The sequence below is a fragment of the Scardinius erythrophthalmus genome (genome assembly GCF_964197995.2).
Source record: "Scardinius erythrophthalmus genome assembly, chromosome: 19".
Lineage (NCBI taxonomy): Eukaryota > Metazoa > Chordata > Actinopteri > Cypriniformes > Leuciscidae > Scardinius > Scardinius erythrophthalmus.
In genome coordinates this window covers 3,755,771-3,827,859 of record NC_138239.1, presented here as the reverse complement: position 1 = coordinate 3,827,859, position 72,089 = coordinate 3,755,771, and the positions used below count along the sequence as shown (strand labels likewise).

At 37.5% G+C, this 72,089-nt stretch overlaps 4 protein-coding genes across 6 annotated transcripts in view; 2 read left to right on the top strand and 2 right to left on the bottom strand.

Annotated features, from left to right (window-relative positions):
* Positions 1 to 245, bottom strand: part of LOC308680029 (NACHT, LRR and PYD domains-containing protein 3-like) — a gene marked incomplete at its 3' end in the record, with an annotated part of 10,696 nt that extends 10,451 nt beyond the window's left edge. The window contains exon 1 of the mRNA XM_081347914.1: positions 1 to 245. This exon is cut by the window's left edge and continues 1,575 nt beyond it. Coding sequence (XP_081204040.1) covers positions 1 to 179 — 179 coding nt within the window. The 5' untranslated portion in view covers positions 180 to 245.
* Positions 246 to 20,996: 20,751 nt separating this feature from the next.
* Positions 20,997 to 30,842, bottom strand: napba (N-ethylmaleimide-sensitive factor attachment protein, beta a). The gene is made up of 11 exons (XM_081347917.1): positions 30,592 to 30,842; positions 30,214 to 30,293; positions 29,829 to 29,945; positions 28,667 to 28,713; positions 28,454 to 28,531; positions 28,290 to 28,345; positions 28,044 to 28,128; positions 25,931 to 26,035; positions 24,686 to 24,754; positions 24,255 to 24,305; positions 20,997 to 22,195 (listed from the first exon to the last, which is right to left on the bottom strand). Exons 1-11 carry the CDS (start codon positions 30,687 to 30,689, stop codon positions 22,094 to 22,096), a joined length of 888 nt encoding a protein of 295 aa, XP_081204043.1. The 5' UTR covers positions 30,690 to 30,842; the 3' UTR covers positions 20,997 to 22,093.
* A 399-nt stretch (positions 30,843 to 31,241) lies between these two features.
* mcm8 (minichromosome maintenance 8 homologous recombination repair factor) lies at positions 31,242 to 49,468 on the top strand. 2 transcript variants are annotated; one of them, XM_081347912.1, is made up of 20 exons: positions 31,242 to 31,309; positions 31,689 to 31,892; positions 32,223 to 32,258; positions 32,763 to 32,840; positions 32,966 to 33,048; positions 33,123 to 33,272; positions 33,372 to 33,475; positions 35,572 to 35,770; positions 36,039 to 36,124; positions 37,953 to 38,101; positions 39,720 to 39,918; positions 40,004 to 40,034; positions 40,243 to 40,383; positions 40,497 to 40,638; positions 41,010 to 41,205; positions 43,070 to 43,289; positions 44,320 to 44,529; positions 45,209 to 45,285; positions 47,357 to 47,546; positions 48,932 to 49,468. In XM_081347912.1, exons 2-20 carry the CDS (start codon positions 31,706 to 31,708, stop codon positions 49,022 to 49,024), a joined length of 2,571 nt encoding a protein of 856 aa, XP_081204038.1. In that variant the 5' UTR covers positions 31,242 to 31,309; positions 31,689 to 31,705; the 3' UTR covers positions 49,025 to 49,468. The 2 variants fall into 2 exon arrangements, with proteins under 2 accessions (XP_081204038.1, XP_081204039.1); XM_081347913.1 differs by lacking the exon at positions 32,223 to 32,258 and having other exon boundaries at positions 31,244 to 31,309.
* A 400-nt stretch (positions 49,469 to 49,868) lies between these two features.
* Positions 49,869 to 56,147, top strand: crls1 (cardiolipin synthase 1). Of its 2 annotated transcripts, XR_014032172.1 has the most exons (8): positions 49,882 to 50,495; positions 51,980 to 52,117; positions 52,228 to 52,357; positions 53,143 to 53,228; positions 53,532 to 53,568; positions 54,130 to 54,198; positions 54,934 to 55,025; positions 55,121 to 55,904. XR_014032172.1 is itself a non-coding variant. In XM_081394025.1 (7 exons), exons 1-7 carry the CDS (start codon positions 50,052 to 50,054, stop codon positions 55,209 to 55,211), a joined length of 1,050 nt encoding a protein of 349 aa, XP_081250151.1. In that variant the 5' UTR covers positions 49,869 to 50,051; the 3' UTR covers positions 55,212 to 56,147. The 2 variants fall into 2 exon arrangements, 1 of the variants encoding a protein (XP_081250151.1); XM_081394025.1 differs by lacking the exon at positions 53,532 to 53,568 and having other exon boundaries at positions 49,869 to 50,495; positions 55,121 to 56,147.
* The last annotated feature ends 15,942 nt before the right edge of the window (positions 56,148 to 72,089 follow it).

Genomic DNA, 72,089 nt, shown 5'->3' with positions numbered 1-72,089 from the left:
CAGTAGATTGGTCTGTTTTGAGTTCTGGCTGTTTTCTCCATCTGTAAAACCTCATGTTCTTCATTCACCCCTTCACTCTCTCCCTCTATGATGTAGAGCTGTGTGTAGATCCTGTTCAGGAGGGTTTGAGTCTCTTTTAGTTTGATTCCCTCAAATAAGCTCTCATACTTTTTCTTCATGCTGGTTTTGTGTCCGTATTTGACTCTCTGAAGGACATAATCTACTGTTAGCTGAGAATCGTGCTGCAGGTCTTTAGTCTCCTTAAGCAGTGTGTCTGCCTGCAGGGATGCCTCTTTGACATGCTGCTTGCTAAATAAAAAAAAGTAAAGAAAAAAAGGTCAAATCTAATTATCTTAATTTTGCAGTAAAATATTACAATATTTTTGTTAGGGGTGTAACAGTACAAGTATTCGTCCCAAACCGTCACGGTACAGACGTCATGGTTCGTGCATACAGTCAGACGAGGAATACAGTCAGTCACAGGTGATCCACACTCCAATCCAGAAGGGGGTGCGAGGTAATGCAGTGCTCTTTGCCTTATTCTATTTATTTAGTACTTTTTGTTTGTTTTTTTAAAAGCCTTTCAAAAAATATGACCTATGCAAGAGTGCATTCTGTTTAATGCTTAGTGCATAATACAGGAGGCTGTACTGTACCAACTACCTCAGGGGGGACTTAATACCGCTCAGTGGAACAAACTGTAATTTGCACTACTGTCTGTTCTAAATAAATGAATTAATTTGTTGCTTTTTCCAGTAATACTTTAGTTTAGGGTCCAATTCTCACTATTAACTAGCTGCTCATTAGCATGTATATTACTAGGATATTTGGCTGTTTATTTAGTACTTATAAAGCACATATTAATGCCTTACTCTGCATGACCTTATTTTACATCCCTTAATCCAGGGTTTTTTTGGAGTCGGAAAGTGGAATAAGGTGGGTCGTGCAGTCACTTGGCTGCAGCTAAATTTACATTTCAGTCACTTACACAAACATGCAAACAGTCTAGGCTTACACAATGTACCAAAGTTAAATAGAAATCACTTTATTGCTTAGTCAGTGCTATTTTTCGAATTCCAAAGGTTGTGATTTAATTCTAGAAATATATTAGCATTGTGTTTCATTAAATGTGAGCGACTTCTTGTGATAACAATTTTCAGCATCTCAGAGTGGCTCAGTTCTTTAATAAACTTGTTCACTCCAATCACTGAGCTGTATTCTGCATGAGATCACATTACACCGGAGAATTCAAATGTCATGAAAGGCTGATTCAGGTCTGGGCTGCGTTTCCCAAAAGCACTGTGGACTAAGTTGACCATTGAAACCATTGGTGGCAATGGTTCTACGATCTACTTGGGCATACGATGCTTTTGGGAAACGCATTCATCTCTGTCATCTGTTCAACTCAGTGCTGTTGTCTTTCAGAGATATGGTCGCAAGAGTGTGTTGTTTTCGTTCCCTGCGTGCATTTGTCTACCTACCAACACATATGGAAACTATGTATGTAAAATGCATTTCACATGTACACACACGAGCACGAAAGTGTTTTCTGCGCTGAACACCGCAATGAGTTTAACAACACTCGCAGCATACTAAATATTAGTGTTACAATCAAATAAAATTATTAGCCTGATTTTTTTTTAATTCAGATTGTTGTCATATCAAACTTTTGGTTAAGATTATGCTTACAGTAGGCTACTTTTTTCACTTCTTTAAGTTTGTTGCCATGTCTGTGTAAATCAGTTGAGACAGTGGACTAAAACTACTTGGTATTCTTCATATTATTTCAACAGGCTGCTATTTTAATTGTTATCAACATTTTTGACAATGTACCATAAGTTTGTATTGCTTGTGTGTCATTCACACTATGACAAGGAAAATAAAAACTGCTCTAAAGGGAACTAAAGCCACCCAGCCCCACTCATATTCATGCTTTAAAATTATTTTGGTGGGTCTTGAGATAGATTATACTTGTCTAGGTGGGTCCTGGAATGGAAAAGTTTGTGAACCCCTGCCTTAATCCTATACCCAATACCTAAACTTAACATTACAATCTAATAAGCAGTAATTAGGGGTTTATTGAGGCAAAAGTCATATTTAATAGTGAAAATTGGACCCTAAACTAAAGTATGACCATTTTTCCTATTGTACTGAACTCATACCGAATCGTGACTGCAAAAAAAAAAAAAAAAAAAAAAAAAAGTATAATAAACTGTGTAAATTACTGTTATCAGCCTACTTACAGATAATCTTAAAAGGTAATATTCAATTAGTCAAATACAATAATTTCAACTCAATTCATCATCACTTCCATGCTTTTACCTCAAAACCTCGGTTAAAATATCCTCTCATTGAAAGTTTCACTGTAGCAATTAAATCATATCTCACTCAGGGTCTGAGAACGCTGCTTCAACACTAATGTTAGGGGGGCTGCCAATGGACTCGAAACTCTTCATAGACACAAGGCAGGATTTTGGAGATGCTGCTTTATTTGTCTGAACAGCATCTTCTTCTGCTACAGACACAGAGAGAAAGCACCTTGAACAAAAGGCACTCTAATCTGCTGCAAATACATTTTTAAACCATTATATGGTGAACCATGATGTGGAGTTAAAAAAAAAAAGTTCTTACTAAGGGCATTGCTGGAATTTGAATCACTAATGTTAGGGGGGCTGCCAATGGACTCGAAACTCTTCATAGACACAAGGCAGGATTTTGGAGATGCTGCTTTATTTGTCTGAACAGCATCATCTTCTTCTTCTACAGACACAGAGAGAAAACACCTTGAACAAAAGGCACTCTAATCTGCTGCAAATACATTTTTAAACCATTATATGGTGAACCATGATGTGGAGTTTAAAAAAAAAAGTTCTTACTAAGGGCATTGCTGGAATTTGAATCACTAATGTTAGGGGGGCTGCCAATGGACTCAAAACTCTTCATAGACACAAGACAGGGTTTTGGAGATGTCGCTTTATTTTTCTGAACGGCATCCTCTTCTCTCCTTTCATTGACACTCATTGTAAAGGCAGTGCTCTAGAAACACAGAACATGCATATATAACTGTTTACTTCAGACACATAAGAAATTGTTTGCTTGGAAGACTTTCTGTAAAAATATACACAAATGAGTTGAGTGTTATGTTTTGTTTATTCAGTAATTTCTTTATATAAGTAAGCCATAAAATATTTGTGACCCTGGACCACAAAACCAGTCACATGGGTCAATTTTCTGAAATTGAGATTTATACATCATCTGAAAACTGAATAATAAGCTTTTCATTGATGTATGGTTTGTTAGGATAGGACAATATTTGGTCGAGATACAACTATTGAAAATATGGAATATGAGGGTGCAAAAAAAACGAAACATTGAGAAAATCTCCTTTAAAGTTGTACATTTATGTTGGCGATTGTGCTGCATTCACTCACAGAAATAGTTTGAGTCTCTTTTAGTTTGATTCCCTCAAATAAGCTCTCATACTTTTTCTTCATGCTGGTTTTGTGTCCGTATTTGACTCTCTGAAGGACATAATCTACTGTTAGCTGAGAATCGTGCTGCAGGTCTTTAGTCTCCTTAAGCAGTGTGTCTGCCTGCAGGGATGCCTCTTTGACATGCTGCTTGCTAAATAAAAAAAAGTAAAGAAAAAAAGGTCAAATCTAATTATCTTAATTTTGCAGTAAAATATTACAATATTTTTGTTAGGGGTGTAACAGTACAAGTATTCGTCCCAAACCGTCACGGTACAGACGTCATGGTTCGTGCATACAGTCAGACGAGGAATACAGTCAGTCACAGGTGATCCACACTCCAATCCAGAAGGGGGTGCGAGGTAATGCAGTGCTCATTCACACTATGACAAGGAAAATAAAAACTGCTCTAAAGGGAACTAAAGCCACCCAGCCCCACTCATATTCATGCTTTAAAATTATTTTGGTGGGTCTTGAGATAGATTATACTTGTCTAGGTGGGTCCTGGAATGGAAAAGTTTGTGAACCCCTGCCTTAATCCTATACCCAATACCTAAACTTAACATTACAATCTAATAAGCAGTAATTAGGGGTTTATTGAGGCAAAAGTCATATTTAATAGTGAAAATTGGACCCTAAACTAAAGTATGACCATTTTTCCTATTGTACTGAACTCATACCGAATCGTGACTGCAAAAAAAAAAAAAAAAAAAAAAAAAAGTATAATAAACTGTGTAAATTACTGTTATCAGCCTACTTACAGATAATCTTAAAAGGTAATATTCAATTAGTCAAATACAATAATTTCAACTCAATTCATCATCACTTCCATGCTTTTACCTCAAAACCTCGGTTAAAATATCCTCTCATTGAAAGTTTCACTGTAGCAATTAAATCATATCTCACTCAGGGTCTGAGAACGCTGCTTCAACACTAATGTTAGGGGGGCTGCCAATGGACTCGAAACTCTTCATAGACACAAGGCAGGATTTTGGAGATGCTGCTTTATTTGTCTGAACAGCATCTTCTTCTGCTACAGACACAGAGAGAAAGCACCTTGAACAAAAGGCACTCTAATCTGCTGCAAATACATTTTTAAACCATTATATGGTGAACCATGATGTGGAGTTAAAAAAAAAAAGTTCTTACTAAGGGCATTGCTGGAATTTGAATCACTAATGTTAGGGGGGCTGCCAATGGACTCGAAACTCTTCATAGACACAAGGCAGGATTTTGGAGATGCTGCTTTATTTGTCTGAACAGCATCATCTTCTTCTTCTACAGACACAGAGAGAAAACACCTTGAACAAAAGGCACTCTAATCTGCTGCAAATACATTTTTAAACCATTATATGGTGAACCATGATGTGGAGTTTAAAAAAAAAAGTTCTTACTAAGGGCATTGCTGGAATTTGAATCACTAATGTTAGGGGGGCTGCCAATGGACTCAAAACTCTTCATAGACACAAGACAGGGTTTTGGAGATGTCGCTTTATTTTTCTGAACGGCATCCTCTTCTCTCCTTTCATTGACACTCATTGTAAAGGCAGTGCTCTAGAAACACAGAACATGCATATATAACTGTTTACTTCAGACACATAAGAAATTGTTTGCTTGGAAGACTTTCTGTAAAAATATACACAAATGAGTTGAGTGTTATGTTATGTTTATTCAGTAATTTCTTTATATAAGTAAGCCATAAAATATTTGTGACCCTGGACCACAAAACCAGTCACATGGGTCAATTTTCTGAAATTGAGATTTATACATCATCTGAAAACTGAATAATAAGCTTTTCATTGATGTATGGTTTGTTAGGATAGGACAATATTTGGTCGAGATACAACTATTGAAAATATGGAATATGAGGGTGCAAAAAAAACGAAACATTGAGAAAATCTCCTTTAAAGTTGTACATTTATGTTGGCGATTGTGCTGCATTCACTCACAGAAATACATGTTTTATATATTTACAGTAGGAAATTTACTAAATATCTTCATGGAACATGATCTTTACTTAATATTCTAATGATTTTTGGCATAAAAGAAAAATCGATAATTTTGACCCATACAATGTATTGTTGGCTATTGCCACAAATATAACCATGAAACATGTGACTGGTTTTGTGATCCAGGGTCACATTTGAATAATTACCTGTCAAAATCACATTTCTTTTCAGTTCAAACTCCTATTTCAACTCTTAAGAAACTTTATAATCTTCTTAACTTTACTTCTTATAGCTCGATACAAACTTTATACACATCAGGGAACTCTAATAACCAGTAGAGCTGCTAAGCTGATGTGGACATTTGATGTCCATTTAATCACTTATCAGTATAGATTAATAATTAAATATAATATTTCAAAACGAAACTATCGATCTGATTCTGCATACATTTTCACAGCATAGTTCTGTTTGTTAATTTTCTGTATCAAAAAATATCACTAAAAGAGATTAAAGCATCTGAAAAAACATTGACCAGTAGTCAATAACAATACACATTATTGAAACATGCACAATCAAATTAAATAATACATGAATATGGAATGTATTTTTTCAAACCTACCTCTTCCCCATTTGAACCTCTTAAATCCATTCAATTAATCTCTAGACAGTAGCATTTCAACTGAAAGCTGATTCACATTATTCACATACACATTTCTCGTGATGTTCTTCACTTTCATGAAGTGACTGAGCAGATTTAGACTTTTACAAGCAGCTCAGTTAAAATGTAACCATAAGATACAGACAGGAGTGACAAAGAGCAACTTTTTACCATATATGACACACCCGAGACCCGAGATAAAAAAGTTTGTCAAGATAAAAAGTATTTTTAAAATCTTGAAGTTTTAAGAACTTTTGATAGTATAGATAGATAGATAGATAGATAGATAGATAGATAGATAGATAGATAGATAGATAGATAGATAGATAGAATTCAGTATACAAATAATACAATTACGTCATCCATGTCCAATAGGTTCACCATTCAGTCTGCAGTGATTAATTAATATATACTGCATCTATAAACATCATGCATTTTAGCATCATTTTGTACTTTAACCTGTTTTATTGCTCATAACCCTGCAGCAAGTGGCGTAAGAACATCAAACATTATAGCAATCTTTTGACCACATCAATAAATGTTTGATGACTGAACTATTTACAGATATAAATTTAGCAAGAGGGTCTATCAGATCAACAAAGCAAAAGTCATGCATTTTCGTTTGACATATTAACCATTAAAATGGCAAAACCATAAAAAGAAATCATAAAATTAATTTATTGCTATTTTCTATCACAAATAATACAAATACAACTACATCATCCATGTCCGATAGGTTCACCATTCAATCGGTAGTGTTACTTTGGAAATGTAATAGGTTACAGATTACAAGTTACCCTATTTTAAATGTAATAAGTAATGTAACTATTTTAATTACTTTATTAAAGTAATGCAACTGATTATATTTGATTACTTTTTGATTTCTAATTTCCAGCACTGGAACACATTTGTATCACTCGCCATGGTGGCACCTCTTAGACAGATTGTGCAACAGCATTATCTTACATGCTCACATTTACATTACATTTACATTTATTCATTTAGCAGACGCTTTTATCCAAAGCGATTTACAAATGAGAACAACAGATGCAGTTAAACTAACAGTAGGACAACAATATGCAAGTGCTCTATGACCCTTCTAACGCAGTACATGTTAATTTTTTATTTATTTATTTTAATTTTAATTTTATTTTTTATTTTATTTTAAATAAGAGAATAGAAGAGAAAGTGTTAGTATTACTGGACCAAGTGCTGTCGAAAAAGAAGCGTCTTCAGCCATTTCTTGAACGTGGCTATGGACTCAGCAGCTCTGGTTGAGTTAGACAGATCATTCCTCCAGCTGGGAACAGTCATGGTAAAGGTCAGAGAAAGAGATTTTGTGGCTCTTTGAGATGATGGCACCACAAGACGACGTTCGCTTGCAGAGCGCAAGTTTCTGAATGGCACATAAGTCTGAAGTAATGAGTTTAAGTAAAAGGGAGCAGAGCCAGCGGTTGTTCTGTAGGCAAACGTCAGTGACTTGAATTTGATGCGAGCGACAACTGGCAACCAGTGCAATTGTGTGAGGATAGGAGTGACGTGTGCTCTCTTCGGCTCGTTAAAGACACTCTGGCTGTAGCATTCTGGATCAGTTGCAGAGGTTTGACCGTGCAAGATGGAAGACCAGCCAGGAGAGCATTACAATAGTCCAGTCTGGAGAGAACAAGCGCTTGGACAAGGAGTGAAAACATGCTCTGATAGGAAGGGCCTGATCCTCCTAATGTTGTACAAGGCAAATCTACATGACCGGGCAGTTCTAGCAATGTGGTATGTGAAGTTCAATTGATCTTCAATTACCAATCCAAGGTTCCTGGCTGACCTTGTTATGGATGACGAGCTAAGCTGAATGGTGAAGTTGTAATGCAGCGTAGCAGATCTATTCTGCCATGACCAAATACATTAGCATTGCCATATCCATTACCATGCTAATCTCTATGACAAGGAAAATAATGATAATTATTTAAAATAATAATAATACTACCATACCAATGTCCCAAAAGTTGTTATGACAGCTGGGTCCCAGCTGGGAAAAATAATCAATTATGAGTACTTCCACCTGTTCACCCTTCAAACATGGAACCACTCACAGCAGTAGCCAATAATGACCCAATGGAGGTCACTATAAATCTGGGATCTGTGCTTTATCCAAAAAAGGATGGTCCTGGGTGCAGATAACCCCAGGATGAGGTGAAGAAGCACAGGGAGGCCTAGAGTGAGAAACACAGACACAGTTAACCTGCTTTACCAACTTTGCCTTTCGTTTGTTCTGCCTTCCCACTTCAAGGATTCAAGCGGACAGTGGAAACAAAGCTGTTAAGTGTACCACACACCGGGAAGAATCTAAGTTCCAGTTTGGGTCCCTTTTGGCCATCCTATATATTTTTGATTCTCTCGGGAGATTGGTATGGTAATATATAAGTGCATGTGTTTTTTGTTGAGTATCATATTACACACACACACATTTTGAAGTTCACGTTGTCACGCCAGGTAGCAGATGATGCACCAATCTACGAAGTAAAACCTGAGCAGAGTAAAGGTAAAGCAATAGTGTTCTTCTTACATGTGACCATATCCCTCTTAAAATCACACCAACTCAAAGTACCAAATCAAAGCAAGGACATCAACCAAGAAACAGCAGAACTCAGAACAGCAGGAGGAGAGAATGTGAGCCAGAGTGTGATAATGAAAGTAAAGAGGATGAGTACTATTTGTTGAGTTCAGAAAAGACCACAACAAAGCAGTGATCTCCAAGGAAAGAGGGATATGTTACCACCACAGTCTCCAGTAGTTCTCCAGTGTTGGAACCAAAGCCACATTCACCTCCAGCCAATACAGAGATAGATCTTCCAGAGCCTGCACCTTCAATAAGACAAGAACTTGAAAACGAAATAATTGTTGACCAATGGAACGAGATTTACCTGTTAACTCTTCCCCTGCCAAGCACAGAATTTTTCCGTTATTTGTGAGAAAATGCTTCCCCGCCAAACACGGAATTTTCTAGGTTTCGGTGTTTTCACTGTTATACATTAGCGGGCGCTATGACACATCTTCTGAACGAATACTGAATCTCCTGATCAAAACACATCAGAAACATCTGCAGTCTTGGAAGAAAGCACCCCCACTTGTTCCAATACTTCAAATCAGCTAACGGCTGTACCACAACAATTAGTGGTGCCCATCTGTATTGGTCCTTGGAGAGGGAAGGCCATTGTGGATACAGGCGCAAGTTACACCCTTATCCATGAGAGCCTATGGACCGAACTCAATCCACCTGATAACCTTCACCCTTGGACCCTTGGTCCTATTTATTTAGCTAATGGTGAAGCAGAAGTTCCATTAGGATGGATAAACCTGCCAATTATTCTTCATAATAAGACTTTTCCAGTACAGGTTGCTGTCCTCTCCTACACAGCCCTTGCATATGCAGTGATCTTGGGATTAGATTTCATCTTCTCCAGCGGACTGCAGATTGATGTGACAGACAGGAAATATTCCTTCAAGTCTGCCCCTGATGAACACTATCTCTTCCATCCCGGCCAGGCAAGTGTACCTGTGGTAAAACCATCACACCTGGAAAAAAGACCACATCTGAACAGTGTTAATCAAAGCCTCTCCCTACTCAGTTCCATTCCTCCACCCCAACCCCCATTGCTATCACGACCACTTGATAGCCTGGATGAACAAGCATTAATAAACCTTGCTGTAAATGGTGCTCACTTACCACCTGACGGGAAACAACAACTACGGCAAATCTTGGAGTCCAACTCTCAGGTGTGTACCCTCCAACCTGGACGAACTGATGTTCTCCAACACCACCTCTATATCACACATCCAGTGCCCCTCAAACAGCGACCCTATCGCATGAGTCCTTCTAAACAAGCTGTTGTGAGAGAGCAACTGGAGGAAATGTTAAAGGCAGGTATCGTGGAACCATCTCACTCGGCATGGGCATCCCCTGTTGTCCTAGTTCCAAAAAAAGATGGTAAAATGAGATTTTGTGTGGATTACCGGAAGGTCAACGCCATAACAGAGAGTGATGCATACCCCCTCCCTAACATTACAGAGATTCTTGAATCCCTCTCTGGTGCATCGATCTTTTCTACAATCGACCTCAACAGTGGCTACTGGCAGGTGACAATGGGTCCAGATAGCAAACCCATGACTGCCTTTATCATTCCATCGGGGTTGTATCAGTTTACAGTCATGCCTTTTGGGTTAAAAAATGCCCCAGCGACATTTCAAAGACTGATGGAGACGGTTTTGGGGGAATTACGAGGTAACATATGCTTCGTTTACATTGATGATATTATAATCTACTCACCATCCATGGACCAGCACTTCCTCGATCTCCAAACTGTTCTCCATCGATTGCAGACAGCGGGTTTGACTATCAACCTAAAGAAGGGCAAGTTTTGTCTTCAGGAGTTAACATTCCTTGGACATGTGGTGAACATTCATGGTATTTCCACAGACCTGAGTAAGGTAGAAGCCATACGTGCATACCCTGTACCTCGTAACATCAAAGAGGTTCAGCGCTTCCTTGGACTCGCTGGGTGGTACCACCGGTTCGTCCCAAATTTCTCGAGGATCGCTGAGCCCATCAATTCCTTGAAAAAAAAGGGTTGTGCATTTCATTGGTCACCCAAATGTCAACAAGCTTTTGAACAGCTAAAAGCCTACCTTACCTCACCTCCCATTCTGGGTCATCCCAACCTTGAACTTCCATTTATTGTATACACGGATGCCAGTGACATCGGACTAGGTGCGGTGTTGACGCAGCGGAAGGACCAGGGCTCAGAGCAGGTGATTGCGTACGCAAGTAGATCCCTGAGCAAAGCCGAAACCAACTACTCTGCGACAGAGAAAGAATGCCTTGCCGTCATATGGGCTCTGGAAAGATGGCAACATTACCTAGAGCCTAAACTATTCACGGTTGTGACTGATCACTCAGCCCTGCAATGGGTAATGAGCTCTATAAAAACCACCAGTCGTCTCATTAGATGGGTTCTTCGATTGCAGAAGTTTGATTTTGTAATTGAGTATCGTAAAGGAAGGCTGAATGTAGCACCAGATGCTCTTTCTCGGATCCACACCCAACCTGGTTGTAGCTTATATGTCAGGCAAACGGAGGAGTCAGACCTTCCAATCACTGCCGCTGCCATCTGGGAGGAGCAGCACAAGGACCCTGTAATCATAAAAATATTCCAAACACTGGCAGGAGATGATCAGCTGAAAAATCAGTACGAGGTAGTAGAGGATAAATTGTACCACACAACTCAGCTGAAGAGTGGCCAACGCCATTATCGGGTGTACCTTCCCAACAGTCTGATTCCAGCCGTTCTCCACCACTACCCTTCAAATCCTTTAAATGGCCACATGGGTATTTACAAGACTTAGCAGAGGCTGCATGATATTGCATTTTGGCCTGGGATGTGGACGGATGTGAAGAATCATGTAAAAAGATGTTTTAAATGCCAAACACTCAAAGGGGAAAATCGTAAACCTGCGGGAAAAATACAACAAGTCAGTACATCACATCCCAACGAGATGCTAGGGGTAGACATCATGGGACCAATGCCCCGCAGTACCCATCAGAATGAGTACCTTCTTGTCTTTGTGGACTATTTTACCCGCTGGGTGGAGCTGTTTCCTATGCGGAATGCCCGTGCAGAGACTGTTGCAGCACTCTTCAGGAGAGAGATTCTGACTCGATGGGGGGTTCCTGACTTTATCCTGTCTGATAGAGGTTCTCAGTTCCTTTCTGCTGTATTCAAGGAGATATGTGGTAAATGGGGGGTCACACAGAAACTCACTACTGCTTACCACCCACAAACGAATATGACAGAGAGAGTAAATCGTAACCTAAAGTACATGATGGCGGCTTATGTGGAAGATAACCACAAAAAATGGGATCAGTACTTGCCTGAACTACGATTTGCAGTCAATTCAGCTGTCCAGGAGTCCATCGGCAGAGCTTCACCTGGGGAGGAAATTGCAAGGTCCCATGGACAAACTGTTGCGTGGCAAGAACATCTCTCCCGATTTACCTTCCTATGATGTGGTCAGTCATCTAGTTCAACTTCAAGCTAAAGCGAAAGAGTGCTGCCAAAAGGCACAGAAAAGACAACTATGGAGCTACAATAAGAACCGACGTGATGCCTCCTTTAAAGAAAAGGACCGTGTGTGGCTAAGGAATTTCCCCCAATCTAGTGCCCAACACCATTTCAGTGGAAAACTTGCACAACGATGGAAGGGTCCTTATCGGATAATAAAGCAGCAGGGACCAATACATTATCAAGTGGCATTGGAGTCCTCTGGAGAAGATGTGCGTAATGTGCATGTGAGTAATTTAAAAGCATGCTTTCCCACAGCCGAGGAGTGTTGGAAATCCAGGAGAGGAAAAGACTCCTTGAAATATTCCAAGAATCGTCAGAGGAAGATGAAGAGTTCTTGGGATTTTAATCCACACTTTCTATCCTACAACCTTGGGTTGCTTTCTCCAGGGGGGGAGTGTGGCGATAAGGAAAAAACGTAAGTTGCGTGACTGGAAGGAGGAGGGAAATCAATTATCCGGAAGTGAGGAAATGAGTATATAAGGTGGAGTTGTAAGAGAGAAAAAAGAGAGAAAAAAGGAACGGGTTACCTGAGACGAATCCACAGTCAGTGAGACGCGAGACGCTGTGTTTGGGCTGTGCGTGGATCTAGAGTGAGCGGGAGTTGCCTAGCGATTGGCACTGAGAGTGCGCTGCACCTCTGGACACCGGCTACACAGCGAAGCTTGTCTTTGAGGCTGACGAGTGAGCAAGTTCTCCAGGTTATTCCCTGTTTTACCCTCACTTCGAAAACTTTCCTTCCTGCCATTATCGGCCAACGCTCTTTCACACACACACACATGCCTGCACGCACACGCATGCACCACCGGCTTCAAGCAAACCAAACATCCACGCAACCACTTTCGCCACGTATTTCGTATCTGTGTAATACAGTGAAGTGTTTCGTTATGTTTAAACGGTTGATTTCATTGTCAGTTTGATTTATTGTATTTTTTTTTTCTCCAATACAAAAACCAGTGGTGTAAATACTGTAGGATTTTGAACTTGAACCAAAGTTATTTGGTGTGTATTTAGTTTGTTTTGATTCTTTGCTTATGGTGAAACTGAGATTTTTTGTCTGATTTCTTTGAAAATTATGAAAATATAACTGTGAAACTGAACTTTCTTTGTGTGATCTCTGATTCATGTTTATTCGTAACTGGTGGCTTAAAGAGCTATTCTGAGGAAAAACATTTGACAAGATTAAGCTTGTCTGGCGCCCGAATTAATTGTTTTTTTTATACATACATCTTTCATTTGTTGATTTACATTTCGTTTGGGCCTGCCACCGTTACACACTTCCCAACTTCCAGCCATATTACTGGGCCTGCAATATTACTGCTCTTTTGGAACAGGGATAGATACTCCAACAATTGTCCACCATGTGTGTGTACAGAAACTGATACACACAAAAATCTGGGTTTAATTTAGGAAACAATTGTTTTCACTGAGGCTCTATTCACATGCTTATCTACAACTACTTTCCCCCCCATTCATCTCTGACACTCCATTTCACCTTTGGTCATCTACGAAGTCCTCTACCTCTACGAAGATGAAGTAGTAGCCTCTTTCTCCTTCTTATCTAGCTTTGTCTATTAGAAGGACCTTTTTTTTTACTTCATTATTTTAAATGTATTGTTTTATTATTTCTCTTTGTTTGCTTGTTTCTTTGTCCATCTGAGTTAGGTGGAAAGGGAGGGGGGTTCATGGAAGGGATTAACAATGGATAATGCCTAACGGTTGACCTTGTCATCAACGTACCATTCTGTATTGTCACACAAAACACCATGGTGATTTCCATAGAACTGCAAAGTTTTAACAAAGTTTTTAAATTAATCCAGGTACATTTGAAAACTGTGTTTTCATTTAAAAAAGCTCTCCGTCCACACTAGTGTTTTCAGACGTTTTTCGACGTTTCAGTGTGGATGAGAAACTATCAGAAAACGCCTGAAAACACTAAATTCACCTTACTGCACATGCGTAAAAGCTCACTGAGATAATACAGACGGAAAAATAAATAATACAGTTATCACACAATTCTTCTGACAGGACGATCATTTTATTTAGCAAAATATCTCACCATACACAGTCACCATGTGTTTGGCCTAAAATGCAACATGCTCTCATGTTTTGCCGCAGGACAGCAAATGTGAGTAAATTCTGTCATCTTTGCAGGACTGTGATATGAAGAGAGTGCAAAGTAACATATTTTAGCAACAGTGTGAAAATGAATAGCACATAACAGGCACAATACCGGTATAAACATGAATATCTAATTGGTATAATATGAGTCACATGACTAAACTTACATAATCGTTTTTTAAATACCTCCGTTTTGACAGTCCACACTTCAGCAAAAAGGGCATTTTCAAATTTATCCACTTTGGAGTGTGTTTTCAAACAGCTTAGTTTTCATTAATAAAAATGTGGTCTCAGTGTGGATGGAAGGCCAAAACGGAGAGAAAAAGGTGTGTTTTCAAACGAAAACGAATTAGTGTGGACATGGCCTCAGTTGACCGTATGGAGAGGAGCGAGTTCCTCCATCAAGTCTTAATTAATGGACAGTGCCTTTGAATGCTTTTTACATTTGGACACGTCCAAGTGATCTGAGGGCGCTCGCGCATCCTGGTGTGTGACGTGTGCACAGACTGGTGCATAGATATATACACTAGATGTTGCCTTGTCTACGGCAGTTCATTGGAACAAATGTCTTTAAGGCGACATCTAGTGTATATATCTATGCACCAGTCTGCGCACACGTCACACACCAGGATGCGCGCGCGCCCTCAGATCACTTGGACGTGGCTGTGTATAAGAGCTAAAAACGATATAAATACTGTTCGTTTTCTCCATAGACTGTAAAAAAATATGGACGTAGTGTCCGTGACGTCACCCTTAGGTTTCTGAAGAGCATTTTTGAAGCCTAAAGTGGGCGGAGCCGGCCGTCGCCATCTTGGCCTTGTGTCACTCCCGGATAACAGAAAATAGGCAAACAGGCGGGCGTGAGTGGAGCTGAGGAGCCTGGCCTGGCTATCTGAAATCACCTAGCTCGACGTGATCGAGTTAGCTGATGATGTAAAGCCAATTAAACGTTCCTATTTTTGCCCTTCGAAATAATATAATAGTTAAAAGACATGGCTACAAGTGAGACTGTGTATTACTTCGAGAGTGTTTGTGTGTGACAGTGATTTATGTGCATACATGTCCGTCACTCTTTCATGGTCCGTCAGCGCGGCATCGCTCAAGTTCGTAGAGAGCTTATTAAGTCCATTTTAAATTCTGATGTTGGCCGTCTCTCAAATGGGTTATGGTTTAACCGTTAAACCATAGATATATTGCCTTTGAAGTGCAAGTAAATGCGCTAGAAAATCCGCGCTCATTCACGGACGGAGAAAGCGCCGACGCCCGCATGATTTCATCTGACGGTAACTTACATAAACATAATCCATCTGTTCCATGGGAGCAGAACGAACGAGCATTTATTGACGTTTTAAATTTGAAAACCCCAAAAAGCAACGAAATTGTCAGACATCCATTAGTGCATGTTCACAGAGGAAAACAACTGAAATACAGCGCTGGTTCTTCTCTCGAACGATAACGACGGAATCCAAAGACGTGGGCTTTGTAACGTTACCCAAGTATTAAATTGTATGAAATAATAATCCCGAAAAAAAGCACAAACACTGCAGAGATGGCAAGTTCAGCAGCTAACATTGCTGAGGTGAAGTGACGGCTAGTAACAGCAGACAAACGGCTAGCACTGACAGCGGCAATCCATCTGTCACTCAAGTGGCTTGGCCACACCCTTAAATTTAAATATTAATCAACTAAACGGACGAGTTATAAAATAATTCACCCCCCTCACAGTTGTTATGAAGGGCAAAATTAGCTGTATAGACCAAATCCACATACAGACACCAGGCTTTAAACACGTTTTTTTCTGCTGTAAAATTTGGTATTTTAACATGGGGGAGATACAGATTTGACTCACTTCTGACAACAGCCTCAAGCGGCCAGTCAACGAATTGCAGTTTAACTCACTTCCGTGTTGGTTTCAAGAGAGAGACGGGGAGGTTGCCGCTTGGTTTTCTCACACAAACCGCTCGTTTCGTGTCTTAGGCCATCAGTGTGTACTTACGATGGGGAATTGTTTAATTTGGACAATGGGGAATTGTTTTAATTTGGACTCTGTGCATGCTCTTTGAGGTGGTGACCATAGACCTGCATTATATGACTGACAGACAAGAACGGTTTGACCTAAAAATATCAAAATTTAAACTACTGCGGAAAAAAAGACACCTACATCTTGGATGCCCTTGAGGTAAGCTAAAACATACCAAAATTTAATTTCAAAGTGAACTATCCCTTTAAACCCCTTTAAAACAGGACTGACCACCGTATTGAAGTTGTAGCAATTTGTATAGCAAAAAAAAAAACTTTCTCTCTCTCTTAATTCCTTTCTCAGCACAAGATGTGATTGTGGGTGGGAACGGAGGTAGTGAATTCTCCTTTAAGTGCATTTCCAGCAGCATTTCAGAGATCTACATTACTTACGACGAGGTGGGTGATTTTTTCTTTTCTTTTCTTTTTTCTAATTTATCCTATTTGAATCACATTGATTTTATTTAGCTACTTGATTCACATTAAATACATTTGTGCTTTTTAGATGATACTGAACTCAATCCTGGTGGTTTTAAACACTGACCAAGTGGGGAAAGCTGGTAATGTAGCAGGATCTAAAGAACAAAAATTTGTACTTGACAAAAATGACAAAATTGTTGCTGCAACACTGTGGCCAAATATTGATCATACCAAATGTGGGGGTCTGGAACTTGTGGTTGCCAAAATCAATGGTGAAAAAGAGTCATTATCTGTTAAGTGTGATCACCTGGGTGAGCCTGTGAGTGTGGATGTGAAGTCTGGAAGGTGTTACGCCATTATGGGGAGAAGTAGACTTGATATTGATGCTCTGGGTTTCTACTTCATTTAGCCTCCAGCTATACACATCTGTTGCTGACAGTATCCAAATATCTGAACATCTAAAATAATTACATCTAAACAGCAATCATCTACTCATTTACATCAGTGGTATTATTGGATATAATTGGTTATGATTGAAGTATCAAATTTGAATCAGTCAGTAGTATTTCATATTTTAAAGTGTCAATCAGACATTTACAATATTTTTAGGTAAATGAACCACAATAAACAAATAAATGACAAGTTAAAAGTATCATTTATGTCCATATATATATTTCTATTCTGTATCATTTGTACCTTGTGGAAGTTCAAAATATCTTTGTTTAATTACAACAAAGAGTGTAACTTGATTTGGTCTGACCTTTCTTTTGTTTCTTTTTTTTTTTCATTAGCTGCAAGTTGTTAGCCTGGCAAGCCAGACCTACATCAAGATGTTAGGTCTGGCAACTCACCATTAGCAGGGCTCAATCCGAGGGGCGGGATAAACGGTTGTCTTTCCAGTTTCCTCTGCAAGCAATAGGATAGCGCTACAACCAATCAGAGCGTTTTCCCATCAGCGGAGCTAGATTAAACTTTTGCCGATATCTGGCCAGCAAAACTACGAACACATCTTCCTTTTTTTAAGAATGACTTAAGTGCTGTTTATTTGTTCTTTTCTCAAAGAAAAGCCTAACTCCAAGTCCTCCAGAGTCGCGGCCAAAGCCGATTCGAAAGACCGCTGTTCGTCATCAGCCATTCTTTGTTTTCAAGTAGCAGGTAACCGTCGCAACTCTGTCGTCATTATTAAGTCCGCCCACCGACTCTATACACGATGTGATTGGCCTGACCAGAGTTTGTTTTTTCCAGCTCGAAAGTCAACGGAGAGTTGCTAGACTACCCTGGTTGCAAAATAAATTTTGCTGCCGCTAGGGTGCGTCTAGATTTCTAGGCTATTAAGTTGTTGCTCACAAATGCTAATTTTTAGGTTCAGATCAAGGGGGTAATCTATCAGCTATAAACTGAAGCTTCCCCGAGGCCGCCATTGATTAGCAGACCATCACCTGCTGTTAGCATTCCATTGAATTCCCTTCATTTTGGCGTCACTTTGACAGCGAATAACTTTACATCAGAGGCGTTTAAAGACTCCATTTGTCCATTATTTATTTCTAAAGAAACACGAAAATGTATAAAAGGCTCCATTACCTTGTATCTTACATTATGGCCCCGTAGAAGCAGTTTTTGTAAAAATAGGCTAACGATTGCGTCATAACCACGCGACTCTCTGTCGCACAGTAGAGAGATTACCGTATGGACAGGAGGAGAAGCTCACGGGCAATCGGGGGGACGTGGAGGAAAAATGACAAAATAATTAATCAGAATACTTAACAAAAGTTTCTCCTGCTCCTCGCTCATGGACAGCTCCTACTCACACTCTCCATTTTTTGCAAGTTTCGGAAAGGAATGATTGAGATTTCTCTCGGCACAGCTACTAGAAGACAGACGGGTTTCTCACGTCACATCTGTGTCGTCAAGCTCAGTGTGAGTCTGTGCAGTTCGCTCAGCCATCAGAAAGTCAGTGCTTCTAATTGACTTCCCTTTTCTCTGTTGAAGTCTATGGGGTCGCTGTGTCCATTTCTTTTACTGTCTATGGTTCAGATGGGGGGATTGCACGCTACCTCCCGCAGGGTGGGATGTCTGGAATGGTGAAGGAGAAAGTGCTAGGTTCACATTAGTTTTTATTTCAAACAGAGATTTCACTGTTTTATATGATTTATCTGTAACCACATTAATGGATACAATAAAATGATGCATGGAAAAGAAACTGACAGCAGTCTTAGTGAGTTTGATTCATACATTGATTGTTTGTGTTGTTAATTATGATGCAGTGAACAGTTTAGCACTGCTGCAGGTCAAATTACAGTGTCCCCTGCATTATGTTTATGATTATTAGGGACAAGAAAATTTATTATTTGTCGAATTCGGATGGCGTTTTAGTAATTTTGGGCAATAGTTTAATTAATTGATTGATCGACCGTTAATCTGGTTAATGATTTAACTGAGCACGGCTGTATATTACAACACTCCAACAGCAGAATGCTACTTTTAAGAATGATCATTAATTCTTTTAAGTCAAATTAAAATGATACCTTAGTTTTACTGGCACGTATCATTTGTGATTGGGTCAAAGACAAAAAGGGGGTTTCAAGCATCAACAAAATTACATTTTAATACAGCTTTTTAAAATATTCCCCCGTACATTAATGTGTCGAATGTGTCCTGTTTAATTTGATATTTTCCTGAGCAAAAAAATAATGATTATCATACATTTTAAACATGATTACATAAGACACCAACTAAAATATCATTCAGTGTAACAATAGTTTATACCAAACAATCTTGTCAGGCATATTTAAAACAAGAATAATCTGAAGACATATTAAAAGACACTATTTAAGGATCACACTGCAGCCCCCAAATACAAATTAAGTATAATTTTTAAATCTTTATACTTTGTCATTATCCTTCAAACGGGGTTTACCCATTTGTCAACCAGAAGTTTTAGTTAGGAAGTGAAAATCATTTCAAATTTAATAAAATTTAGTATGATCACATAGTCTTTTGTCTATGTAAATAAAACTCTATGTAAATAATTCAGAAAGGTTGTGGAAACTCTTTTTACTTTAGCTTTAAAAAAAGCTTTGTAATTAACAATAGGTCTAATCAAATCACTCACTGTTGACTTTTTAGAGACAGATGCAGTTAAAATAAACATTTAGTTTTTTGTGTATTTAACATTTTTAAATGGTCTAGCTTGGATTCAAGCCACTTATTTTCCTTATCCATTTAAAATTAAATAATATTAATAATACTCTTTCTATTACAGTCTGGGGCGCAGCTACAGCTTGCCCACCCACCCAGTCAGAAATACATTATTTTTTTAATAAGAACATTTTCTAACGTTTAACAATTTTTAAATAATTACTTTAAATGTGACTTTTTTCGCCATGCATTGGAAATCTAATATTAAGAAGAATACTAATTCGCATTTTCAGCTATGTCACGCCAGTAGTAATTGTATTATTTGGAAAAAGATTACTAGAGATTCGATCAGTTTTAACTAGGGCCGTACGCAGGGTTTGATGACCAAATAGTTAGGGCATTTTGATTTTCCCGATCTACACACGTGCATTTTAAGGTATTTGAATGCTAAAAAAAAGGATAACAGTAGTTTTAAAAGCATGTCAGTGGGCAGTAGCATAAATTATTTGCCAAGCAGATATCACATTCTTAAACATGAGAATCAGTTTAAATGTTGCAATGAATGATCCACACTACAAAATGTAAATGCAGAATGTTTATGCTTATTGTTGACAATACACAATTACATTACCTGATGGCCTGTATGTAGTCTGTACAAATGTCAAACGTGATTTATCAAATACACTAGATAGTGTTACATTAAGCACCAGCACTTCAAAATAATTATATTTGAAACAAGACTTCTCAGTAATTCTGAAGATATTACAGCTACTCATCTTTTAATTTGCCTAAGTCAGAGAATACTGAGAGATACTCTTCTATAATGTCCTCCTGTTGCTCACAGTGTGGAGACGCTGTATTAGTGTGAGGGCTTCAATTGCACGTAGCCCTAATAAGGGCTTGGACAGTCCAGCAACTACATAAATTTTAACAACTTAAACCCTATTAAGCTGTTATCATTTTGTCTAAATATATTCTATACATATTTACATACTTACAGCATTTGAAATCACATACACCTGTCAGAAAAATGACGTCTTACTGCAGATTTTTGCTGTTCAGAGTTTCCATGCATGAGTATATAAAATATGACCATAAACTCCAGACATGGTGTGGATGATAATTTATTCATTTCTCTTTGAATAAATAGTTAGAACATTTATTAAAACGTCTTAATAAGACTTGCCTATTTGAAAGCACATTTTAACATACATTATTTAATCCCCTTTCAGTCATAAAACATGTTAGATAGAGCATTCAATCAACAATTTAATTACCGACACAAAGAGTAAAGCTCTTTATTCTTCATTAAATTATCAACAATATTGTAAAGAATTTCAAAGCACAAAAAGTAGCACTCAAACTAAAATAATCCATAAGGTCTGAATGCCCAAAACAACAAATGCCCCGTATCCATGTGAAACGACAACCAATAAACGTGAAAATTACAAATAATACTTAAGAAATCAGCAATCAGAACTTGCATGTACATATTCAACATGATCTGCATTAGAGAATCAAGGCTTTCTGTAACATCACACTGTGAAAAATCACTTGAGCCGAGAAATTCACCACAAGTGAGCAAGAGACACTATTCTACTGATTATGAAACATGTACAACGCTTAATTCAACCACTAAAGCAAATACTCCGACAGAACTGACACTGCCATATCGACAAAGACAACGTGAGGATGCATTTCTGAGACCAGTGGCACAAAAATGGTTTAACTGAGCAAAGGCGATGTGTTTTCAATCTAAACAGAGTAGACAGCTGATTAGGCCTGAAATAAAGTGCACTCACAAAATCCTGATATCCTACAGCACATTAACACACTTTAAACATTTATCATGCATGACAATGCCAGTGACAACACTGAGGTGAACATTAGAAAGAGAACAGCTCTACGGGTCTCGCATGCCACACACAAGTACAAACAAGGGTGTACGGTAAAGATTTCCTCATGGCGAAGTAAAGGGATAGAGAAATGCCTTCCATGAGAGAATTATCCATATTAGTGTTGTATATACTTCTATTTTCTCAAACGCAAGGCAATTGCAATGCAAGTTCCCTCTGAATTTTCCAAGAAACGGCTGATATTTGAGCTAGTATCACTACAGAAATGTTCAACCAGATTGTCACACACACACACAATACGGTAAGAAATTAAACTAGATATAATGCCACAGTATTTGTCCTGGACACATCACTTCAGGTCACCGGCATCACCCTGGATGGTCTTCTTGATACGCAGCAACATGGTGGTCTGCCACTGGTCGAGACGGGAGATCGAATCAAACTCCTTCACCTGGAGGAGGTCAGCACATGATTTAGAGATCAAAATGAGCAAAAACTCCTGAGAAAAACATGTGCTGGATATGATATTTCTACACATTTGTACAGTGATTCTGTTATATATGTTCCACAACACGAACAGATGACAAATGCATAAATATAAATGACGTAGGGGCTAGTTGTCACACCTTTTCTCAATTGTTTCTTAAGAAAGTCAATTTATGTATTAGCCTGGTTAAAAAACCAGACGCTTCTCAGTTGAAACTGAGTGAAGGGTCTGGGGAAGCTATGTAGACGAATCATTTCCAAAGGGGCGTCACCAACCGACGTAGCTCAGCTTGATTGACAGGTGATCTGACCAATCATACTTCGCCATCCGCCATTTTGTCCGACAAAGCAGTTAGGAGAGTAGATTAACATAGGAGGATTTGAACTTGAAAAACGGAGTGTACTGACGCCTTTCCGTGGTTAAAACAACATTCCTTCATATGTTTGTTCATGTTTATTTGAGGCTATAAATTAACTAGAAGGAAGAGATGATCGGTTCACAAGAACAGCTTTAACTGATGCTCTACAGCGATCTGTCACGGCACATTAAAGAGCAACAAAACGGTATTTATTGTTTAAATTTCTTTTAAAAAAATTACCAAATTTGAAAGCTGAGACTTTGTTTAATATGTTTAATATCAAACGTAACCGAAAAGTAGCCTGCTCTGTCCTGTCTGCCAGCGTGTTGTCAGTCTCCTCTCTGCTCCGCAATGTATTTTTCACTGCGTGAGCAGTGTTGCCAACTATTTTCAAAGGAAAGTAGCTAACGCCTCCCCTAAAAGTAGCTAAATGTCGCTAGATGACGTCATACGTCAATTAGCATATTCATGACGTCATCGCGGCGTACTTTCGTTCTGCCTGCCTAATGTTTTTTCTCATTAAAATCATGCCTACATACTATATTTTAATATAATATAATATAATATAATATAAAATAATATAATATAATATAATATAATATAGGCTATATAGCCGAATGTCCAATAAAGCTGTTCTCATTTACTATATTTTTTTGTCAGACAATAGAACGAGTAGCTATTGAATGACTATTTTTTATATGTGTAAAATTATCTGAACTGAGAGAGTTCGGGAACTGAACTAAAGCACTGTGATAGTGAGTATTACAAGTAATAAGCACAAGAAAAGAAAGGAAAATAAAATGTTCAAACTAAATACTTTAAATATAAACAAAAGATAAGTGATAAGTCCATCCGTGGAAACAACACTGCTCATTCACGTCTGTTAGCTGCCGTGCTGCTGCCCTCAGCCATTCACAGAACAGGGTAGACGCAGAGAGAGGTGTGTGACGGCAAGGAGAAAGCAAACCTCGCGCTCGCAGGACTCATGCTGGCAACATTTGGAGGTTACTGAGGTTTGTTCAAAAAGTAGCTAGATTAGTCGCTAGTCGCTTTTTTGAAAAATTGTCGCTGAAGGGGTCTGAAAAGTCGCTAAAAATAGCGACAAAGGCGCTAAGTTGGCAACACTGTGCGTGAGAACTCCTTCAGCGTCGCTGCGCTGTCGTCATCATGTAAATCCCTCCCCCAACGTTTCTGATTGGTGCCGCGATTTCGGCGGCACAGTAATGAGTTTGAATGGGCTCTTCTCCAGACTATCCTGAAGAGAGAATTGAAATTCGCCGGAAGTAGTCTGGGTTTTCCCAGGCTATTTATGTATAGCAATGAACCTTCAAAAATAGTCTTTTCAGCAAAATTAAATCTATTATGCAAGACAAAATAACAAATACAATAGCAACAGTGTAACAAAAATATCAGTAACAATGTAACAAAAATATCAGTATCATTCAATTTTTTAAAAGAGAGTTGAAATAAAAGTACTAAACAAAACAAGCATCTGGACTTTTGACTTAAAACCTCAGAGTCCACGTGTGACAACTAGCCCCGGTGTCTCTTATATACTCTTAAAAACTTCATGGAACCATCAATGCCAGTAAAGAACCTTTATATTCGAAAGTGTACGGTATGATCATCCAAAGCCACTGCACATTTCAGAGGTTCTAAACTTACGGCTTCAGTGAACGCCTCGCTGTTCTGCTCCTCATGAGCCTCCAATAGTTTCTGTACAAGAAGACAAAACCATCAGTGCAAATACTGCAAAATATGAAAAAAAAAACATATTATTGCACTCAATAAACTGTACTGACCGATTGCCTTGCACTGATTGTTCACTAATAGCCCACACGCCTTTTACTTCTACCGATTGTATTTAGGCTTCAAAATTCATAAAGTTGTGTTCATTTGTGATTATCATGATAAACAAAACATGTAAGAATCATAAACGAATTTACTTATTGCTCATAGACCAAAATAATCCAAAAGCCAATGAAAAAAATCCTGTTTGGTTTTCGTCGAGGGGATGCTAACTTCTGGGATGGCCTACAAAAATGCATCATCACTGCAGCGCAATACTGCTAAATAAATGAAACAATTGTACTTACTTTCAACAGCTTACATTCTCTTGAATCAGAGAATGCAGGAAACATCCCTTCATACTTTTCAATTGCAAGCTGATAGAAAACAAACAGAACATTTGCATCAGATGAGCTAGAAAGGAATTAATAACAGCTGACTGGGAACAGCATATTTACAAGGGCATTGGTGACTGAAAATGTTTGCTGCATGAATGCCACTAGGTGTCAGTGTAAGACAACTGCAATATCAACCAGCTTAAAGGGACAGTTCACCCAAAAATGAACATTTTGTCATCATTTACTCACCCTCGAGTAATCCCAAATCTGTATGAATTTCTTTCTTCTGCTGAACACAAAAGAAGAGCTTTTAAAGAATATGGGTAACCAAACAGTTGATGCGCCCCATTGACTTCCAAAAAATAAAAAAATACTATGGAAGTCAATGGGGCCCATAAACTGTTTAGTTACCCATATTCTTCAAAATATCTTCTTTTGTGTTCAACAGTAGATAGCAATTTATAAATGTTTGAAACAACTTGAGGGTGAGTAAATGATGACAGAATTTTCATTTATTGAACTATCGCCATTACTACTAACTTAAGCTAAATAATAACACAATTGCTGAACTTGTTTCATAAATGATGAACAAATGATGCAACATTGATAGTTATTAAACTGAACTAAATGACACTGAACTAAATTGAGCTGAATGACACTAGTGTCTACTGTAGAGCTGCTTTACAACTGAAATTGTTTCATAAATGCTTAATTTTACAACATTAAAGGCCCGTTCAAACCAAGAAAGATAACTATAAAGGTCTATAAATATAAATAAATAACTTTAACAATAACTATATTAGCATCCACACCAACGCACAATATCGTTTTGTTTATTGTAAGCACGCGCTGCAGTTTTGTCGTCTGCCGCTTTAAATGCTCGAGCTCTTAAAGCAGAATGGATTCTGATTGGCTGTCAATGTTTTTATCGTTCATAATTCTGAATGTGATTCCAATGATATTGTTTCTCTATGTCGTTGTAGCTGTGGTGTGAACTCTGCTATTCTTTTATACATAGAACGATTTTTCTAACTCAATCTTTATAGTTATCATCTTTGGTCTGAACAGGCCTTAACACTGTTATTTTAAATATTTTTTTTTTAGGTAAATAAATGTGATTAGCAAGAAGGATTGTTGCTATAAGAGACTATAGTAACTGAATTAAAGAACTAAATAGCCTACACACTTTATACTGCAAGTTAAAAAATGACTAACCTTTGCGTTTAATTCATCCACGATGAAGTGGCACAGAGCAGCTTTCCAGAAGTACTCTTTAGCGTTGTATTTCAGTAGAGGGTTGTCCATTGTGCTGGTTGCAACCTGAATGTGAAGAGACCAGCTTTAACTTTCATCATTTACCGAGGGCAGAAGGATATGATTAGATTTACAATGCAAACATGAAGGTGCACTGGTGTTCATCATGCTTACTTTACCTAAACCACCCTTATATTCCATACGAGTCTCCTTCAATAATGGTACATGCTCCATAGATCTCTTTTATTATTATTCTTTTTTAGCAGATGCTTTCTTCCTTATAGTACATTTTGCTCCCAATACTGATGATGCATGAATTGCTATTTCTGTGATTTAAACTTTTAACCTTTTGGTGACTACTGTAAACCACTTCCCTACCTCTCATATCATCTGTCCTGAACTGAACTGAACTGAAGGGATTTTACTTCTCTTTCTCACTCTCATTTCCACAACATTGTAAAAACGAATTTACTTATTGTCACGGTTCATGAATTCACTGACTCTTTCTCCCTGTGTGTGTGTGTGTGTGTGTGTGTGTGTGTGTGTGTGTGTGTGTGTGTGTGTGTGTGTGTGTGTGTGGGTGTGGCTGGTGATTGCCGCTGATCAGATCTTCAGCGCTGCGGCTGCCATTTATTGTCCTCCATCCGCCATGTGTTTGTCAGATTGTTTGGAGTTCCCGGTGTTCGTGTCTACGACGGATTGGGCTCTGTTCATCTGACCCATGCCATCTATTCTGATTAGCTCCTTCAATAAATACTGTTTTCACACTCGCTACTGAATCCTCTTTCGTTAATCCTGACTCTTATTGACTTACTAACCTGTAATCTAGGTTTATGAGATATTGGCTGCGTCCGAAAGCTTACAAATGCTGCCTTCGGATGATGCATTACAAGGTAGGAAGTGAGGAAGCTATATATTTTTGTTTAAAACAGATCACGATTCTCCTACAATTCTGAACAGATAACTAAACAAATATATATATTTTTTACTAGATATTCTGGCTAAATGTTAATTGCTGCAGTCTATTTAAAAGTATTAATTCGTTTTTTTTAACAAAAATATAAATATTAATATTATATTAAAAATATTAATATAAAAATATTGAACATTATTAATTAAAAATTAATTTGAATTATTAAAAAAGAAAAACCGGGTTGAATAAATGATTCACTGACTAACTCATAAAGACTTTACTTGTTTCATTACTGGATGAATCTTCAGCGAAGTCCAAAATCGCATTCTCTATTGTTCAATTTAGTATCTGTATGTAGTATGAATATAATACATTTGCCATGTTGTTATGATCATGTGACCTTCCAGCATCAGTTACATTGCTTCACCGTCATTCACAAATCCTCTCCCGTGGCCTCATGGGATGGGAAAGTGTCCATTGTATGCACACTTCAGAATCTACCGGAGGTAGACAAGGAATACATTTTGCCTTCTCTTTTATGAGTACTGTGAATTCTGACATACTTCTTTTGTCACATTCTGTTCTTCTCCTACTATATCGTAGGGAAGCATGCGATTTTGGATGCAGCCAATGTTTTTGGAAGAATGATTCAATGACTCATGTTTCATTACTCATGTTTCATTACTGAATGAATCAGCGTTTTTGAACAAATCACTTGAATGAAAGATTCAATGACAAACACATTTTTTAACAGTCATTCATCGCCACATACTTGAGGACCTATGTATTGAGGACCTATTTGAAGCGTCAAGCGTCAAGCGTCAATACTCTATTTTTAACGTTACCGCAGACATCATTTAGGAATAAGGTAGTGTGGGTGTCTGAATCGAGATCACAATCTTTTAACCATTAATTCTGCAACTCTATAAAGACCCAATTCACACTGTAAAAAATTAAAGTTTTGTTAAAAAAAAAAAAAAATGTGTACATTTTTTTGTGGAAAATATTTAGTTTCTGTTATGTTACATTATTATGTGATTTACATTTTTTTGTAAAAACTAAAATAAATAATATATAACATGCCTATTTAGTATTATTATGTATAATAATATAAATAAATGAGTAACATAATAACAGAAGGGTTGAGTCTGTCCCACTGACCTGCTCATAGATCTCGATGGCTTTGGGGTATTGCTCGAGCTGAGCGCTGTATGAGCCCACCTTCAGCAGACACTTATTAGCAGAGCTTGACCAGAAAACATCAAGCAATATAAATGAGCATTTACAAAGAGAGCTCTTTTACAACCCACAATAAAAGGAAATGGAGGATAATTATAAATATTGAATGACATTCTAATAGAATTTACACAGAGGAAAACGACAATGACAAACAATGAAAATACAAACCTGTTTGACTCTTCGCCTTTGTAATAATCCGCGGCCTGCTCATAGTGTGCAATGGTCTAAAACAACATCACAACATTCAGGCCTGTTACATTGACCTTCAAAAGCATTTTTGGGGAAATAATGCGCAAGACTGCATCTAATATATTTTTAAAGGCAAACAACACCTTTTCAATATCCACTAACTCGGATTCATAGATCTCTGCAATGGTCATGTGATGCTTTGCAGCAATCGTGAACCTTCCCTGTCAATCACACATACAAATTGGAGATTTAATGTTATATAACATCCACATGCTCAGTAAACAGGCACATAACAAACCACAGAAAAATGCATAAATTATTACGCATCAATATACGCACAAGTCCCAGTGTCTTACCATGTCTGTATAAATATCGATGGCTGCGTTTAAACAGTTGATAGCCTCTGTGTGATTCATTCAAACAGAAGAGAACAAAATGAGTCAAATGAAATTCTTACAAATTCATCTTCACACATAATCTCATCCAAGCAATTATTAAATCAAGCAACAGACATGTGTAGGCGTGTTACAACTTTTGGAAATTAGATTGTTTGTTAAAGGGGACCTATTATGTCCCTTTTTACTAGATGTAATATAAGTTTTGATGATGTAATATAATATTTATGAGTGGAAGGAAAAACATGCTGTTGTCGTGCATGTATCTTTAAATGTAAATGAGCTTTCCAGAAGAGGGCGGAGCCATTACAGCTCGTGCCTCTGATACTCTAAAAACTACAAATCTGTTGGGTTTTGATTATCATCTCTATCGCGGTCACGCTCACAAGACATTGCAGTTCTTCATCATCATTAAAGTGTATCATCTGCATGTGTTTTAAAACCATATCAGTCTAAACTTCTGATATATGGTTTTCTGAACGCACACATCGAAGCACGCACACAGAAAGCTGGATATCAGACGGCGCGTCCCGTGAGTATTAAACTAAGTTCTCTTTCACATGTTATTGCGCTTAAACTGTCAAATACTCACAGTTATGTTAAACAAGTTCACATAAACACAGTCGATTATGTCTGTGAATGTAAACGGCAAGTAAAGAAATCGCATGTGTATATTAGATCTGTGTATTTAAGTGAAAGCAGCGTATACGTACAGTACTTACTGCTGTATATGCTGTTAATACGAATCAAACAACAAAAGAAAAACATAAAATCACACACTGCTCTTGACTGAAATCTTACATGAACGCTAGTGTTGAATGCTCTGGTGAGGAGATAAACATGGTGGACTGTGTACAGCTCACTCAGGGCGGGGTCTATGCTAATAGGGCGGAGTCTGTCATCAGTAGTGGGCGGGGCCTACACATTTGTGACGTCACATATGCTAGAATCTGCAAACGCTTGTTCTGAGACACTAATTTTTGGGGATTAAAAAAGGAGGAGTGGGTGGATTTTTACCATTATATGGTGGTTGTGTAACACACTGCCGACACACATTTATGTTAAAAGTCAATTTTGCATGATAGGACCCCTTTAAAACCAGTGTTATTTTAAGCTCTCTCACCTTGAGGATCTGCCTTCTTATAGGCATTTCCAGCATCAACAAAGCTGGTGGCCGAGTCCAGTTTGTTCTGCATCTGCATGTGAAGTCTTGCAGCTTGGCAGAAAGCACTGCCTGCAGCTACAGCAGCAAAACACATACATCTTTAGATCACTGACAATAATGACAGAACTCTTCAGAAGCAGGGTGAATGCTTAAACACACATCTGTATACTGCAGTAAGATCACTAATCATGAACTGGGTTCGAGCACAAAGATGGCCGGTCAAATGATGCTTTGGAGTGACTATCTAATAATAGGCCTACTTCAACAGCATTACAAAATTTTAAACATTTGGTGAAATAATTTACCACTTTAATATATCAATTATGAAATGACTTGTGCATACCAGTCCAGTTTTTGGCCATCTTGAACATGTTGGCAGCTCTGGCATACATTTCACATGCATCCTCAACCTTATGATTTCCCCTGTGAAAACATCAACATTTCTTTCATTTAAAGGCAATTTCGAAATGAATGGTTCAGCAAATGATGTAGGCCTATCAAATACAAAGCAGGTTGTATGTCGCAACATAGAAAATATTTGACATTGGACATGTTGAGAGGCGCGTGGAAGGATACAGCTCATTTTATACGTGCTTAGGGTATAAAATGCACCAAAAAAAATAAGGTATTTTCATTCTATAGACTTATTCTATGTGAAAATACTACAGGAAATTGGATGTCTTTGAATGTTAGATCGTGACCAGCATAATTTCTGTCTCACCCGAACATCCCTCCGAGAAATGAACCCGATGATTTGACTTTTTTATCCGCCTCTGCCATCAGCTGCATGGCTTCCTTCTCTTTCCCGGAATTATCCATGATTTAATGTGTGGTGTTCACGCAGAGCTGCTGTTGGATCGGTAAAGGCCCGGTGTTTGTTGATATAGAGTGCGGCTTTAATGCAGAATCATGAAGGATGCTCGCCTCCTCCTCCTCCTCCTGCTGTCGGGTGATGCTGATGATGATGCGCGCTCTTGAGGGAGAAACTGCGACACTATTTGGTTGAAAGACGTAACCACGCCCTCTTATTATTTATACATGAAGACGTAGCCACGCCCTCATATTATCGTAGTTGAAGACGTAATCACGCCCTCTTATTATTATACATGAATGAAGACGTACCGACGTCCTTTTATTATCATCCACGGATGAACAAATGCATCAAATCGATAACTACTGAAATACTCAAGGAATTTAAACATGAAAAATACACAAATAAACATGTAGCCTATACATTTTCGAAATAATCGAAAAAATCGTGAATTTACTAAAAAATAAATGGGATTTAAATGTAGCTTCGAAAGAAAACTAACATCATGCAAAGGACGAAAAAAAAAAAAAAGATAACGACGTTTACGGCTCAGCGCATGTACGGAAGTGGCGTCACGATTAGCGCCAAACTTGAAGTCACTCACTGAGGAAGTAAACAAACAGTGTCTGTAAGTACTTCTCTCAATAAGATCTGTTAAAATATCTTAATTTGATAAAATATATGTCGAACATTTTCCCCACTGTATGCTCTTTCTTCCACATTAATTGGAGCCGCTGTAAAGTTAGAAACAAGTTTGTAAGTTACTTGTGTCATTATTCGACTCATTCTAGAACTGATATCGCCGAATTTAGATTTATTTTAGTCTCTTTACGTTTAGTAAAATATAAGATACGTGTTCAGTTATTATAATAGATGATAAAGTGTAAGTAAAACAGCAGGTCTGTATTGATTTGATTCCATATTATATTGTTTATATTGATCTATATTAGGGTGAACATGTGTCTGTGACACGTTGATAGCTTTATTTGTTGTAATTTTGCTTTCAGACTTTCGAGGGTGAAGGATGAGCAGTCAGGGTTCTGACCGGGGGTCATGGAGGGGTGCAAACAGCTCATCTGCTGGAGGAAGAGGATGGAGAGGAGGAGGAGGAAGAGGATGGAGAGGAGGAGGAGGATGGAGAGGCCATCAGTGGAGAGGAGGAGGAGGAGGAAGAGGAAGAGGGAACTTTCCCACCAACAATACACAAAATAGTAAGTGTCTGAACAGTTGGGTAGCTTGTGACCATTGACAAAAAAACTTGATTCAAATACATTTTATACATTTATGCATTTTATCCAAAGCAACTTACAATAGAAATAAGCAATTCCTCACAGAGCTAACTATTCATTCATAGTATACAATGCCAGGTTTGTTAAAAGCTAGATAAGAAAAAACTAAATGAACTAGGAAACAAATTTAATTTAATTAATTATATTAATAGAGTGGTACAGGTATGATGTCGCTTTGTAGGCCAACTGGCACTTCGCATCACACTGGTTCCCTCGACAAAAACAACAGGATTTTTCATTTTTTTCTTTTAGGAAGAGGGAGCTATTCCACCAACAATACACAAAATAGTAAGTGTCTGAACAGTTGGGTAGCTTGTGACTATTGACAATAAAAGTTGATTAAAATAATTTAAAATTTACATTCATGCATTTAGTTGACACTTTTATCTAACGCAACTTGCTATAGAAAAACATAAGCAATTCGTCACAGAGCACAACAGTATTCAATTATGAATGCCAGATTTTTTAGAAAGCTAGATTAGAAAAAAACAACTGAACTAGGAAACAAATTAAATATAATTAAGTATATTAAAGGGATAGTTCACCCAAAAATGAAAATTAACCAATGTTTTACTCACCCTCAAGCCATCTTGTGTGTATGACTTTCTTCTTTCAGCCGAACACAATCTGAGTTATATTAAAAAATATCCTGGCTCTTCCAAGCTTTTTCGGGCGAACTAACCCTTTAATAATGTTGTATTTGAGAAATTATAATTTATTTCTTGTTTAACTGACATTTGCCATTTTATTATTATTATTATTATTATTTATGTTGTTGTTTTTACTCCACAGGATTTACTCCTCAAGTAAGTCAGGCAACCCTTGATATCACGTGTCCATACAAAGGATGGCGACTCTATTTTTCTGAAGGTTTTATATTTTCCCATTTACATTATGAATGTATTCTTGACCTGTTGGATATATATGTCTGAATGTCTTCTTGATTTTGATTCATGATTGCAATAGTTTATGATTTGCGTTTGCTCCTTTTCCAGGATTTGTTGAGAGTTCACCTTATGTTGAGAAGATAAAAGTGTTTGAACGGTACTTCACATCGCAGATGGATCTTTATGATAAGGTATCAGATTTCAAAGCATGATTCTCCCTATTTCCAGTGTTGAAAAACAAAATATTACATTTGGAATTTTTCAGGATGAGATTGAAAGGAAAGGGAGCATTTTGGTGGACTACAAAGACCTGTTGTCCAACAAACAGATTTCACACTCTTTACCTGATCTTGCCAAAGATCTTAAAGAAATGCCTGAGAAGATCCTGGACTGCTTGGGTGTGGCAATTCATCAGGTGGGTTTTGTGTTACGCATTTACATATGCGTCACTGTTCTCAGTTTAATGCCAAAATCTCGGAAGATCAAGCTGAAATAATTGAATGTTTCTCTGCAGGTGCTGACTGTGGATCTGGAGAGACATGCAGCAGAACTGCAGGGGCAGGAGGATCTTCCCGCAGGCGTACGGCCCATAATCAACACCCCACATATCAGCGCCAGGTGAGTCTGTCACGATAACTACTTTTTGCTGTGCGATATATTGTCCCAGAAATAATTGCGAATAACAATTTTATTGCCATTTTAAGACCATTTTATGCCACTGAATATATAATCATAATATAACAGGATAATAATGCAAGTGGGCTTGCATACTTTCAAATTACAACAATCATTCTTTAGATCATGGAAATAAAGTGTCAAAAAATGTAATATCCTAAATAAAAAAAAAACTTGAATAAATAGTAAATAAACATTTTCTATGAAAAAAAAAAAAGCAAAGTAACAAGTAGGAAAAAAATGCACTTGCAAATGCACAAAAGGCTCTTATGGAAATGTTCCATTTATACATTTTCCCTGGCTTTCTTTTCTCTGTAAAGTAATGGTGCACACTATTGCTGAAAACACAAACCCTGCTTCGCAGTCAGACGTCATATGAAGACACAGATGCCTCAACGGGCCTTATCTACTGCTAAAACTATTTACGCCGTGACGTTTATATTTGCACCAGAACAGTGGATTGCAGCTTTGAAATCAAGTGCATTTGGACTTGTTCTTTCAAACTGTCTGTAGTTATCAGTATTTATAGTAAATAATACAGTATATAGTAAACACTATAACGGCCCAAAGACGCCTTTTTTTCACCTGTCGATGACTGCTCTGTGTATGAATAAAACTATTCATCATGAAGGAACTGCCCGAGCCCTGCTTTTGCCTCTGACATGGAGAACAGACTAGACGACAGCACGATAGGCAGAATGTTGGTGACATTCATTATCATGTAAACATAATGGCCGATATATTGCGTCACCAAAAATTATTGAAGTCATGTACATATATTGTGCGATAAGTCAATATCTTGATTATTGCGACAGGCCTAGCGCCTGGTGAGTCTGTTTACTTGCCTTATGTATTCAAATAATAAAAAAATTGAGAGTCAATTCAAATTTATTTGTATATTTCACAATGCACGTTGTTTAAAAGGAGCTTTATAGAAAATATTGTCTAATAATGTAAAATAATATCTTCATGCCTTATAGTTGCATTTAGCAGTTTAGATCTAAATGTAAATTTAGTTTACATTTTGTGACAATACTAGCAATCAAGCAGTTGAGGTATAATATATTGCATGTATCCGGATAAAGACATGCTTATATGTCCAACTTTATTTATAGAGTTCGGCGATAATATAGTTATGGAAGCTTGTTTCCGCAGCACAAAATAAAACATTTTAAAAGATAATTGCGACTTTTTATCTCACAATTGCGAGTTTACATCTCACAATTCTGACTTTATTTCTCAGAATTGCGAGATATAAAGTCAGAATTGCGTGAAATAAAGTCGCAATTGCGTGTTATAAAGTCAGAATTGTGAGATATAAAGTCAGAATTGCGTGAAATAAAGTCGCAATTGCGTGTTATAAAGTCAGAATTGCGAGATATAAAGTCAGAATTGCGAGATATAAAGTCAGAATTGCGTGTTATAAAGTCAGAATTGCGTGTTATAAAGTCAGAATTGTGAGATATAAAGTCAGAATTGCGTGAAATAAAGTCTTAAGTCAGAATTCTGACTTTTTTTCTCGCAATTGTGCCTTTATATCAAGCAATTCTGACTTTATAACACATAATTGCGAGTTTATATCTCGCAATTCTGAAATCTTTTCTCAGAATTGTGAGATAAATTCTATAAAGACGGATCTCACAATTCTGACTTTATAACATGCAATTGCGACTTTATATCATGCAGTTCTGACTTTATATCTCCCAACTGCGTATTATAAAGTCAGAATTGCGAGATATAAACATGCAATTCTGAGAAAAAAAGTCAGAATTTCAAGTATATTTCTCGCAATTGCGAGTTTATATCTCATAATTCTGACTTTATAACACGCAATTTTGACTTAATAACACACAATTGCGACTTTATATCACGTAATTCTGAGATAAAAAGTCAGAATTGTGAGATTAAAAAGTCGCAATTACCTTTTTTATTTTTCACTTTGTGGCGGAAACAAGCTTCCATATATAGTTTCATTTTGTGACGAATAAAAAAAAAAAGTGTTTTCATTTCTTGTATGTGTTTCTTTTTCTCTCTTTTAGGCTGTATAACTATGAGCCACTGACTCCTTTGAAGAGTCTGAGAGCGAATTTATATGGGAAGTTTGTTGCGATCAGAGGAACGGTGGTGAGAGTGAGTAACATTAAACCGCTCTGCAGTAAGCTGGCGTTCGCCTGTAACAGCTGTGGAGATACACAGAGCGTCACACTGCCTGATGGGAAATACACCATACCCACTAAGGTACAGTGTGCTTTCAGCTTCAACCGACATTACTTGTATATAACATGTTTAACAAGTTTTGATTTTGTGACATTCCATCCATATTTATCTAATATCTATATTTTATTTTGTTCAGTGGAAAAAAAAAACTGTGGAAAATTACTGAGAAAAGAAAGAATAATCTGTAAACAATACATATAAAATTAGACATTGCATATTATAAGTAGTAAATGTCACTGTTGCTGTTTTTAGTGACATCTAACATGATGTTTATTCATTTGTTCTGCAGTGTTTACAGGCTGAATGTCACGGACGGTCATTCACCCCAAACAGAAGTTCGCCTCTCACACTCACTGTCGACTGGCAAACAATAAAGTATGAAAATATATAATTACCTGAGCAGAACAAATTTCATGTTGCTTTTTTTAGTTTTATTTGTCATTGCTCTCAGTGTAAATGCCATGTAAAATATAGTCTTTGCATTTCTCATCATCGAATGTTCTGCTGTTGTTTCATGAGCATTTATTTTTTTAACTAGATGTACCGCATCGCGGTACAAAATATAACCGCCGCTCAGGCCTGCACTGGCTTTCCACAAAAATAAATGACGTGGAGTAATTTGGCTGTATTGCGTGTTTATGTATATACCTAAAAAAAGTAGTAGTATGTGCATGTCTATCTGTGTGTGTGTGTGTGTGTGTGTGTGTGTGTGTGTGTGTGTGTGTGTGTGTGTGTGTGTGTGTGTGTGTGTGTGTGTGTGTGTGTGTGTGTGTGTGTGTCTGTGTGTGTGTGTGTGTGTTTGTTTGTGTGTGTGTGTGTGTGTGTGTGTGTGTGTGTGTGTGTGTGTCTGTGCGTGTATGTATGTGTGCGTACATGTGTGCGCGTGTGTGTTTGTGTGTGTGTGTGTGTGTGTGTGTGTGTGTGTCTGTGCATGTGGATTTGTATGTGTGTGTATGGGTGTGTGTCTGTGCGTGTGGATGTCAGTGTGTGTGCATGCTTGCATTTGTTTGTATTCCTGCATGTGTGTGTGTGACAGTATCATCCTAAACCAGCAACCCTTCGCTCAACAGTACCATCTACAGGCCGATGAGTGTCCCCGGTGTTTCGGTGTCCCTGGTATCGTTGACGAAAAATTTACGGGGGCCCCAGCGCAGGGGGGAAGTGGCCCCCAGGGACCAAACGAAATTTTTCCGTAAAAGTCTAGTAGACCAACATACCATAAAAATTTCTTCATCCTCGGTGCCACGGTTCAGGTAGTTATTTAGGAAAAACTGCATTTTTTGGGGTTTGGGGGGGCCCAGCGCGGGGGGGGAGTGGCCCCCGGGGACCAAACGAAATTTTTCCTTAGAAGTCTAGTGGGGCTACATGCCCACCAAATTTCATGTTCCCCGGTGCTTCGGTGTCCCTGGTATCGTTGACGAAAAATTTACGGGGGCCCCAGCGCGGGGGGGGAAGTGGCCCCCGGGGACCAAACGAAATTTTTCCGTAAAAGTCTAGTAGACCAACATACCATAAAAATTTCTTCATCCTCGGTGCCACGGTTCAGGTAGTTATTTAGGAAAAACTGCATTTTTTTGGTTTTGGGGGGGCCCAGCGCAGGGGGGGAGTGGCCCCCGGGGACCAAACGAAATTTTTCCTTAGAAGTCTAGTGGGGCTACATGCCCACCAAATTTCATGTTCCCCGGTGCTTCGGTGTCCCTGGTATCGTTGACGAAAAATTCAGTAAGGTGACGAGAAAAAAAAAAAAAAATAAAAACCTTGACAATCCCTATATGACCGCTTTCGCTAGCTACGCTAGCGGCGGTCATAATTAATTTCTATTATAACATAATTTTGTTGTAATAGTGTTTGCCAGTGTTATTTGAGTTATTTATATACTATTATACTATTTATTAGTATTTTTAATTAGCTTTTTTTATATTTTATTTTATGTGCTTTGTCATTTTTATTAGTGTTTTGAAATATTTCTGTATAGCCTTCATTTGTATTAAAGTTTTAGTAATTTTAGTACTTCAACTTAAGTTATTTATCAAGTTTAAGACTTTTTTTTATCTAATATCTAATATTTATGTTTTATTTAATTTGAGCTGTATTTCAATTACTGAAAGTGATTTTTAATAGTTTTGGTTTAAGTGTAAGTGTGGGATGTTTAAGAGAACACCATCACTCATTGCCATGATTTCTCCTCCTGTGCTCTTCACAGGGTTCAGGAGATGATGTCAGGTGACCAGCGTGAGTCCGGTCGAATCCCGCGCACCATTGAATGTGAGCTCACGCAGGACCTGGTGGACAGCTGTGTGCCTGGAGACATGGTCACCATCACAGGGGTCATTAAAGTGTCCAGTGAAGAGAGTAAGAGACATTGTCCACACTGTCAGTGCAAAGATATATAGACTCGTATACATGAAGCTGCTGCTACTTAGATTCAAGGCAATTTCTTATTAACAAATGGTTGATTCTCATTCATTTAGCATCTCAGAAATGTGTCCATATTACAGTCAGCTGGTGCTATTTTTACATCTGACCTCAGTGGTCTGGCAGGACAGCCTCGGGTGGCCTTCTGTCTGACTCAGTTACTAGATGATGCTCACATTCACTGCTCTTTGTGTTGAGCTGTTATACCCCTCCACATAATAAAATTACTTAGACTCAAATGGATATATTATATCCATTTATATATTTATCAGAGTGTCTATTTACACTAAATTCAAAAAGCCTGCCATTGTCTGGGTGGGTGAGACGAAACCGACAAAATACACAAGGCCGTTATTATGTTCCTCCCCAGTCCAGGAAGAGAAAGGAGTAATAAAGAAAATGGTGGGAATAGTAGGAATCGACAACAGGAAAGTTGTTTTGCAACTTTGTTTTTGATAACAGAAAATTTTTTATAAAGTAAACTTTATCCGCCTTTTCCCGATCCCATTCTTCTCCCTATTACCATCTCATATCAATAGTGTAAATAACCTCTGTCTTTGTTTATTTGGGAAGTCGCTGTGTAATAAGCTTTTAGTAGCTTTTATTAGAAAAAAGCCCTATATGTTTTATAAACAATATTATTTTGTTCGATAACGTGAGGTGAAGGTGATGGACTGCTTTTTAGACTTATTATGTCTTACAACAGCACATCCAAACGTAATTTATTAAAGGAGAACTCCGGTCAATTTTAACATTGAGCTCATTTTTTTGTACATTTGGAGTGCTGTCAATACAGAGAACAACGACAAAAATCGGTGTTGCCTACACTGTGTTATCCTCTTTTTAAAATTTGAACCCTGTTGACTTCAATGGGGCAAGTACTAAACCTGCTTTTAGCCTCTTAACATCCTTGATGTGTCATTACAAGTGCCCAGCCATGTGAGTGATTCCTGCAGAGTGATCACGGGTGAATCTGACTGCAGTAGATGTGAAAGATATGAATAAAAATGATAATAATTCAGCCAGCTCTCATACCTGTATTTACATCCTGTTTTCGGTCGAAGTCCACAGTAATCGATTGTCGAGTTCACGCGCGTGATCATAGGTAACTAAACCTATGCGCGTGAACTCGACAATCGATTACTATAGACTTCGATCGAAAACAGGATGTAAACACAGGTATTTGCGCTGGCTTAAATAACGTCATTTTTATACATATCTTTCACATCTACTGCAGTCAGATTCACTCGTGTTCACTCGGAAGGAATCACTCACATGGCTGGGCACTTGTAATGACACATCAAGGATGTTAAGAGGCTAAAAGCAGGTTTAGTACTTGCCCCATTGAAGTCAACAGGGTGCAAATTTTAAAAAGAGAATAACTCGGTGTAGGCAACACCGATTTTTGTCGTTGTTCTCTGTATTGACAGCACTCCAAATTTACAAAAAAATGAGCTCAATGTTAAAATTGACCGGAGTTCTCCTTTAAGTATCCAGTCCTGGATAAAATCCGAGACTGTTGTATTCCATGATTTGTGCTTGTGTCTTTCTTCAGGAAGTGGCAGAAACAAGAAGGACAAGTGTATGTTCCTGTTGTACATCCAGGCAAATTCGGTCAGCAACTCGAAGGGTCAGAAAAGCAAAGCCGAGTCTGAATCTGAGGGCCCGGGTCCTTCAGTGGAGTTCTCCATCAAAGACCTCTACGCCATCCAAGAGATCCAAGCGCAAGAGGACCTTTTCAAGCTCATAGTGAAGTGTGTAACATTTACACTCTATTACATGTTCACATATACTGTATTATCAATGAAGAAGCTAATGTGACCGTCACTGTGATTGCAGCTCTCTTTGTCCTGCCATTTACGGCCATTTGGTGAGTGTCCAAATATTATTATTCCTGTCATTTTAATGTTTAATGTATCTCACTAGGCTTCTTTATTGTGGGTGTTCATATGTTACTGAGCTCATATCATAACCATGAAGAAATCTGAGTTGTTTTTGCATCTTAGATTTAGTAAATTAAACGATACATAAAATGACACGACTCCTTTAACTTGTCTGCAATCCCTGTGTTTTCTCAGCTTGTTAAAGCAGGATTGGCTCTGGCTCTTTTTGGCGGATGTCAGAAGTATGTTGACGATAAAAATCGTATCCCAATAAGAGGAGACCCTCATATGCTTATCGTTGGAGACCCTGGACTTGGTAAAAGTCAGATGTTACAGGTAAATGATAATATCTAATGCATTTATCACCTAGTCAGATGATTTTAAGTTTATTAATAATATGTCATATGTGTGCTGCTGCTGTTGTTGTTGTTGTTGTTGTGTGTATCCAGGCCGTGTGTAACGTGGCTCCACGGGGTGTGTATGTTTGTGGAAACACGACCACCACTTCAGGACTGACTGTATCTCTGTCCCGGGACAGCGGATCGGGAGACTACGCTCTTGAAGCTGGAGCGCTGGTGTTGGGAGATCAAGGTATTTAAACTTTGAGAAACATGGTCTTCTGAATCAATTCAGGATACACATGTGGAAGAGCGTTATCTGGTGTAGGAAGAATGTTGTGGGAAGGAGAACCGGCGAACGTTAACACACATTTTAATACCGAAAGTAAAAGACAGCAGCCTCTCACGGATGACCGCTGTCACATATAATAAAACAAAACACAACATAAGTCAGGCCTGTTTCTCTCTTGATCTTCACTGTCATCGCTCCTCCTTTATGCTTGGGTGATCAAGGTATTTAAACTTTGAGAAACATGGTCTTCTGAATCAATTCAGGATACACATGTGGAAGAGCGTTACCTGGGTTTACTCATTTAAAAACCGTGCGTTTAATATTTCCTCCAGGCATCTGTTGCATTGATGAGTTTGATAAGATGGGCAGTCAGCATCAGGCTCTTCTGGAGGCCATGGAGCAGCAGAGCATCAGTCTGGCTAAAGCTGGGATTGTCTGCACTCTTCCTGCTCGAACCTCCATCATCGCAGCGGCCAATCCTGTCGGAGGGCATTACAATAAAGCCAAGACTGTCTCTGAGAACCTGAAGTGAGTCAATGCCTAATAACAAAAACATTTTTTTTTTGTACATTGATTATAAAGTTTACTGGGTTTAAGATACAGCGATAAGTAACAAGTAGACTTGTAAACCACGATAAAATCAGTGTTAACGCACCAGTAATCCTGAGTAGCTAATGGTTTATGAAAGATCAGCAAAAGCAATATGATGTAATGGGATGTAAGTGTGGAGGAGAGAGAAGCATGAAGAGGGAAGTTAGCTAGAGGAGAGATGTCCTAGACAACGACAACGACTAACGTTAAAAATGTATATTCTTGAGAATTTTGATATGGCCGACACCAAAGAGACGACATTCCGATGAACAAATAACAAAGAATAGAGAAAAGGAGAAGGAATGCGCAAAGTCCCGAATTTACATCGGAAAAGCGTTCAAAAAGGTGGCGAGAACTCCGCCGGCAGAAGGGCTTCCAATCCGACATTCAGAAGGCTCTGTTTCTGCTGGACAGGCGGGGAAATCCAGTTTGGTTTTTCTAAATGGTTCAAGACAGTTTCAGGAAGCACGGAAGAGAGGGGGAGGGGACGGGATGAGGAGGAGGGAGGTTCGAGCTAGCCTCCGTTTTGTTTGACAATACTTTGAAGGTCAACAAGAAGTGACGTCACCCAACAACGCTTAGAGCACCTTTAATAGTGTCAGATTTGAAAAAGGCAAGACATGACTACAGGCAAAACCATTGTTTGTTTTTTCAAACACTGGTCAATTTTGCTTTCATAACATGTTTACTTACAGACTAGTGGAAAGAAAACATCCCAAATACTCATTCAAGTGTTTATTGCACTTTGTCTATTTGTAGATTTCAATTACAGTAGGCCGTTTTCTCAGACAGACATTTCCACTTCAGCAGCACTTACACACACCAGTTTTATTCCCATCTATATTCTGAAGATTTCTACAGAGGGTTAATACAACATTTTGTTCCTAAAAACATGCTGGCTGATGACATTATTTTCTGATTTATGTAGTGATAAAAAGAAATTTCCTAAATCCCCTCTGTTCTAACCTTTATGTCAACAAAATGAAACTAGAATTTTAAATCTGGTGTTTTCCAGTGTTCAAATTTCTGTGCTGGATATAAGCAAATAAGTTTTAATTATGCATAATTTGGATATTTAAACATAACATTTTAGAAAACTTGTAATACAAAATGTAATGTCTTAACGTACTATGATTTATTAACTGGATGTATCTGTTAGTTAAAAATTGTGCCTTTTTCACCTATGGTGCTTTGCCTTTAATAAGTTTTAACATCATTATAACCTTTTGCCTCATAAGATTTTAAATGTTTCGACACACTTGTATTAAAGAGGACCTATTATGCTTTTTTCCATGTTCCTCTTTCTTTAGTGTGTAATGTCGCTGTTTGATCATGAAAAAGCTCCAGTTCTTCTCTATATCAGTGTCAGTGTTTCTGAACTCATTGTAGTCTTGAGTTTCTTCCGGGAACGAACACGTCACAATACTCCTCATTATAATAATTCATACGCAGAATAAAGGGGCAGGGCCTGGTTGAGTTAGTTAGTAGCCTGTTGAAACTTGCGGTTATGGTAAGGGGCAGGACATTTCCCAAACACACTCAAAGCGCTCGACCAATCACAACACACTGCTCCAGCCGACCAATCAGTGTGCTTTTCAGAAGGAGGGGCTTCATAGAGACAGGAACTAAACAGAGCATTACTGACAGACTGGGAAGAGAGGAGCCGCAACAATGGAGAATATGAAGAAAATAATGAACATCCAAGCATGAAAACCTGTTCTAGTAGAGACAAAAACAAAATCAAGACTTTGTAAAAGGGTATAATAGACCCTCTTTAAAAGTGTTGCCTGTGTCACTCTAGAATGGGAAGTGCACTGCTGTCCAGGTTTGATCTGGTCTTCATCTTGCTGGACACCCCTAATGAGGACCACGACCACCTGCTGTCCGAGCACGTGATGGCCATGCGAGCAGGGAAGAACGGTGCGGTCAGCGGTGCTGCGGTCACACGCTACTGTACGCAGGAGTCCAACATCTCCATTCTGGAGGTCTCCTCGGAGAAACCGCTCTCAGACAGGCTCAAGGTAACATTCACCTTCTCTTAAACCAATTCTATTGATACTCCTTAATGGTAACACTTTAGAATAAGGTTTCACTTGTTAACCGCATTAATTAACATGAGCTAACCCTGTATAATACTTCTACAGCTTTTATTAATCTTTGTTCATTTCAGCATTTACTAATACATTTTGTACAGAATACAAAAACTGTATCTGTTAACATTATTGCACTGTGAAATAATATGATCAAACACTGAACAACTGTATTTTTTAATTAACTAACATTAATAAAGATTAACAAATGCTGGAAAAAACATTGCTCATGTTCGCCAATGCAATAACAAATGTTAACAAATGAGACTTCCTAATAGCTTTCATTACTAACATTAACTAACATGGTAGTGGTATTTGCTATTATCATTATTACTTTTTCTCGTACATATCTGAATGTACAACAACTACTGATCTGTTATGTGTTGTGTGTTTATTTATTTTCTGAACCGGTTCTATTGCTAACCCTTAATGGTAACACTTTACAGTAAGGTTTAATTTTTTAGCATTAGTTAACTATATTAGTAACAATTTAATCATTATGTTAATTTTAACATTTATTAATACATTTCAAAATTGTATCTGTTAACATTAGTTAATGCACTGTCTAACATAAACAATGAACAATTGTATTGTTGACTAACACCATTTTTGTTTATTATTATTATTATTATTATTATCATTATTATTATTAACAAAGATTAATAAATGCTGAATAAAATATTGTTCATTGTTCATGTTAGGTAATTAATGCATAAATAATGTTAACAAATGAGAATATTGTAGTGTCACTAATTCATAATAACTTTTATTAATGTTTCCTTATGCAAGATACATATTTGAATGTACAGCTACTGATCTGTTAAGCATCATATTTTGATTATTGACTTAATTTACCGTATGTACAGTATGTTTTATTATTGCACCTACTATACATTTATCGTCACTGTACTTTAGTATATTACTGCTTTACAACTGTTCATTTCTGTTTTTTCATCCGTAGCTGGTTCCGGGAGAGAACTTTGACCCCATTCCTCACCAGCTCCTGCGGAAGTACGTGGGTTACGCCCGGCACTACGTTCACCCGTCTCTCTCCGCAGAGGCTGCGCAGGTCCTGCAGGACTTTTACCTGGAGCTGCGCAAACAGAACCAGACAGCCGACAGCACACCCATCACCACCCGCCAGCTGGAGTCCCTCATCCGGCTCACTGAGGTGGACATGATCTCCATACAAGATCAGATCTACTGATCACATCACACAGCATCTAGCGTTTTATATTTATTGTTGACTTTAAGCATGGGCAATTTTCTTTTTAGTGGTGGCGTTGCCTATTTATGGAAGCTTGTTTCCACCTGGGAATAAAAAATAAAAAGGAATTTGCTTTATATCTCGCAATTCGGACTATATAACTCGCATTTGCAAGTTTATGTCTTGCAATTCTGAGAAAAAAGTTGTGAGATCCTGTATAAACTTGCAGTTGCGAGTTATAAAGTCACAATTCTGAGAAATAGTATTTATAGTTCACATCGCACAAATCTGTCATTTTCTCAGAAATGTGATATATAAAGTTGAAGTTGCAAGATGAGGCTTCAGTATTATTGGTCTGTTTTCCACAGACAAACTTAAAAAGTGAAACAAAAAAAATACAATCAAAATATTTTCATTTTGATATAATCAAAAATATAATCAATTTTGATTTCTTGAGGAATAATTTATATAATTTTAAACTGTATTACTCTATTTTTTACTCTCTCTCTCTCTCTCTCTCTCTCTCTCTCTCTCTCTCTGTCTCTCTCTCTCTCACTCTCTCTCTCACTCACTCTCTCTCACACTCTCTCTCTCTCACACTCACTCACACTCTCTCTCTCTCTCTCTCTCTCTCTCTCTGCAGGCGAGAGCTCGTGTTGAGCTCAGGGAAAAGGCGACTCAAAGTGATGCGGAGGATGTTGTGGAGATCATGAAACACAGGTGACTGTGTTTTCTACGAGTTATATAGAATTTTGATGTGAGGACTGTGTTTTATGATTGTTACTAAGTAATGCATATTTATTTACACCCATATTGGAAAAATTCAAATATTCTAATCCCAAATCGCATACTTAATGCACTATTATAAAGCCCAAAGTATGCACTTCAAAAAGTGCACTTCAAATACCCTGATGATGCTCTAATTTAGCAAAAAAAACGAAGTGTGGCATGATCATGCACTGTCGCAGCTCTACTTTTGTAGCCAAAAGGGAAGGGCTATCAGACTCCGCTGCTGGATCACAAAATAACCTTTTAAACCTCATACACTTGATGGTTGAGGACGTCATTTAGGAGACAATTTGCATGATTCTGAAATGTGTCTTCATTGATATCTCTGTGTTATACATGTGATAACTCCCTATACATCCTCAAATTAAAGGGTTAGTTCACCCAAAAATGAAAATTCTGTCAGTAATTACTCGCCCTCATGTTGTTCCAACCCCGTAAGACTTTCGTTCATCTTCGGAACACAAATTAAGATATTTTTGATGAAATCTGAGCCATGTCTCACTCCTCCACAGGCTTATGGACACCTTAACTTTCTGGCCCAGAAAATGTATTAAAGACATCGTTAATATAGTCCAAGTGACTCCAGTGGCTCAATCTTAAGTTTATAAAGCGACCAGAATACTTTTTGTGCACAAAAACAAACAAAAATAACGACTTTATTCCACTTTTCATTTCCTTCTCTCTGGACCTCGAGTTTTTTTACGTAGTGTAATAGCGTAGCGCGTCTGTGTTGCACGTCACCACGCATCACACTAGGGCTGTCACTTTTGTGAAAAAATCCTGTTCGATTTTTGAGACATAAGTGTTCATTGAATCGATTGTAAAATCGATTTTCCATGTCTAAAGACGTTTCCATTTTAAACGCAAAATATGGGCGAATCCACGGACAACGAACAGGCATTAGGACGAACGTAAAGAGGGCGCTTGAGACGCGCACAAGTCTGCAATATTTCTGATGATTTATTGGCGTGAAGTTTCGTACACAATGACAAACAGGAGTGCGACATTCTCGAAAAACAATAAGCCGAGTGGACTGCCATAGCATAAATGAAAAACATTACCTCAGTCTTCAACATGGCTGTGTTTACGATTAGAAATGTCAAATAAATTTCGCCTACGTTGGCGATTGTAGACGCGTAGCCCGAATTTGTATCTGAATGCATGAGACTGTCTGCATACCGGCAGAATTCACAGTTTTGTAGTAAAAAGAGACGCATTATGCAGAAGGATAATTTGCTGTTATGCGTGTTTGTCAGAGCCTGCAGTTGCTGTGTGACGCGCGTTCGCTGCGGGCGTATCGTGACAAGATCGTGACGAGCTGGACGCGCTCCGAGAAAAGACCGTTAAAATCGATTCCCTATTTTCGTTTTCGAAACTTGCGTTGGTTGGTCCAATCGATTGTGCAATCGATTTTCGAACGTAAAGTGACAGCCCTACATCACACACATGACCAGCGTCGGCCAATAGTGAGTCTACGTGGTGACGTGAAACACAGACGCCCTACGCTATTACACACTACGTAAAAAGACTCGAGGTCCAGAGAGAAGGAAATGAAAAGTGGAATAAAGTCGTTATTTTTGTTTGTTTTTGCACACAAAAAGTATTCTCGTCGCTTTATAAACTTAAGATTGAGCCACTGGAGTCACTTGGACTATATTAACGATGTCTTTAATACATTTTCTGGGCCAGCAAGTTATAATGCCTTAGAAGCCTATGGAGGAGTGATCCAGCACTCAGATTTAATCCAAAATATCTTAATTTGTGTTCCGAAGATGAACGAAAGTCTTACGGGGTTGGAACAACATGAGGGCGAGTAATTACTGACAGAATTTTCATTTTTGGGTGAACTAACCCTTTAAATAACATTTTTATGGCGGTCTTGATTTATATTTTCTCAGTTGTTTAATTCTTGAAAAATGCATAAGTATTTATTCATGCAACAGAGTTGACAAGAGCTTTTAACAAATGCTGAACTCCATCCTTCATGTTCTTCTGCGTTTAGCTTGACCGACACATACTCTGATGAATTTGGCCGTCTGGATTTCGACCGCTCTCAGCTCGGCTCTGGCATGAGCAACCGCTCGAAAGTCAAGAAATTTGTCACAGCTTTAAACAGACTCGCTGAGCGCACCGACAAAAGCATGTTTGAGCTCCAGGAGCTGCGACAGCTCGCCAAAGATCTGCATGTACAGGTGAGCATCAGCTACTTTACAGAGTACACTGTCAGATGACTTGAATTTGAAATTCTCTTACAAAGTGCCCCTATTATGCTTTTCTAAATATTTCCTTTCATGCAGGGTGTAATATAGCTGTTGTAAAGTCGAAAGTGCATGATAAATAAAGTTATTGTCTCCCAAAAGAAAGAATCGACTCTAAACTGCCTAAACGAGTCATCAGGAATTCCAGTCTCACTCGGTAACTCATTTGCATAATACCCACCTATAGTCTTCAATGGCTAACGTGAACAACGTCTACTTTGATCCGCCCTCAAACACTGTATCTGGCTCGTGTTGTGTACATGTCGAGAAGACGCTGTTTTCAGCTCTGCAAAAGTGCAAAATCTCTTTGTAAACACTTCCAAATAATGAGGATGTGGAGAAGAGTCAGTGGTTTAAATTACCACAGCGATATAAACTTCTGGCGACTGCTTCTCAAATCTCTGAGGTCTAAATGAGATTTACAAATCGCTTAACCATTAAAGATGGGACAGAGCCCACTTTATTTAGATCAGCTTGCTCCTGTACGTATGATTAATTATTGACGTATATATTTTCTACCGGGTGTTCAAAATACTTAGTTTTGTGTTTTATATTGTGTAGGTCTCTGGCTAGCCGGTTAACTCACGTTATCACTCTTACTGAAGTACTTCTGCTAATCAGCTGTGGGCCACTTTTACCTAAAACTGTCTATTAATGCAGATCATCTGTCGTTCTCACTACTTTGAGGAAAGATAAAAGATGGAGCAAGATCTGTTTTACAAACTTTAATGTTACATCAGTCATTCATGTTAGTGCTAGGCTAACGTACGCACCGTTATTGATACAGTTAATGATACAGTTTCCACATGTGCAGAAATGCACACATGGGTTTGTTGATGAACATGCTCTTGTTAATGCTCATGGGGAGGAATTACAGCTGCAACATCTCATAATGAACCTCAAAACAGTAGCATATCACTGAGAAACGTCCTTGCGATAGAGGTTCAAGTTGAATAACTTCCAATGTTTCATCATCGGACTCGTGTTCGGGAAAATCAGCGCCATCGTTACTGTCTTTACAGTGTGTACAATCGCTGAGCTTTAGGAAGCCTCCGGAGCTGAAGTTCAGTTATGGTAATGAGCGTTTGGTTTCCAACACTCACTGTACGCGATAGACCAATCACAACAGACTGAGCCGATCAGATCTGGCCAATCAGAGCAGAGCTGGCTCGTGGAAAGGTGGGATTTAGAGAGACTGAAGTTATTAACTGTTTTGAGATTAGAATCTCAAACTATTGAGATTCAAAACAAAATTAGGAACCTTTAAATGGGGTGCTTTAATGTTCTTCCCTCTTTAATTTATCATATTCTTTTCTCAGGTTGTGGATTTTGAGGGTTTCATCGGTGCGCTCAATGAACAGGGTTACCTTCTGAAGAAAGGCCACCGGATGTATCAGCTTCAAACCATATGAATGAACCATCTCTTATGATGTTTTTACAATGTTATTGTGCCATACTGTTGGGTCTGTTTTTTTAATGCAACAAATATTATATTTATATCACACAGTGTAATGTATGTTTACATTAACTGTACATTGTTTTCATGTACATAAATAGACACATAGTTCTCTTTAAAATAGCATGTACTTGTAAATACTATGTACAAAAACCAAACCGTAACCATATTTCTGAACATTAATTAGAATGTTTATATGATATGTTTGGCATTGCAATGTTAGCTGTGTCCGTTCAGCAGGTTCGCTGTGTTGAATACTGAATGCTGTTCATACAATTTGAGGTAACAGTAAAATAACCTTATAAGAAACAACACATGTGAAGCTAATACATTTAATTGCAATAGATTAAAATGAAAAGAATATGGAATATGCATTCATTAAAGACTTGCAAAATTTCACAAAAAATAAACAAATCAAACAAAATGACACATTCCAAAGTTTTTTACTCTATTTGAAGGAGTTCCTTTTAATTATGATTATGACATTAATATCATACATAAAAAGAATGCAGTTATACATATATACATTAATATATATATATTGATATATATATGCAGTTTTATAATGTATGTTATACTAGAATATAAAAGATAATGGTACAGCGAAGCAAACTACCATCACTGCTCACTAGAGATAATTGTTACTACAGTAAAAATGTGGCAACTTGGTATTCGCTGCTATCAACATCAATTTATATTATATTTCCCCTTAATCTGAAGCATTTAATATGCGTTAGTTTATTTTTATTAATGCGTATTAGAGTGCGGCTCCTTTAATACCCGCCCTTTTTTTGACAACTGTCGTAAACATTAGCAGGCGGGCCGGAGTCGGAACACGGCAGGGCAAAAACATGTGGGTCGCCAATGAATGTCTGAAATATATAGGAATATGAACGAATTAATTTCGAAATATGCTGCTAGATGCTCGGTTAAACAGATCGCGGATATATATCATCTACTTTGACTGAGATAAAGCAGCTGACATGTTTTTGGCAGCTTGTTTGGCGAAGAGCGGGTTCGGCTGTGCTAAAGGACACACACACAGACTGAGCGTCAGCACTGCTGCCACCTGCCACTACAGAAGATCTGCAAACACACAGCTCAAACACACTACTGCAGCACAACTCACATGGCTTCAGAGACTGAAGACCTGTGGACCAGATCTGGAGCTTCATCAGAGATCAGACCCCCTCAGCTCGGTTATATGCAGAGCCAGGCTCCAGAGGCATCAGTGCAGGCTTCATCTGCCAGGCTTCACTGCTGGAGGTGTGTGTGCTGCCTCCAATGGCTTCTGCACTGATGCATCTAGAAAGCCAGTTTTGGAGGAAAAATGTTCAAAGCAGGATTCAAGGGAAAAGGAGGAAGTTCAAGGACAAGGAGCCTCACCAGCTCCAGCTAAAGAGGGACATTTCCAGTTTAACGAGCTGGTGAGTCGAGACAGATCACAGTTTTTATTACACTCTTATTATTTTCACACTTGTGTTTTGACCTCTCTCACTTCTTAGTAAAGTACTAAAGTTTTTTTTTTATTGTGGTCTGGGGAACTCCATGGGGCCACAGGGTGAAAACAGTGAAGAAGAAAAAAAGTTGTTGTTTTTTATAATAAAATAAATGCATAGAAGTAAATATTTAAGTAAATGTTACATTTATATTAAAATAAATTTACTTTTATATATTTATTTTATTCTATTGTTAAAGGTTGTATCAGTGATTTCAAGCAGGCCGTCAAAAAAACGATTCTCTGTAGGCAGCCTAGGCTCTGAGATCTGCACACAAAAACAAATGGTTTCACCAACCACTCAAAACAAAAACAAATAGTGTTCCAACCAATCACCGACGGGGGGAGGGTGTTGTGAGGTTTTGTGCTCGTGCACGGCTGCACGCGAAGTATAGTATGCTTATGTGTACAAATGTCTACCTCTATTTTTCAAGGGACTTATTTTTTTTATTTTTTTGATCATACCCGGTCTGTGCAAAGTTTGTGTAATACTGGGTGGTGATGGGGGGGTGGGGGGCTAGTTTTGGGGAGCATTGTTGGAGTGTGCTTTGGTATGCAAGTGTGTGTGTGTCTTTGTGTTTGTGTTTGGAATTATCTTTAATATTTACTTTTTATTATCTTGTATTGTTTGTCATTATTGTTAGGACCCCTCGAAAATGAGATGGTACATCTCAAGGGGCTATCCTTGAAATAAAGAATAAAGTCAGAGCTGAAGAAGAAGCTGGCTCAAAACCTCACAACACCCACCCCCTGTCGGTGATTGGTTGGAATTAGATGAATGTGATAAAAAAAATTTGGGGTCTGAAATCACTATTACAACCTTTAAACAAATGAATTATAAGTAAATTATAATAAATAGATTTAATTAAATCAAACAATAATTAGATGTATAACTAAGTAAACAATAAAAAATAATAGCTTATGAAACATTGGATCTAGTATTGTCACTTTGATGTAATAATGATATTTTCTAAAAATATATAATTTGTGTTGTTTTTCAGTAAAAAAAATATCTGAGTTAGAAAATCAAATTGCTGTGTTCTTTACAAAAAATGAAGTTTGCTTTAATATCAAACATATTTTATTGGACTGTCCTGATTTTAATGCAGTAGAAAACATTTCAAGTAAGCTCACTTAAGGACTTGTTTAGTGAGATTTTAGTGTTAAAAATCTTCAATAATATTAATTGCAGTATTTTTTCTTCTTCTGTTTGCTTGATCTTTTATATATTTTTTATTTATGTAACTCTTGTGTTTGAAGATAGTCATATATATGGACATGGCATTAAATAAAACTCTACAGATACTGCTGATACTTCTTTAATATCTACAACAGTGACATGCATTTTTAAGTGTGTTAAATGTCTTTTGTTCACGCATATCTATAATTGAATGTAATGCCATTTCTTCACAGTATGAGAATCCTTGGACGATCCCCAATTACCTCTGTATAGCCCGGATCGCCCTGTCTCCTGTCGTGGGATACTTGATCATGGAACAGTACTTTCACGTCTCTCTGGGGCTGTTCTTACTGGCCGGAGCAACAGACTTGGTGAGTTGAAGTGAGCGTGATCTGATCTTATGATGTGTGATCCTTAAGGATTTTATAATGAACTGTCCTTAAGGAGATTTCGTTGTATTGATCAATGGTTTGGCTTTCAGCTGGACGGCTACATCGCTCGCAACTGGCCCAATCAGAAGTCGGCTCTGGGCAGTGCTCTCGATCCATTGGCTGATAAGATTCTCATCAGCGTTCTTTACGTCAGTCTGACATACGCACAACTCATCCCTGGTGAGATGGTGTTCATTTTCTGTCATTTTTTTATTCACCACTGTAGCTTAATTTCTTTAAAGAGGACCTATTCTGCTATTTCCCATGTTCCTCTTTCTTTAGTTGCTGTTTGAGCATGAAAAAGCTCCAGCTCTTCTCTATATCAGTGTCAGTGTTTCTGAACTCCCTGAAACGCCTCCATTGTAGTCTCGAGTTTCTTCCGGGAACGAACACGCCACAATATTCCTCATTATAATAATTATTGCGCAGAATAAAGGGGCGGGGCCTGGTTGAGTTAGTTAGTAGTGTGTTAAACTGGCGGTTATGGGAAGGGGCGGGACATTTCCCAAACACACTCAAAGCGCTCGACCAATCACACCACACTGCTCCAGCCGACCAATCAGAGCACAGTGTGCATTTCAGAAGGAGGGGCTTCATAGAGACAGGAACTATGACAGACTGGGAGCCGCAACAATTGAGAATATGAGGAAAATATGTTTTCAAGACTTTGTAAAATGGCATAATAGGTCCTCTTTAATAACCACTTTGAAATGTATCCAGACTGGCTTCAAGTTCACTTCACACAGTGTTGGTTTATTAATGTTCTTTTAAAATCCTTTATGTAGCTTGAACAACCACTTACCAGCTTACAACCGTTATGCTTCATCACTCCATATTTGCATAATTAGTTATTCACTTTTTGAGGAAGCACCTTGTGCATTATAGCAGTTAAATCCTCAAACAGCTGTTTAGTTCTAGATGTAGACTCATGCAGATCTCTAAACTCATGCTGTTTTTCCTCAAAGCTCCTCTGACAGCGCTGATCATATCCAGAGACGTAGCGCTGATCGCTGCTGTCTTCTATGTGCGCTATAAAACAGTTCCTCCTCCAGTAAGTGAAGAACTTTGAGACGTTTTGTGGTGCTTTCTATCACATTTCTAACAGAAAATTATAAGGAATGCAGTTGTCAGATTTCTGTTTCTTCATTGCACTTGTTTATTTTATGTGGACTGTGGGATAGTTCACCAAAACATAAGTCATTACTGACCCTCATGTTGTTGAGTTTCTTTCTTCTGATGAATGTTGGTAATCACACAGTTGACTGTAGTATGGAAACAAAAAATACTATAGAAGTCAATGGCTACCGTCAACATTACCAACATTCTTCAAAATATCTTCTTTTGTGTTCAACAGAAGATAGAAACTCATGCAGGTTTGGAACAACATGCGGGTGAGTAAATGATGACAACATTTTCATTTTTGGGTGAACTATCCCTTTAATCCGTGTCCTCGGACATAAGTGTGTTTTTAAAGTTCATGAAGTAACAATTGTGACCCTGGATCACAAAACCTCGAGTCGCACGGGTATATTTGTGGCAATTGCCAACAATACATTGTATGGGTCAAAATGATCGATTTTTCTTTTATGCCAAAAATCATTAGGATATTAAGTAAAGATCATGTTCCATGAAGATATTTTGTAAATTTCCTACCGTAAATATATAAAACATTTATTTTTGTGAGTGAATGCAGCACAATCGCCAACATAAATGAACAACTTTAAAGGAGATTTTCTCAATGTTTAGATTTTTTTGCACCCTCAGATTCCAGATTTACAATAGTTGTATCTCGGTCAAATATTGTCATATCCTAACAAACCATACATCAATGGAAAGCTTATTTATTCAGCTTTCATGTGATGTATAAATCTCAATTTCAGAAAATTGACCCATGTGACTGATTTTGTGGTCCAGGGTCACATATGTGACGTTTGTCTTTATCTTCTGCACAGGTAACACTCAGTAAATTCTTCAACCCCTGTTACACCACTGCCCGACTCAGACCAACACTCATCAGCAAGGTGGACTAAAACATAAAACCTTGTTTCAATGCATATATGTTTTAACTAAAGTTTCAGTTTGTATTTCTACCAATATCAGATTTGAATCACTCTGAACCAAGAATGCATAGAAATTTATGCCAGTACTGATAGTAGGCCTGTCGCGATTATTAATGAATCGTCTGATCATAGTTATTTGAGATAACCGCGATAATTGTGCAGCCATTCAAATGAGGGAAACACTATACTCTTATTTTTTTTAATAATGTAATCTAATATAAATATTGTTTTATATATTTCTGTGAAAATTAATGATATTTGTATAATTGATTATTTATATAATAGAACATAGTAAAAAATATTTATATTTTTCTGTGAAAATTTATATTTATATAAACGATTATTTATTACATTATAATAAATCATTATTTATATAAATATTATTAATTTTCAGTTAATTCACAGTAAATCATATAGGCCTAATTGTATTATAAAAGTTATACGATTCCAAGTAAAAATAAAAATGCATTATTCTTAACACTGTAAGTGACATGAGCAAAACAAAATTAAATCGTTAATTGCAATTATTTGTATGATTATTAATCGTCAGCACAAAATTCATGGTTGTGACTTGCCGGACTGAACCATTATGATGATCAGTGTTATATATATATATTCTTTTGTCTTGTGTCTGATAATGTACAGTAAGGTGTGTGTGTGTGTGTGTGTGTGTGTGTGTGTGTGTGTGTGTTTCAGATCAACACGGCGGTGCAGTTGTTCCTGGTGGCGGCGTCTCTGGCGGCGCCTGTGTTTCACTACACTGACAGTGTGTTACTGCAGTCACTGTGGTGAGCTTCCACTCCTCATATCAGTCCTTTATCATCATCACTCACATTATTCTCATTATTCAATCAAACTAAATGAATGTGTGTTGCGTTGGCAGGTACATAACCGCACTGACGACCACCGCGTCTGCTTACAGCTACTATCATTACGGCAAAAAGACCGTTGAGATTCTGAACAAAACCAAGTAGTCCTGCAGTCATCAGACCTTTGACGGATACATTCGGGAATCCTGGGAATAATCAGTCATTGTGAATAATGGAAATGAATGCCACGGTCTTATTCTGTAACAGAGGCACTTTAGTCTGTATAAAGTCAAATTATTTTGATTACAATATTAAATTCATGTTGTGTCACTTCTGATCATATGATTTCAACTCCATAGGAAACTTTTTTTAAATCACTTTTAATGAACTTTGGGTCAATTTTGAAAATAAAAAAATGGACATCAAATACACAGTCGTGTTTATAACGAGTTTAAAAAGAAAAATATTTCAACGCTGAATGTATTGTAGTGTGACTGTAGATTTGATTTGGTGTTTAACAGTTTTTTAATGAAGCGTTCTGAGATCACAGACATTAGAAGCAGTGTACAACGTGTGTTTCCTTTAAGAAGAAATAAAACTATAGATAGTGTAAAAAATAGAAAACATTCTGAATCAGTGGTCAGTGTTTACATGAATATTAGTGAGGAGCAAAGTCCAAATTGCCTGAACTGCTAAGAATAATCTGCTTTCATATTGAACTTATTGAATCACTATGCAAATTGACCAACTGTTTTAAGTAGTCATTAAATATTTCAATATGATAATTAAATCCATTACAGTGAAACATTCATTCATACTGTACTATAGTTTCAAAGGATATAAATGTTGGTTTCTATGCACTTTTTTTTTTGCACTTCTCAAATCACAAAGTATACTAATTTGAACATTAACAATACACATTTTTCTAAATTATATATATACGTGTGTGCAGAGGTGGACAAAGTACACAACTTCCTTGCTTGAATGAAAGTATAGATACTACTGGTCAAATATTACTATTATTACTACCTATTTTCTGTAAATGTACAGAAGTACTCGTTTTTAACAATACTTAAGTATCAAAAGTAAAAAGTAAATGTCAATGCATTGTTTTATTATTGTTGCATTGTTCTATGCAATACTTAAAGTACCTTATGCCTCTGAATCTATGCCTGCATACCTACCCTCATATCAATATCACATTTATTTCTAGAACACAGTTCCAGTAGTGGGTTTGAATGTGAGATTGAATAAGTCACTCAATAACGTCCAGAGTGGTTTCGGACACCCAAATGGCTGTTCCCTCAAATACTGCCCTATTTAAAGTTTTTTGGCTTTTAGTATGAATATGTTAGCCTTACTGTTATCTATAAGCTAGTGTGCTCCAAAAAAGTGACAAAATTCGCATTTAGAAGACTAAACCCAACGCTGAAAATGAAAATCAGGTTTATGTCAGAATTCAATGTCAGATTGACGTTGATCTCCAACGTTGGACAGACGTTGTACTGTGGTTGAAAATGAATGTGCGTGTGTGTGTTTAAAATCACCTTGTGATTCTGTGTTCTTTCATGTATGGATTTCAATCAATGGGCCTTAACAAAATGTGTAGTTCATATTTATTTATATATTAATTTGATCATGCTTAGTTGAACACATTTATGCATAAAATCAAAAATCAATTTTGTAAATGCACGAAGTTCTGGCCTTGCACAGTGGAGCTTCGCCTCCAGCTATTATGCAGGCAAGGTTTTGGAATATATATGAAATTATTTAGTGATGTTACTTGGAGGGAAAATAGCTTTAGCTAAATATATATATAAATATATATATATATATATATATATATATATATATATATGAAATAAACTTTGATTGACAGCTGTGAGCCAGGCGTCGTACAGCAGCGTGCAGGAAAGGTAAGTTCCTCCACTCTTTTTGCTCTTTCCTATGGGTTGTAAAATGCTGGATTGGGGATGGAGATTAGCCTGGTTAGATTGAGGTTCTCCACGGGTTGTTTCTTACACTGTTTATACAGGCAGACGCTCAGTGTCACCATGATCAGCATCAGGACGCCACACACCACTAGCAGAAACACCTCTGTGTGTACACCCGTCCAGACGGAGGCACAGGTCGGAGATCCAGTTTTATTCCCTCCGTCTTCCTGGTCTTTATGCACGGATTCATCCACTATCATGGGACTCTGTGTCAGAGTTTTGGTCGTGAACTTTGTCTCATCCGGTGAATTTGGAGATGGATATACTGTAGGTGTGACTGTTGCTGGTTTTGGTTTCGCTGTGCTTGATTCCAAAGTTGTAGATGTTGGATTGATTGTAGAGACTGGAGTGGGATCTGATCTGGTAACTGCACTCGATGAGTTTGGGTTGGTATCGACATCTACAACAATATATGTAAACCGTTAATTTGGTCTTAATACTTCACATTTTCAAGCAAAGCAAAATACTCATGTATTGAGTTGTGATGTGTTGTTAAAGAGATATATGCTGTTATATGTATGTGTATGTATATACAGACCCTTTCCAAAAAAGAATATCATGGAAAAGTTTATTTATTTCCATTATTCCATTCAAAATGTTAAACTTCCATAGATTATAGATTCAGGGCCCACAACTTAAACGATTTCAAGTATTTAGTTGTTTATTTGTACATAATTTGGGCTTCCAGCTCATAAAACCCATGAAAACAGGATTTCAAAAAATTAGAATATTACATGAAATCACACAGTAATTACACAGTGATACCATGGTCATTGAAGCAGGTTTTGGTTCTTTTGGCAGTGTGGGCAGGTGCAAATCCTGCTGTAATAAACTAATTTGAAGTTATTCAAAGGTGCAATAGTTTATACGGACGGATCTAAGACTCTTGCAGACTAGAATGCTCACTGGGCATATATAATTAGAAGGAAGAAATGTGGGGAGATAACACAGAGGATCTGTTGCAGGCACAGCTCAGAGTGCAGAGGTAATGGCTGTATTACAGGCACTTAAAAAGTTCAAAGAAATAAATGCCACCCAAATTATAATTATAACAGATAGCAAATACGTTGAGACTAGTTTAAATGAAAATTTAAACATTTGGAGGCAGAATGGGTATAATAAATATAATAATAAGCCTATTGAACATGAGAGATTGATGGTTTAATAAAGAATTTGGACTTAGTATAATTCATCAAAAAGCCCATTCTAGAGTGCAGAGATCGCTAAAGGTAACGACGCTGTAGATAAATTAGCGAAACTAAGAAGAATTATCATTATCAAGGATGAAGGAACCGATGCGATTCAAAAATTACATGATTGTATGAAACACCCTGGCATGAATTTAATGGGAAAGGTGTTGTCAGATAATCATATAAGTATTCCCAATTGGAGAGAAAAATATAGAGGGATTAAATCAAAATGTGAGAACTGCATGAAAAAGGGATATCACAGGACTATATATAATATAATATAATATAATATAATATAATATAATATAATATAATATAATATAATATAATATAATATAATATAATATAATAATACTAATGCAAAAAATATAATTAAAGCTTTGGAAGAATTAATGACAGCATATGAACAGATAACGGAACGTATTTCGTCAGAGGACAATTAGAAGAATGGTTAGATGAAAAACATATTGTGATGCATAAAGCTTTATGATATTCGCCTCAGAGCAACACTGTAAAAAATGATCGTGATTTTAACAGTAAAAGACTGTAAAAATGCTACAGTGAAAAACTGTTAATTGGTTAACAGAAAGTTTCCTTATATACGGTAAATAACTGTGATAGATCAACGGTACATTTAATGTCATTTTACTGTGAAATACCGTTAAATTTACAGTTTTTGGAAGTAAAAACGAACAAGTCATTGTATAATTTACAGTGAAAAAACGTAAATTGACATTCCCACAATTCCCTGCGTGACACTTCACATTTGATGTATTTTTGTTGAAATAACTGTTTCTTCATAGTTTTCTTATAATCAGTTATGACATTAGGGTTTTATGTTACATTTAATGTTGTTAAATTAATGTTTATTGCATTTTTTTAAATTTCATGTGTGTTACCATGATGGTGTTTAGTGTGTGTGTGTGTGTGTGTGTGTGTGTGTGTGTGTGTGTGTGTGTGTGTGTGTGTGTGTGTGTGTGTGTGTGTGTGTGTGTGTGTGTGTGTGTGTGTGTGTGTGTGTGTGTGTGTGTGTGTGTGTGTGTGTGTGTGTGTGTGTGTGTGTGTGTGTGTGTGTGTGTGTGTGAGAATGACACCTTGTGTGAGTGCACCTTCTATATATATTATTATTAACTTTCTTGTGGAAGAACTACTTGTGAAGAGCTTTGATTAATCATGTGACTCTCATTACTGCTGTGATTGTTGATTTGTCAGTGTAATACTATGGTACAAAACATATATTATTACTTTAACAGAATGTTGAATTCACATGTTTAAAATGTTAAATTTACATGTAACTCCATAAGTATGTTTACGGTTTGATGTGTTTTTTTTTTTTACAGTGAATGGATTGTGTGAACGTGCTATCGGCAGTTTAAAATGTTTCTTTAGAACGAATCACAATGACACGAGATGGGTTGAATATATCGAGGAAGCCTTATATTTGTTAACTTGAATACAGGAGATAGAGAGGCTAGAACGAACACAAAGCAGCTGGATGATAAATGTCAGGTGGGAGACTTTGTGTGGATAAAGTTAAAGAATAGGCTAAACAATCAACTAAACCTTTTAAAGATTTAATTACAAAGAAAGATAAAGTAATAAAAAATTGTTGACAAGTTGAGCTTCAAAAGAATGGACTTTGGAGCAAGAGGAATTTGATTTTAATTAAATGATCGTAAAAGACTGAAAATTCCTTAAGAAGAGAAGAGAGGAGAGGCAGAAGAATTTTAAGCAGCAGCGCACAGTGACACGTCGTACATTGTGAGAGCAGTAGATGAATAAATTACCCCTAATGAAGCTAGTGAGACGGAACAACATGGTATCATGTTCAGATAACAAGACTTAAGGATTTCTGGGTGGAACTGAAGTTTGCAAAAATCAAAGCTGCAGGATTAAGTTGAATAAATAAACAGCTATAAGCGGAATACAGAAAGAATAAAACTAAACTAAAAAACGAGACTAAAAATGGCAGAGCTTGTAAAAGGTGAAAAAGAATATATAAACATGTAAACTTAGAGGTGCATGGCTTGGATATCGAACAATGTAAGTATAAAACATGGGGAACATGTGTTGAAAGATTTTTAAAAAGGGGGAAAAGACATTGTTTAAATTATTAAAAATCCTTTCAACACACAAAGCATTCATAAGAAGTTAGAATGAAAGAGAATGATGGAATTTAGGAGTTACCTAAAGATTAACGACCGAAAAGAGGCCCAACAGGGAAGTGTAACTCTGTTATCTTGCAGGACATGCAGGAGTCTGAGCACCAGGACGGCCCTCGAGGTCAAGGAGCCACCAATCTCTGTTCACAGGAACAAACCAATCTTTATGGGGGCAATTCTATCTATTGGGTAACCTTGGATGCAGGATGCAGGAAATTGGAGAAGAAATGAAATAAATCAAGGGATATGCAGATTATTGTCTGAACCAGTGATAACTGAAAAAACTATTTATGCTGATACAGTAGCAAATTTCAGTTTACAAGAGAAAAGAAGGTGTATGCCCCCATTTCCATTCTATTTCATGTTAGCAAGAAAACATTTTTACAAAAAAAAAAAAATGCATGAGAGAGAGCCACAGAAGATTCAGAGTATTGAGGGAGAGATAAGAAAGAAATGGTCTTTGCTGAGCGAGGAAGCCCAGAGAAAAATCCTACAAATAGGAGGGGTAGGAGAAAATACATCTGGAACAATAAAGTGGGTTGTGAACTATTTTAAACTAATATTGACTATGGTAACGATTCTGTTTGCACTGATCCTCATAGAATGTTCTGGGTTAGGAAGGATTTTTAGGATGATTGGTTCTGTAATATGGAGAATGTGTAAAAACAGCAAAGGGAGTGACCAGATCCAACGACATTGATTTAAGGCGGTCATCTGAGCGTGTAGGTGTGGTCAGGCCTTATATTGGGAGTTATGTCTGATGTATATGCACATTGCATTGAGGTTTTGAGATAAGAAGATCCAGCACCATGGCCTTTAGCGGACTCAGCACCCCTGGACCATCTGAGAGTACTTTGGATATGCTGGATGACTTTGGAAACCTGGTAGATATAAATTGATTATATGGAAAAAATATAATCTTTTATTTTGATGAAATAGAAATAGAATGTTATATAAAAAGGAAGATGGAAAATGTACATTGAACTGTAATTTGTTTGTAGGAACTTAGGAAAATCACTACAGGACAAGTGTTATCCAAACACAGAAGTTACTGGACTTTAGTTAGAGATGATGAGTGTATGAATTGCCACAAAATGTTATGGGGAAAAAGAGTTGGTTTAATGATGGGTAGTCTGTGTAACACCTGTTTTGATAAAACAAAGACAGTGACTTGGTTTAATGAACTTGGTTTATTTGAATATTGTGTGGATGTATTTGAACTGGTAAAGCATCTTAACGCTGATGTATTAAACAAATATAAAAACAGGTGTAAGGTGCTCCAGCCAGAGGTCAGAGACAGTGATTTATCTGCTCATATGGAAAAGTTATTGAAACTAAATGAATGAAACCAAAGAATATCAGACCCTGGGTGGAACACAAATGAATGTTTTCACTGAAGCTGGACAAGTATATGCTAAATTGACCAAATATGACAAAAAGAAAGGATGCTTCATGCATTATTTGACTTTGGAGATAAAAGAATAAATCTGCATTAGGGGCGTGTTAAGTGAACATGCAATTTATTCTGTTATGATTAATGCCTCATAATGCTTATATATGATATTAACCACAATTGTAACCTTGTAAGTGAAAGTGTTGTGTAGGAAAAACACTGTATTTTGTTTTATAAAGATTTCTATTATGAAACTGGTTTATTAAGAAAAACACTGTAACTTGTTTTATAAAAGTCATTTATTAAGATCATGCAGAAAAGAAATACTATACTATACTGTATTCTGTATTTTAAGCATTTAATCAAATGAAAGAATAGCCTACAGTAGATAGTAGTAGAAAGTATGTATTTTAGCAAAGTAGAAATGCAAGTACCGAGTTGTTGTGTTGCAAACCAAGCGGAGAAGACGACAAAGAATCCGAGCTCGAAGGAGAAGAACAAAGGAGCGCAAGGATTGGAGGGACTGAAAGAGTTAATGATAGTTCAAGATTTTGGATTGGATAAATTGTCTATAAGAGATTGAATATGTGAGAAGGGGGTGGGATATGAACTATAAAAAGTACAGCTTCTCCTTTGTTTGGACGTCCTAGCCTGCCACCTGCAGTTGAAGCTTGTGAACTGCTTGTTTTATGATTTTGCTTTTATTTTATTTTGTATGTAAACTAATTGATTTAGAAATAATAAAATTACTTATAATTGATCCAAAAAGAAACAGCCTGCCATAAGTCTCTGCTCTATAAAAGAGTTGAGCTGAACTAAACCACGGAGAATTGTAAGTATGGGAATTTAAATACTTATTGTTTAGAACGAATTTGACTTACTTTACCTAACCTGAGAAAAACTAAAATAAGATAGAAGGTGTCTATATTTAAGAACCATAAAAGGGGTTAGATTAAGCACCATAAAACTATATATATATATATATGAAGAGTTCAGATGCAAAAGCCTCTAAGTGCCATCTGAAATTTTCTTCTAGAATGATCATTTTTATCAAGCTCTTATATTTAAGTTCAGTAATTTCACTTAAATTACAATTAATAGATAATTTTCATTGCCATTTAAGTGAAATTACTGAACTTAAATATACGAGCTTGATAAAAATGATCATTCTAGAAGAAATTTTCAGATGGCACTTAGAGGCTTTTGCATCTGAACTCTTAATATATATATATGTAGATATAGATAGATAGATAGATAGATAGATAGATAGATAGATAGATAGATAGATAGATAGATAGATAGATAGATAGATAGATAGATAGATAGATAGATAGATAGATAGATAGATAGATAGATAGATAGATAGATAGATAGATAGATAGATAGATAGATAGATATAGATCAGTTTATAAAAAGTAATGTGTATATAGTATTAAAACAGTATAACAATGCATTTCCATACCACATTTAGTGTACGGGTTATCTCCCATCATAATGAAACATGGTGGTGATGTAGAGTTCAGTAACGGAGGGTCCTGCGGTCTCACACACACAGCACTCCACACACACATCACCGCATACTGTGATGCCAATCAGAGCACTTTCTTTCACTATAGACATTTTAATGAAATACTAAAGCATTTCTTTAACAAGATGACCTGATGGTGCCGCTGACTCAGATGTGAAATTCAAGTCAGCGAATCAGACTAATATTAATATTTCAAGCAGGGCTTAAAGCTGTTTGAGACATTCATAACACTTTAGGATGATGCATACTGTTTCTAAATGCATTATGGAGCATCTAAACATACTTTGTTCTGAATGGCAGGAAATCGTGAGATCTTCTTGAACACATGCAGGTGAAATCTTATGAAGAAATCAAACAAGTGATCAGCCATCACCATTTGCAGGTTAGTTACACGTGCATTACAATAAAAATCAAGTTTTTTGTGTTTTCTACTGTCAGCATCATAAAATGTGGTAACTCTTTACAATAAGGTTCATTAGTTAACATTAGTTAATGTACTAACTAACATGAACTAACCATGATCAATACATTTGTTACTGTATTTAATCTTTGTTAATATTAGTTTATTAAAAATACAGTCATTCATTGTTTGTTCGTGTTAGTTCACAGTGCATTAATAATGTTTTAGTTGAAATTAACAAAGATTATTAAATTCTGTAGAAGTGCAGTTCATTATTAATGCTAATTAATGTTGTTAACTAATAAACCTTATTGTAAAGTGTTACCTAAAATGTATACCGAATGCAAAATAAAATGAGCATCTACTTCAGTTTAGACACATATAGCATTGTTTGCATTATAAATACAGTAAATCTGTTTTGTATGAACACAATGAAGGATTTGAAGTCTGATACTCACACAGATCTTCTTCCTCTCAGGATTTGATTGTATAATGCATGAAGCGTCAGAAACGGCGTCGAGCTGAAGTTGCTGAAGGTTTGAGTGTGTGTGTGTGTGTGTGTGTGTGTGTGTGTGTGTGTGTGTGTGTGTGTGTGTGTGTGTGTGTGTGTTCTCTGGACGGGTTCAGGAATGCAGATGTTGTCGAGTGGGAGTTTGTTAACCGGTGAACTCTGCTGATATCTGACGAGGTTTCTCACATTTAATTCTCTGAACGAGAGACAGCCATCTCGCTCAACATCTGCATGTCTGTTAATGTACTGTTAAACACATGACTGAATGAGTGTCGCCTTCACTCTTCAGGTACGAGTGTAAATCAGTTGTTCATGAAGCTGGACGTCATCATAAGCCGTGTGTGTGTGTGAGGGCCTGAGCCGGCACCATGCTCACCCCGCACCGACTCCTTTCCTCCTGCATTTTTAGCTGACAGTCTCCTTGATAACACTTGACAAACGGTTCCTCTGAGGGAGGATTCTCTTCTCCTCTATGGGAAGTGCAGTTTCGACCTTAATGAGCTGTTTCTATCAGATTCCACCATTAAATTGACGTTTGTTGCTGTTATGTATAGAGTTATATTGATTTTGATGTTACCACCAACATTTGAAGTCAACAGATACAATATTTACACTGTACTTTAACATGTATTCAGGGTTTGACTTTGAGTTTAAAGATTTTTCTTGGCTGCTGTTGGAGGATGATTTTTATGTGGTCCTGAAAAGGGAGTTTTTGTTTTTTCTTTGGATAACTTGCATTGGCAGTCATGTAGGATTTTGGCAACTTATTAATGACACAAGATTCATGTACATTCACTTGCATTGCAAGAATGTCAATATAGTGATCATGTGGTTGATGCATATTAATGAAATAACCAGCATCAATATGCATCAAACACACTTTCCATCCCTCCTCCCTTCCTCCCTCCCTCCATGCATCCCTCCCTCCCTCCCTCTATCCATCCATGCATCCCTCCCTCACTCTCTCATCCCTCCATCTATGCATCCCTCCCTCTATCCATCTATGCATCCCTCCCTCTATCCATCTATGCATCCCTCCCTCACTCTCTCATCCCTCCATCTATCCCTCCCTCCCTCCCTCTATCCATCTATGCATCCATCCATCCATCCATCCATGCATCCCTCCATCCATCCATCCCTCCCTCCATCCATCACTCTCTCCATCCCTCCCTCTATCCATCCATCCATCCCCTCCCTTCATCCATCCCTCTCTCTCTCCCTCCATCCATCCATTCCTCCTCCCTTCCTTCCTCTCTCCCTCCTCCCTTCATCCATCCCTCCCTCCATCACTCTCTCATCCCTCCATCTATCCCTCCCTCTCTCTCCGCATCCAAGCATCCCTCCATCCCTCCCTACCTCCCTCTCTCCATCCATCCCTCCCTCTCTCCATCCATCCCTCCCTCCCTCCATGCATCCATGCATCCCTCCATCCATCACTCTCTCCATCCCTCTCTCCCTCCATCCATCACTCTATCCCTCCCTCTATCCATCTATGCATCCCTCCATCCATCCATCCATGCATCCCTCCATCCATCCATCCCTCCCTCCATCCATCACTCTCTCCATCCCTCCCTCTATCCATCCATCCATCCCCTCCCTTCATCCATCCCTCTCTCTCTCCCTCCATCCATCCATTCCTCCTCCCTTCCTTCCTCTCTCCCTCCTCCCTTCATCCATCCCTCCCTCCATCACTCTCTCATCCCTCCATCTATCCCTTCCTCTCTCTCCGCATCCATGCATCCCTCCATCCATCCCTCCCTCCCTCCATCCATCCATCCCTCCCTACCTCCCTCCATCCATCCATCCCTCCCTCCATGCATCCCTCCATCCATCACTCTCTCCATCCATGCATCCCTCCATCCATGCATCCCTCCATCCATCACTCTCTCCCTCCCTACCTCCCTCCATCCATCCATCCCTCCCTCCCTCCATGCATCCCTCCATCCATCACTCTCTCCATCCCTCTCTCCCTCCATCCATGCATCCCTCCATCCATCCCTCCCTCCCTACCTCCCTCCATCCATCCATCCCTCCCTCCCTCCCTCCATGCATCCCTCCATCCATCACTCTCTCCATCCCTCTCTCCCTCCATCCATGCATCCCTCCATCCATCCCTCCCTCCCTACCTCCCTCCATCCATCCATCCCTCTCTCCCTCCATCCATGCATCCCTCCATCCATCACTCTCCATCCCTCTCTCCCTCCATCCATCACTCTCTCCATCCCTCTCTCCCTCCATCCATCCCTCTCTCCATCCCTCTCTCCATCCCTCCCTCCCTCCATCTAATGTCTGAAGGTCAACACATTCATACTGATCATTCAGTATGATAACCAAGAAGCATTTATTAATGTAGGTCATGCATAATTTGTATCTGACATTCAGACACATTCAGGTGCAATTAACCTTTTGAATAGACAAATATAACCTGATAATTGTTTATTATATTAACTACATTAATACAGAAGTGTCCGTTGGTTTGTTTAGGGAACGCTTCATGATCAGTGTATTGTGTGCTTTACTCAACAGAGGGCAGCGTTGATTCATTTTGCTCCATCTCTTCGTTTACCTCACTGTAGGTATCTGGATGTGCAGTATATTTAAACCCACATTAAAAATGCATTACTTGTGTGTTATTTTAAAATGCAGAATACACTGTATTTGTATATGCTATAGAGATCTGGAGGCTCCAGCAAAGCGTCACAATATCAGAATCAAATTATTTCAAGTTTATATGGTAGTGTACACAATTAACCATAATTATCCAATATACTTTTTAGTTATTACAATGACAAAAATAATAACAATAAGTGTCAGATGAATTCTGAAAGTTTCTTATGTAGTTTAAAGGAGGTTCCAAAATTAATTTGTGGTTTTACAATAAAACAATAACTGTAGTAACTATGATGTTTTGGCGGTAGCCATGGTTACCATGGTCATTCTTTTGTAAATCTCACTCATTGGACATGCTTAATCATGACCACATCCACAAACATCTACATGCCCACTCACACACTTACAAGAAGGCCCGTTCACCTCGTGACCCGAGCCAGAGTTCATCCTGAACACTCAACCTCAGCTAGAATGATGACTCAGTTCATTAGTGCTTTTAATCAAGTCAGTTACTGATATCACATCTATGAATCGTCTCATGCCATATTTGAAAAGTCTAGCAAATAATGACTTAAATTTGGGTCTGTTTCTCACATAAAGCTATCATATGACTTACAGAATTCATAATGAACTATTTTCATGCTGCTTTTTTGTCATTTTAGGAGCTCAGCAACATCTGTTCCTGTTCGTTTTTGTTGTATTGAGAAGAAAAGTGTAAACGGTCTTGAAAATGATCCATATAAGAAAGAAAATCAGAGCTTTGGAACGACATGATGGTGAGTAAATGAGTATAAATTGGTTTAGGTATTTCTTTAATGAAACCTACGAAATATATACACTACTGTTCAAAGGTTTGGGGTCGGTGAGATGTTTTTTTTTTGTTTTTGTTTTTTAAAGAAATTAATAAATGTATTCAGCAGTAATGCATTAAATAGACCAAAAGCGGCATTTATAATGCTACAAAAGATTTCTATTTCAAATAAATATTGTTATTTTGAACTTTCTGTTCATCAAAGAGTTCTGAGCAGCAATGCATCACCGCACAACTGTTTTCAACATTAATAAATGTTTATTAGAGTGATTTCTGAAGGATCATATGACACTGAAGACTGGAGTAATGATGCTGAAAATTCAGCTTTGATCACTGGAATAAATGACATATTAATATATATTCACATAGGCAACAGTTATTTTAAATTGTAATAATGTCACTGTATTTTTGATCAAATAAATGCAGCAGAAGAGACTTTTTGAAAAGCATGAAATAATCTCACCGACCCCAGACTTTTGAACAGCATCTATACTGTATTTCGCGAAAGAAGCTTCATTTCTCACACACAATCTGCAAGAGAAGAAAAGCGGCATCAAGTATGACTGTTCAGAAGAAGCACCTGTGACCGGACGCAGGAAACACACTCATTCTTCATAATAACCGTATTGTTATTCTTCATGGACACAATGGGCAGAACTCCCAGCTTCTGCTGACAGACGCGATGCTGTCTTCGTTCGCATCCTCAGAAACCTGAAACTTCACCGGTCTTATTGTCTCTCTAAACAAAATCATCTGGCAGCTCTCCCGAAGCCCTCGGGCCACAGACACCTGCCTGTGTGTGTGTGTGTGTGTGTGTGTGTGTGTGTGTGTGTGTGTGTGTGTGTGTGTGTGTGTACAGTGGCACTGCGTGATTCAAGCTTCTGCATGTTAGCGGGCCATTCAGGAGATGTACTTTCCCTCCACTGCTTTAATAATGGATTCATCAGCAACACTTGAAAGAGCTGACAGCAGTGTGATGTGTTTACACACCTTACACGCATTACGTGTCCCAGGATGCATTTGGACACAATGGACGCTTGTCTTTAGTCTCATGTCAGGTTGTCCGGCACGTCTTCTCTGCGTTTTATCTGACGCTCTTCTAGAGAAGTCTGTTTAAAAAGCACTTGCCCTCACATGTCGGCCTGTAAAGCCTCAGATGCGTTGCATCACGTGTGACAGAGCCAGAGATGATTATATCCTTGCCTTTCATTCAGATCTTCCCTCTCAACCTTTTGCTACAACAAGATCATTCGGGGAGAAACACTGTGTGATGGAATGCAGCGATTCTGTTAGGCGTGGGAAAAATTATACGTTCACTTACACTTCAAAACATATTAAAGGTGCTCTTCATATTCTCTAGTCATAAGTTGACTTGGTGACATTCCGGGTTCAAAAGTCCCGTTTTGCTTATTATTTAATACGGTTTATTACTAATGAACAATATATCAGCCACCATATCGGTACCAATATATTAAAGCTGATTAATAATGTATTATTTCCTTCAGCTGAGACACTTCAGATGCGCACGGTTCAACATGATGCTTTTGAATAACTTGAAATATGATTGATATCACTTTAAAAGGAAAATACAGTAAAGTGTCATATAGGCTACATGAAATTATAATGAGAACATTATTATAATTGTGTGTTTGGGACATAATGGTGAGACTTTTGTTTTTTGTAATCAGGCTCTCAGAAATGTTATAAAAATTTGGATTTGGATTTATCGGCTAATTTACCCGTTATCGGCTTTCAAATATAATGAATTATCGGTTATCGATATCGGACAAAATTTTCCTATTCCTATTTATTACAAATTAGGATCAGGATAACAATTTTATCACAATTTTATCAGTTATCCCATTTAAGTAAACATTAGGATGAATTTAAAACTTAATGTATTAATAAATATTGAATATAATCAAGTTTATTTATACAGCTCATTTAATAGAGTTCATATCACAATATTACTGAGATACTATTATAGTTTTAATAATATTTTGAATAATTTTTTTTAAGTTTTTGTCATTTTTAATAGATTTACTTTAAAATATATATATATAGTTTTAATTTTTGTTATAGTTTATTTTAATTTTAACTTAATTTTAGTTATTTAAGTAGCCTACATCAAGTTAAACTAAATGAAAATGATCCATATTGCCTTGGCAACTAGCTGAAATAAAATAAGTTTTTAGGTTTTTATATATAGCCTATATATATATTTTTTTTATTTCAGTTCATGTTTATTTTGTTTCGAGGAACAAATGTATTTTAATAGTTTTAGTTTTAGTCAACCCTGAGACAATTTTAACTTTACAAGATATATATTTATAAAGATAAATTAAGCATGTTTTCTAATCAGTTTATATGTTTTTCCTGTGTCCCATGACCTAATGCCTCAGTGACATCATCCTCTAGGAAGTGACGTCATTTTGGTGGGAAAACAACGGCACAAACACCAGTAGGCTAAGTATTAGCAATGGTTCTGCAGATCAGGGATGACACACACGCAAAGTCTCAGAATGCTTCTTAATTTGAAAAGATGTGAACCACAGTCTTGAAGATGACAACTATTTCTCATCTGAAAGTTTACATTAATCGCTTCGCAGAAATGATGTGTTTGGCGTCTATAAATTTGCAGTCGCCGATTATTACTCCCCTAAAAAATCACTCTGGATCACTTTAGATCTCTCGTTGACAGTTAAGTGTGGCCATAAAGTTGTCAAAACATTGAGCTGGAGGTCTTTAAATACAGAGCAGATGCAATAATGATGGTATAAGTGAGTAAGTAGGAGCGTCTCACAGTAGCCAAGACCACAACACAGCTGAGCACATCAAACACGCCGCGAAACGGGAAATAATTGATCTTACACTGTCAGCTCAAATTAAAGAGGCAGCGTAATGGATGTGCTGATAGACGGATCAGTCATGCGTTTCAGACTGATGTTTTTAATTCATGTTAAAGGGAGAGTTTGCTTGATCCTTCATTCTTATTGGATGAGCTGCGTTCAAAGCCCTTGTAAAGTGGCAATCGACAGCCTACAATTAGAGTAATGAATTATATTATTGAAGGACGCATGGTTTAATCTGATTATTATTATTTGCCACACATTTTTTTAAATAATAATAATAATAAAATAATATTGGAATATTGGAAAAGATAACATATAGTGAATGTGTGTGTGTGTATATATATATATATATATATATATATATATATATATATATATATATATATATATATATATATATATATATATATATATATAGGCTATATATACTATACACATTCACTATATGTTATCTTTTCCAAACTGAAGTTATAAAAATATATATAAACTTATTATATATTCTATATATCAGGATAGATATAACTATAATTGATTTTAAATAGATATTATCAATGAATATCAAATAAATAAAATATAATTTAAATATATATATTTAATATATATATATATATATATTTATATATATATAATATATATATATATTTTCCTGATATAGCCTATATTCCTGTATTTTAACGTCTAAAAATATCAAATATATATTTTGTGCTTTTTTGGGAGGTTTAGTTTAACTATTTATTGAACAATGATTTTTAATCATATTGCTGTTGTTTCACCCCCAATGGTGTGTTTCTTTAATTTATAATTTATAATAGTGAAGATGCTTCATTTATAAACATTTTCAATTATTCATCTACAGTCTGACCAAGCCTTAATAGAAGGACAATAGATGTAAGAAAATAGTGGCATTCAAACTGTGTTAATCAAGCCATGTTTCTTAAAGGTGAAGTGTGTTATTTTTTTAACCACTGAAAGCTTTGGCTAAAAGAGTAACATTGACCAATGGCGAGAGTTTGGGGGCGGGACTTGTGACAACCTGTTTGAAAACAGTCATTATTTTTGCAAATCTGATTGGTGAGTCTAGTTGCGCTGTATATCAGTGCCAAAGTGTGTCATAAATTAATTTTGATAAATGCCTTATGCCTTTATAAAGTGGTGGCCATACGTGATCACGAAGAAATCTAGATCGAGCAAAAAAAAAAAAAAAACACACACAATCCACAAAAATTAGCTGAGCATCACAACCGACGGCATCTGTTTCCAATATGTAGCGCGGCGGAAGGGTGGGTGCTTCATTTAGTGGCAAAAAAAGTACAGCCTACTTTATCTTTAAATAGCCTGCGGCTTTGGGCTGGACGGATGTGTGGCTTATTGTTGTATCCCAGATTCCATGAATCTAGACTACAGCTTCTGTCCTTTGAAGACAACAAGTGTACAATTAGAAGGGAATGTTTGCAATGCTTTTCTGTTGCGCTGGACCCAGATACAGCAGAGAGTGTGTGAGCCCAACACTGTGTGTTTAGGACGGGACACTTCGACCACATGAAAGCGCTCTGTGACTCATTAACCTCCTGCTCTTTGAAAGCCTTTGAAAC

Excerpts from the sequence above, each read along its gene's own strand:
- mcm8 (XM_081347912.1), top strand. The coding sequence starts at position 31,706 with ATGAGCAGTCAGGGTTCTGACCGGGGGTCATGGAGGGGTGCAAACAGC. Across the intron at positions 39,919-40,003 it reads CTTTTCAAGCTCATAGTGAA|CTCTCTTTGTCCTGCCATTT; the intron begins GTGTGTAACATT and ends CTGTGATTGCAG. Across the intron at positions 40,035-40,242 it reads CTGCCATTTACGGCCATTTG|CTTGTTAAAGCAGGATTGGC; the intron begins GTGAGTGTCCAA and ends GTGTTTTCTCAG.
- napba (XM_081347917.1), bottom strand. The coding sequence starts at position 30,689 with ATGGATAATTCCGGGAAAGAGAAGGAAGCCATGCAGCTGATGGCAGAG. Across the intron at positions 30,294-30,591 it reads TTTCTCGGAGGGATGTTCGG|GGGAAATCATAAGGTTGAGG; the intron begins GTGAGACAGAAA and ends ATGTTTTCACAG. Across the intron at positions 22,196-24,254 it reads GCGAGGCGTTCACTGAAGCC|GTGAAGGAGTTTGATTCGAT; the intron begins GTAAGTTTAGAA and ends GACCTCCTCCAG.
- crls1 (XM_081394025.1), top strand. The coding sequence starts at position 50,052 with ATGTTTTTGGCAGCTTGTTTGGCGAAGAGCGGGTTCGGCTGTGCTAAA. Across the intron at positions 53,229-54,129 it reads ATAAAACAGTTCCTCCTCCA|GTAACACTCAGTAAATTCTT; the intron begins GTAAGTGAAGAA and ends TCTTCTGCACAG. Across the intron at positions 54,199-54,933 it reads GACCAACACTCATCAGCAAG|ATCAACACGGCGGTGCAGTT; the intron begins GTGGACTAAAAC and ends TGTGTGTTTCAG.